Genomic DNA, 72,089 nt, shown 5'->3' on the forward strand with positions numbered 1-72,089 from the left:
AAGGAAAACAATCCTCTGAGGGTCGTATGGGAGCTCTACGGGTCCCAGACTTTGAGGACATTAGAGAGTTCTGTCTCTGATGGACCAACGTTTTACTCGGAAATTAAAACTTCTGCAGTTTGTTTTAGACTTTTAAGGTCAGCCGAGCACTGCAGAGTGTTTAAGTGCTTCTGGTCTGACATCTAAAAGGAAAATAAATGAATCATAAATCAGCCTTTAAATTCACAAATGTTCTTTTAATCACCACTTTCTAATATAGCACATTAGTTTATGCTTTGTAACTTGGCTTACTTGGTTAATAAATCATTTATTGATCAGTTATAAGCCACCAATAACAACACATATGGAACTTTAACTGTGGTTAAAAAATGCCATTGTAAATAATAATAATAATAATAATAATTAAGCCTTTATTAGTCCCACAATGGGGAAATTATTTCTCTGCATTTAACCATCCCGGAGGAGCAGTAAATGTTCATAATCTGTCAATAAATACTTAATAAGTTGTTAATTAATACATTTTGGTCCAGATCCTCAACTTTGTTCCTATTTAGTAGAAAGACATGTAACTGATCTGAATTAAATAATTTAATATATACATTTATATCAATAGTCTCTTATTAGTAGGAGGTAAAAAGACTTGAATAAATATTAATATCAACATATTTATGATAGGAATAATATTTATTTCTTATTAAATGTTTTTAAATCATAACCTATTAATACCAAAGCGTGTTCACAGAATAATTGATGTTTTTATTTTTTATAACTCTTGTAATGATTTCGTTAAAGTCTTGTTTCCAGAGCTAATGGAGGGTGATTACACTTTAAATCAGAGTATTAGAGAGTAAATGGTGTGAAGGAGCAATAATGGACCGAGAGTCGTGACCTCTGCATGGAAGCAATTTGGGGGAAAAAAGAGTTGAAAGAACCGTAAAAGACAAATTAATCCTCCACGGAAACGAGATACATCCTTTAAAAACAACCATTTGCAGCCATTTCCAAGCAGAGATGTATTAGAGCTGCAGAATAAAACATAATCACACATTTACTGCTGAGAAAAAACTCCATAAATATGTGTATTATCGGATAGAAATAAAATGCAGACATAAGTGGGTCCATTGTGTCTGAACGTTACATCTGAAACATCAGACAGAAATATGAAATGTGTTCTGCAAAACATTTTTATTTATTTTTGCTGAGGTTTTTTGTTTAATAGTCTGTTTTTCTGTCACACGTCTGTTGTTCGTTATGAGTTCGTTACTTTCGTTTTCAATTAGAGGTGATTTTAACCAGCAGGAGGGTTTGAAAACATAGAAATTACAATTAAAAGAAAAAAAGAAGAAAAAAGGCCAAATTAAAATCATAACATGTACTAAGCTATACTTATTATTATTAATAATATTATTATTGATATTAATAATAATAATAATATATTATTGGTTGGGTAAAATAAACAATCTTCTTTATCTACTGTTTCATTTATTATTATTTCCATTATTATTATTATTATTATTAGCAGTGGTATTGTGGTGGTAAAATGAGCAAATCTGTCTTTTTAATCTTCTATTTAATTTCGTATTATTATTATAAATAGTATTATTTGTTGAAGTAGGCCTGGTAATTATCCTACTAATTCGGTCGGATTTAAATGACTTAATTTTATCAAACGCTTCATTCATCATTTAATATTTATTTTCATTATTTATTTACACCTGAATTTCTGTCCTCAGGTCAGTTTATGTGGTTCTGCAAGTTTTTGGGCCAAGTCTGACTCATATTTTGGCCTTGAAGGACCTCATATTTTGGCCTTTTTATATAAATATATATACACACATTGTCTCACTCATCATCATCATCATCATCATCATCATCATCATCATCATCATCATCATCACTACAACAGAGAGCTCGTATTGTCATGAATAAATGAAGCTCTGAGGAGTGAAGGCGACATGAAAACACCGAAAAGAACTCAATCAAACAGTAGAAGTCAGTTAATTTATCCTGTTAAGAAACGACCAAAGCTCCGACAGGCTGTGTTAATCACCAGTGCATCCTTACAATTAACAAAGTCATCAAAAATACATTATGATTTCCCTTTTAATGTGTTTTATAAGACGGTTTCCAGCAGGTTTACCAGTGACCTGAAAAAAAGAGTAAAAGATTTGCATCAAAAATAATTTGCATCCAGTTATTGTTCATGAATATAAAAAAAAACCAACAGAGAAGCTCAAATTATTCCCCACTTTGCCAAATCAAGGCAATCAAAAAAAAAAAATATAGAAATGTAATTAAATCTGACATTTTCTTTTATAATTAGTTTTTATTTTGGATCCCTTATTGTTTCTGTGTTTTCCTCTTCACCACACAGCCGCGCTGTTTGCACAACGAAGCCTCTGAATCTCTCAGACAAACACTCAACAAGGTGACAACAGACTGAACAAATCATACAAATCATACAAATCATACAAATCATACAAATCATACAAAACCGCTTCCCTCGCTGCAGACATGTGACATAAAGCTGAGTAAAAGATGTGCTGGTGACAGTGAGTAGAAACACACACAGTTCATTCTTTATTGTCATGAATTTTAAATAAAAAGTACATAAATGTAGTTTATTTACATCATGCATCTCCTTCTCTCTATACTTCAAAAAGATGTAAATTCAGGCTAAAAAAACAACAAACTGTGGTTATTTATTAATGTTTCTTTCTTTTCTTTCTTTTTTCTTGATCCAAGCCAGATGCATTCTTCTCTAAATGATTCTGCTGACTTCTTGAATTTTAAATGAGTTCTGCTTCAAATCACAGGGTCACTTTCTATAAATCGGTCTGCTCCCTGGATGTGAAATAAATAAAAGCCTGTTATTCTTTGCTTTTTTGGAGGAGGAGGAGGGGTGGTAAAGCGGTGATCGGTCACAGCACTGAGCCTACACACACACACACACACACACACACACACACACACACACACACACACACACACACACACACACACACACACACACACACAAAGCTGTTGTGGGAGACAAATACAATAAAATCAGTCTTTCTGAATTTGTTTTTCCATTTCTGGGATCAAATATTTCATTCTCTTTTAACAGATAAAAGACTGTGTGTGTGTGTGTGTGTGTGTGTGTGTGTGTGTGTGTGTGTGTGTGTGTGTGTGTGTGTGTGTGTGTGTGTTGAATAATTCACTCCTCTGCAGCAGAACGAAGATGAAACAAAATGCACATGATGCACTTATTTAAGGACCTTTCTCTGAATACATACAGGTGTTCACTTTATCTGCAGCATAAAAAAGAGAGAATTTAATTTGACTAAATGAGACTCCATTTAAAATGTCCTCCTAATTTCAGAGAAATGGTTTAAATATTTAAACACAAAGGGAAAATGACGAGTCTCTCCTTCACTTTGTGGTATTTTAGTTGCTCAATTTTAAAGCAGATGTAAAGTGATTAAATATTCAAAACCAAAATACATTTTCGTTCAATTCACTGGATTTAGACAGAAAAAATGAAATGAAGAATTAACTACATGCAGTGATATTCCACATTTAAAACAACAAAACGAAATGTTTGAGTGAATCCACCTTATTACCCAACAACCCAACTGATTTAAAGACCTGAATAAATAATAATAATTGCCTGAATAAACTACAGATGGGGTTTAACAGGCTGCATGGTGAGAAATAAAGCTTTAAATGATCTTTAACACTCTCATTCTAAACCTCTAATGACGAAATTAAAATAACTGCAAGAGAGATAAAACCACAAGTTTTATTCTTTTTACAAGTAGTTTAATAATCTATTTCTCTGTTATTTATCATCACCATCAGGCCTGCTTTTACCCCATAACCAGACACCACCCTACAGCAGTGTCACCCCACACAGTCCTCCTCATTATCATATTTAATAACTTTGACGAATGAGCATCGAGCAGCCGGCTGCCTCCACTCATCCCCGGCAGAGCTGGAGGTCTGACAGCCGTGCTGCGGTACAGAGGTGAGTTTAATATAGTTTGTTTTTATATAGTTTATTATTAATAATGTGTTTTAATGCAAACTGGTGAAGAGTCACTCAGAGTGTTTTCTCTCTAAAGACTAAACAGCTTTTCTGTCGGGGTGAGGTTTTGGTTTATACTCACTCCTCAGTCATTTTGCTTTAATTATCATAATATGGACAAAAAATCAGGTCTTTGGATTGCATGGAGTCACTTTCTCTCTCTATATCTCCGTGTGTTGGACACCCAAATGCCCCGGACCAGTCAACACCTCCTCCCACCTCCTCCTCCCAGTCTCTCTCTCTTCTATCTCACTGGTTCCCAGTCGTGAGCTCCTCTCCCACCAACTCAACGCTCCGTGAAATGTGTGTGTGTGTGTGTGTGTGTGTGTGTGTGTGTGTGTGTGTGTGTGTGTGTGTGTGTGTGTGTGTGTGTGTGTGTGTGTGTGTGTGTGTGTGTGTGTGTGTGTGAGGCCTCAGAGACCCAAATATTTACTGCTGCGTTATTATTACGCACGACGCAAACCTCACGTTGACCTGTTTCTGTTCACATAATCTCACATTTCAGGCTTTTTTTATTACAAATAATGATGCATGAAATCACCACTTGTTACAAAACATGTTTTTTTTCCAACATAAACCTGTTTTTTCTTTCATAAACCTTTTTTCTTTCATAAAACTGTTTTTTCTTTCATAAAACTGTTTATTTCCATTATGAATATCATTTTGCATTCAGAAATCACTCCATATGCCATTTGACCCTTGCAGACTTCCTTATGTATTAGACACTGCACATAAGGGACAACCTTGTGTGTGTGTGTGTGTGTGTGTGTGTGTGTGTGTGTGTGTGTGTGTGTGTGTGTGTGTGTGTGTGTGTGTGTGTCATATGCTAATTGCAGATCTGTACAATGAGGATGTGTCCATTTGTGTAGCCAAATTACGCACACAATCTGTATATATGAGCACACTAAGTATTTCTCTGTATTTTAACCAGCAGCTTTAAAACACACAACACACACACACACACACACACACACACACACACACACACACACACACACACACACACACACACACACACACACACACACACACACACACACACACTTTTAAGGAAGGAGGCGTTCACTGACCATCCTGTGTGTCTGGGAGTCGCTTTAACTTTTGGTTGTCATGTATTTCGGTGTCTGTCAGGTGTATCATTAACAGGAACAATGCTGTTGCGTTCAGGGTATCTAATAAAGAGAAGGGACTTATTATTAGGCTACTTATTAACATGTATAACATGGACTTCACCTCGCATTATCTGTTGGATGATACTGGCATGTGTGAAAGTTTTTTGGTGTGTGGGGGAGGAGCTGATAAGTTCTTTGCTTTTATTTCATATTATTAGTTTAATAACATTCATTCAAACCATCTAATGTAATATGACAGTAATACTGGTTACTATTTCCAAAGTGAGACAGTTATATTCATGTTATAATCTTGATAAAGTTGCACATTGAGTCATGTTTATATTGAATTTGCACATGAAGGAGGAGCTGATAAGTTCCTGCTGCGTGAAGCAGAAATAGTCTTTCAAAAAAAAAATAAAGTAACTATCTTTACCAAGGAGAGGAAGAGATATGATTTAGAGAAGGATTACACAACTGTTCTGTGCTGAGACAAAACATATTATTATTATTATTATTATGAAATAGCATCTAAAAGCATCCAGACTCACTTTAAACACATGGAATAAAGTTTTTATATCTCATTATCCGACCCACAGAATGCGTTCATGGGTCAGATCAGTGTTTCTGACGCCTCCTCCTCCTCCTCCTCCTCCTCCTCCTCCTCCTCCTCCTCTCTCTCTCTTTGTCTCTCCTCCCTCTCTCCTCCCTCTATCAGTCACTGCTCTCGTTGGCACAGGAACGATTGAAAGTGACTGAAGCTGATTAGAAAGCCGCGTTCCTTTTCTGCTGTTACTGTAAACTAGTAACAGTGCTCCAAGTTCTTATATATATATATCTTTTTTTATTTTTATTTATTCATGTGAGCTCTTTATGTTTTTTCCTCCTTTGGATGAAGCCATGAGTTCAGAGGAAGGAGGACGCGTTTAAGGGAAGGAATCAAGTGTGTGTGTGTGTGTGTGTGTGTTTCTCTGTGTGTGTGTGTGTGTGTGTGTGTGTGTGTTTCTGTGTGTGTGTGTGTGTGTGTGTGTGTGTGTGTGTGTGTGTCCACGACTCACCGGTGCTTCACAGAGTCTCCTCTCCGCCAGCAGACGAGCATCCTCCGGACACCTCTCCGCAGCTTTACGCACAACCCTTTTCCTTTTTCCTCTTTTCCTTCCTTCACTAACTCCTGGGTCTCTCCTGGGTTCTCTGGTTCTCTGGTTCTCCTGGTTCTCCATCCGAGTCCAGATTCATCCAGGAGCAGCAGCCCAGCTCAGCCCTGGATTCAATCCTCCTGATCAATGGACAGAGCCTCCTCAGCGGCCCGCAGCGCTACCGACACGCCGTAAACAGTGAGTACCTCTAAGAAACACACTGTTCATCATGATGCATTCATATAACATATAGAATATAAGCCCAGAAACACACTGTGATCATGATGCATTCATATAACATATAGAATATAAGCCCAGAGACACACTGTTAATCATGATGCACTCATATAACATATAGAATATAAGCCCAGAGACACACTGTGATCATGATGCATTCATATAACATATAGAATATAAGCCCAGAAACACACTGTGATCATGATGCATTCATATAACATATAGAATATAAGCCCAGAGACACACTGTGATATGATGCACTCATATAACATATAGAATATAAGCCCAGAGACACACTGTGATCATGATGCATTCATATAACATATAGAATATAAGCCCAGAGACACACTGTGATCATGATGCATTCATATAACATATAGAATATAAGCCCAGAGACACACTGTGATCATGATGCATTCATATAACATATAGAATATAACACATGTCCTGTAAACAAGCTGTGTAAAAGTGTTTGATTTCAATTCAAACCAGATTTCTTTTTAGTTTTAGGGGGTATGATTTAAATTTTGTTTCATATTTATTCTCATTATTATCTACCCAAGATCTTTAGTTTAATGAAATCTTTTAATGAAATCTTAAGTAAAGAGGTAAAAACTGAAACACCAAAGTATGGTTTACATTTTGTTTCTTAATTATTCTCATTATTATCTACCTTTTTGGACTGAAAGAGTCAAAAGCATTTACATTCAGTGTTGTTTTTCCCATCCATCCAAAGATGCACTTTATGGTTCCCTCTATAGATAAATGTCTTGTAAACCAGCTGTGTAAAAGTGTTTGATTTCAATTCAAACCAGATTTAGTTTTAGTTTTAGGGGGTATGATTTACATTTTGTTTCATATTTATTCTCATTATTATCTACCCAAGATCTTCCTTGTTGCCAGTGTTTTGGTACTTTTTGTAAAAAGGAAAAAAACAAACAAGTTTAATGAAATCTTAAGTAAAGAGGTAAAAAATGAAACACCAAAGTATGGTTTACATTTTGTACTACCTTGTCATTTGCAAGTGCCTTCATCATTTCGAGTGTTGGTTGTAGAAAGAAATGTTAGTATCAGTGACATTGATCCATAATAGCAGAGTTTTACTTTGGATCACAGTCACTGTCCCTGTTAGTAAATACCCTTTTATTAATAAACAACGATTATAATACTAATTATTTAATATTATTAGGTGCTTTTATTGGATATTATTACATTACATTACAGTCATTTAGCAGACGCTTTTATCCAAAGAGACTTACAATAAGTGTATTCAACATAGAGAACTACTAGTCACCAGAAGTCATAAGTGCATCTCCTTTCTTAAACAAGCATCTAAGAGCATAAACCAGAGCAAAAGTACAGAAACAAACTAATATGAATACAATAAGTGCAGAAACAGACTAATACGAATATAATAAGTGCAACAGACTAATATGAATATAATAAGTGCTAGTTTAATAATAACATAACATTCATTCAAACCATCTAATTTAATTTGACAGTAATACTGGTTAATATTTTCAAAGTGAGACAGTTATATTCATGTTATAATTTTGATAAAGTTGTTGCACATTGAGTCATGTTTATAATTGAATTTGCACATGCATCATGCAGTCACACGTATTTCCTTTTACTAATAGTATTATATTTATGATATATGAGTTGTGTTTAGCATTTTAAAATATGCACAACTTGTATATACTTCAATAAAATCCCATATAAGTTATTAAAGAACTCTGAATATTTGGAGTTAAATATTAAAGGGGATGTTTTGCTCTTTTTTTTTTTTTAAAGCTATTTTGGAAGCTTCCTAGTGAGCGTTTTGATTTAAAACTTTAATGAACACACATATATATATAACGTGACAGTGTGTGTTTGTTTGATAAGCTGAACAGACTTTTCGTCCCAACATCACTTTGTGACTTTTTAACTTTTGAGGAAAAATAATTAATGAGCTATTCTACTGTGAGAGGTGTTACTGGTGTTACTGGTTAACACGTGTTTAGAGTTTAAATACCAGCACCAGTGTGTGTTTTTGTTGTTTTTTATGGTTTAAGCTGCCGGTTAACGGGACATGATGAATAAAACATAGAGAGGGAGACGGAGAGGTGTCCAACACACACAGATACACACCACCACTGGAGCAGAGACACATTTTATAAATATGAACATCACAAACATCACATTCATACTTTATCCTGCTCTGAACATGGAGGAATCAAACACACGAGCAGGCCTGCGTTTAACAATTCACTGCAAGGCTGCACAGATGTTTATTTTATTTTATTTTTTAAATCTAATTCCTTTATTTCCACTAGAGTCTCTTCACTCTGACAGCAGCTCAAACTCTCTGACCTGTTAGAGGAAACACAGCAGGCTGACTCAAACTAAATATGCAAACAACAGTTTTGGTCATAAAGTGTTCAGGGTCTTAATAAAGCTGTTATATAAAGAGTGAATTCACACACATACAAAACACCAGGAATCCAAACAGCTTAAATATATATTTTTTCTCATTGAAATTGAATGTAAAAACGTCACCCTCCGTTCACACAAACGGCACTATTTTCACCTGAGCAGGTAAAGTGCGGACGGATACTTTCTTTAATCTGGATTATTTGTTTATTATAGAGCAGAAAAGATGCATTTTTTTTCAGTCATTTTAAATATGCACCACACTGGCAACAGTTTATGAAAACACAGTTTCTTTTGGAGCTGAACGCGAGGAGAAGCTGCTCTGATGGGACACTTTCTGGCCTGTCTGCTGAAAGTTTGCTCACATGTTTCCAAAAAAAAAGAAAAAAAGTGCGCAGACTGCATCGTGATGAGGAAGAGGAGGAGGAGGAAGAGGAGGAAGAGGAGGGTTAAAGAATTTGCGTTTAAAAAAGTGGTAAACTCATATTTTCTCTGGCTCTCTCTGAGGCTTCATATGTGTCCGAAACTTCCTTTTTCTTCATTTTCATTCTGCCGCAAAGATGCGCAAATTATTCATGGTTTGCAAGTCCATGCTCATAAGGAAGACTTTTTTTTTTTTTTTTTTTTTTTAGCTTCATTCTGCATTTATTTTTGTTTGTTGAATAGCTGGAATATTGTTTAATTGTTTTTTAAATCAATGCCACTTTAAGATCTGATAATTAAAAAAAAAAACACAGATTTACAAGTTATAATGACATTTACACCATTAAATTATGATTCTAACTTTAAATCCTGAGCTGGAATATTGTTTAATTGTTTTTTAAATCAATGCCACTTTAACATCTGATAATCATTAAAAAAAACACAGATTTACAAGTTATAATGACATTTACACCATTAAATTATGATTCTAACTTTAAATCCTGAGCTGGAATATTGTTTAATTGTTTTTTTTAAATCAATGCCACTTTAACATCTGATAATTAAAAAAAAACACAGATTTACAAGTTATAATGACATTTACACCATTAAATTATGATTCTAACTTTAAATCCTGGGTTTTTGAGTCTTTCCGTCTCCCTCCCTGTCCCTTCTTCCTGTGTGAACTCGGCTATCTGTTCCTGTTCACACGTAATATGGGTGTGTCCGTGCTATTAAACTGCAGATTAGATAGTGGAGGAGCTCAGTGGGCTCTAATGATGCTCCTCTGTGCGTCTGTGGGCGTCACTCACTGATCTCTAAATAACGTCTCCCACTCAGCCTCCCACGTATTTCCTGATTATTGATGATAAAGTAAAGTTTTTTCCTTTATTATTCTGAAAGTGTGACTGAGAAAAAAGTCTGGCAAGTGGACGAGGAGACCTGAGCTCTCTGTTATTTCCCACTCTGGTGAGACTGGTGGGAACTGTGGTGGATGGGTTTGGCATTCGTTGTGTGTGTGTGTGTGTATGTGTGTGTGTGTGTGTGTGTGTGTGTGTGTGTGTGTGTGTGTGTGTGTGTGTGTTACAGTAAAGTGAGTGTTTTCTTTTGGAGCATCATCGTCGCTTTAAATATCTGACAAAACAACAGAAACATTTATCATGAAATGCAACTTCAAAATGTCAAAAAAGTTGCACTTGACTGCTTCATGTTATGATGCTATTTTTTGGTCACACACACACACACACACACACACACACACACACACACACACACACACACACACACACACACACACACACACACACCCCTGCTGCGTTTGCTCCACACACACTCTTATTCGTCCCTGCTGTGTTGTGTGTGTGTGTGTGTGTGTGTGTGTGTCTGTATTCTGAGTCAGTGTGTGGTCCCTGGAAGTGTTAAAGCAGAGAGTCTGTGTAGCAAGCTGGCTGTGGTTTGTGTGGCTTAGTGTGTGTGTGTGTGTGTGTGTGTGTGTGTGTGTGTGTGTGTGTGTGTGTGTGTGTGTGTGTGTGTGTGTGTGTGGATGAGTTGTGTTTTAAGCATGCATCCTCTAGCTGGAAGGGCGAGGCTGTAAACGCTTGCTGTTAACTCTTCATCCCGTATTATCAAATGAGATGTTTACGAGGGAGCTAAACATGTTCGCCAGAAGGCCTTCGTCTCGCCCCCCTGCTCTCACTACTTATTTTCCTCTGCGTGTGTGTGTGTGTGTGTGTGTGTGTGAGCCCGAGGACCCTCTCCACAGCTACAAAGTAGTTGTGACTGACTGTGTGTGTGTGTGTGTGTGTGTGTGTGTGTGTGTCATAAAGGTCTGTCTTCTTCCTCACACCAGCTCTCCCCACATCACAGCGACACATCTGACGGCCATAAACGGCAAATTCCACAATAATGTAACCTTCCCAAACAGCAATCATTTCTCATAAACAGCCACATAAAAACTCTTGAGTTGTTCCCCATTTTCTATTCAGACAGTAAAAAACTGATTCTGATATATTTATATATATATTCATTTTTTGGTGTGCGCATGCTTTTTTCCAGCAAGTCGGTCTCCTACAAATGATGTTCCCATGCAACAAAACTACGCTGTGAATTACGTTTCAAGGGAAACATTTTTTGTTGTACATTACGATGAGGCGGTGCACGGGTCAAAAAACACGGGAACCAAGTACTTTTGTTACCTTAACAAAGTACTTTTCTTTTATTGCGTTTTTGTTTTGTTTCAATTTTGCAGTCAAGCCGAACCGAGATGTTTTCTTGCCTAAACCAATTACTTTGGTTGCGTTTTTCTTTTAATGCATTTTAAGCCAAACCATGATGGTTTTCTTTCAACCTGACCAAGTAGGTTTCCTGCCTAAACTAAGCACTGTTGTTGCGTTTTTGTTTTATTTCATTTTTGCAGTCATTTTAAGCAAAACCATGATTCTTTTCAACTAGACTTTACCAAGAAGTTTTGTTGCCGAAACCAAGTACTTTTGGCGTGTTTCTGTTTTGTTTTTATTCATTTTAAGCCGAACCATGATGTTTTTTATTCAACCTTAGTTTAACCAAGTAGTTTTCTTGCTTAAACTAAATATTGTTGTTGCATTTTTGTTTTGTTTCAATGTTGCATTCATTTGAAGCACAACCATGATACTATTCAACTAAACCAAACCAAGTAGTTTTATGTGGTTTGTTTTAATTGAGTTTTTAATTTGTTGCCGAAACCAAGTACTTTTATTGCTTTTTTTGTTTTTATTAATTTTAAGCCAGACCTTAAGTTTACTAAACCTAACCAAGAAAGGTTCGTGCCTTAACAAAGTATTGTTGTTGAGTTTTATTTTTGTTCCAATTTTGCAGTAATTTAAAGCCGAACCATGTACATTTATTGTGTTTTTGTTTAGTTTTAATTCAGTTTTTAAGCCAAACCACAATTTTCTTTTTCTAAACTTTACCATGAAATTTTGCTGCTGAGACCAAGTACTTTTGGTGCGTTTTTTTTTTAGGTTTTATTAATTTTAAGCTAAACTTTAAGTTGTTTTTTTTTACTAAACCTAACCAAGTACTTTTGTTGCCTAAAACAAGTAGTTTTGTTGAGTTTTTTTAAATTAATTTTAAGCCAAACTTTACTAAACCCAACAAATAAGTTTTCTTGCCTAAACCAAATACTTTTGTTGCATTTTTTTTGTTTCAATAAATTTTTAGCCGAACCATGATGTCTTTACCAAACCTAACAAAGTACTTTTGTTGCATTTTTGTTTTGTTTTGATTCATTTTAAGCCCAAAATGTGTTTTTTAACCAAACCTAACCAACTAGATTTTGTTCCCTGAACCTACCAACGTTGTTTCGTAGCATCTTTTGATTTGTTTTGTCACAACTTGAGAAAATACATTTCTCTCAAACCATAATGTAGAGTTCAGTTTAGTGGTACAGGAACGTCATTTTGCAAGTTTGCGTCCTGAGTCGTCTTTCTGTCCCCTCCCTGTGCATACATGTATGTGTACACTCAGTTTGACAGCAGGTCTCTTAATATCCCTCTCCCCTCCTCCCCCTCCTCCTCCCCTTCCTCCCCCCACCTTCTTTTATCTGTGCTGCAGAGCCAAGCATTAACCAATAGCTTGATAACCGCGCTATAAAAGTGGATCATCGTACGGGAAGAACATCCGTATCTGGATATGTATTCCTACAGAGGTGACGCCTCTCACCCGTCCTCCCCCCCCACTATCAGAGCTAATAATGCCCTCGTAGGTCTCTCTCTCTCTCTCTCTCCGTCTCTCTCCGTCTGCTTTGCATGTCGAGGGTTTAAACTTTCATTAGCAGACGCAGTATGGTAACGGTAGAGTAGATACCAGGCCGTGCAGCTCTGCAGAGTGAGAGGTTAGTTGTATTTCTCACTGACACTTTGAGTGACATTAGTTTCATACGTGAACACATTGAACATCTTATCCTGCTGTTTGGCTGATTGCGTTCGCTTTTCACCCACAATTATCCCTCTTTATTCTTCTGTCTCGCTTTAAATCTCAGTGTAAGTGTGTGAGTTGCTGCTCTCTGTTTCCTGCACACTTATCACAATGGGATTACAGTGAAGTAAGTGTGTGTGTGTGTGTGTGTGTGTGTGTGTGTGTGTGTGTGTGTGTGTGTGTGTGTGTGTGTGTGTGTGTGTGTGTGTGTGTGTGGAGCAGAAGGCAACATTAAAACAGGTTTCTTCTTTGTTGCATCGACTGAGGAGTGTTTTTCTCTTCTTTCTTCTCATATTTCTGTTGTTTCCACTAAAATGTTACATTCTGTAAACGTCTTGCTTCATTAGAGGTCGGACGTTTAAAAAGCTGCAAGTGGTTTTCCAGACTTTAATCTAGGTGATGCAAAAGGAAAAGCACAGGAGAGAATGATGGTGATAAAAATAAATTTAAGAAAAGTGAGATTAGAGGAGACACTACAGGCAAAAACATAGTTTTTCATGCACTGATCATATTGAGATTTTGCGCTATTTTGCTTCCATAACATGTCTTCTTCCAAACTAGTGGGAAGAAAAACATCTAGAAATACATTTTGTGTTTATTTTACTACTTTGTCTATTTGTTTCTGCAGATTTCTCCTAAATTCACCAAAAGTTGCCTTGAAATAATGCCTCATTTGCATATTTAAACATTACATTTCAGATAACTTGTAGTACAAAAAAGAATTGTCTTAGTGTGAGTAATCAAATGGGGAAGTTTCATTGTGATATCTATAAGTTAATATTTTTACTCTATTCACCTGTAGTGTCTTCAAAATGTTTGTTCTTTTACTAAACATATCTTTAAAGGTTTTCACAAAATGTGTTTTTTCTCAGACTCTGATCCAGAAATCTCCACTTGAGTAGCTCTCACATTCACCAAACTTTCCAGTTTCATTCCTCTCTACATTCTGAAGGTTCTAACAGAGGGGTTTATTCATAAATCATTCATAGCCTCATTTAAACCATATTTTATTACTATAAACATAGATTTATTTTGTTACAAAGAGATATCCAAAGTTCCCTCTGTAAAAACCCTTTTACTCTAATAAGTCAACAAAAGGAAACAAGAGTTTTGAGGGTGGCTTTATCAAATGTTCCGATTTCTGCTTTGGAAATGTGTTGAAATTTGCACATATTACATAAGATGAATCCTCATTTGCACATTTAAACACAACATTTCAGAAAACTAGTAATACAAAAAAGAATTGCCTTAATGTACTGAATCAACTAGGGAAGTTTCATGGTGATATCTATAAGTAACATTTGTTTCCACCAGTAGTATCTCCCTTTAAACGACACAAAAAGGGTTTAAGAAAAGCAGCATTCATGTAGCGACCGTCTTTCAAACGAACGTGACTACCAATCAGTGTTTGTCAGCCGTCTGTTTTGTAGAGTTTAGACTGGCTTTGAATTACACGTTAGCCTCTGTTTGTGTGTGTTTACGTCTTTGAGCTGGACGCGTTGTTTATAGGTGTGTTTGTGTGTCGTGTCCTACTCCCCCATTTCTCTGGGTGTGTCTGCATTTTTTTTTTTTTGCTCTGCAATCTTGTTTTTGGCCCCTCGATGTGTATTTGTTATGTCTAGAACGTGTAATAATGTGGAATTTGATAGTGGATTATCATCAAAAAACAAGAGGTTGTCCCAGTATCGGGCTCAATGCGGGACAAACAGAGCAGAGTTTGGGTTTTATTTCTTTATTATTTACCGTCTCAGCCGATACAGCAGCTTATTTTCATTTAACATGTTTTAAAAGAGAGCTATGACAGTTGACCAGACAAGCAATAAATTGGGAAACATGTCGTGAACCCTCCTTATCAATGAGACATTAAATGTGTATCTCCATAGCAGATATGCAACAGCTCCTCTTATCGCCTCTTTATTAACTGCTCCGACTATCACACGCCTCATCAAACAATGCACCTCGGATGGATTTAGGATGAACACGATAACGATCTCTGTGTTATGAAGGCTGACAGGATTCAACGTAACGCTATTGCTCAACACGGCCATAATAATTGCATAAAATAGATTAGCATTTATCAGTCTGTGAATGTGGATGTTTCTGTGGGAACGCCCCTCGTTAATATTTACATGTCTGCTATGAAAGAAACAATGAAACAAAGTCATTACAGGGATGTAAGGAAGTTTGACTTTTCTTTTGCTAAGAGGCTATTTTTCATCTGTAGTCCCTGAACAGATGTTTCAAAGTCACCCCTAAAAACATTATATAAGATTAAAATGACAAAGTTATGCATTATTGACACTTTAAACAGTTCCTGGAATAAATATAAAATAATGCATTTTGCACATGACGTTGGTGGATCTGACGTTATATATATATATATGATGTAAACAGCGATGCTCATATTCATAAAGGTAGCGTTTATACTGTAACGGCACAGTATAAACAAATCTGCATACTTACACTCAGTGTATTCAAAACTATACATTACAGACCGCTTACTCCTGAAATGGCTAAAAATCTTGACATTGTTTGCAGGTTGTTTTTAAATGAATTGATCCTGAAACCAATCGAAGCTGATTATACAGTTTAAAGCATTATCTACAGTAAGGGACTGTATAAAAAAAAGTGATTAAAGCGTTAAATGTTATGTTTGACTTCATAAAAACTGCAGCACCGTCCCAGCATTGGAAGAGATCCTCGACTTTAATTAAAAGTACCATCATCACAGTGTTAAAACTTTCCATTATTAATAAAAGTCACAGTTTTAGGTAAATAAGTACACAAAATAACATTAGTAGAGAAAACTCGTGAAAAACATCTGTAACGTAACTTCTAAATGACTCAACAACACGAACAACTGTCTCCTGGTTGAAAGTCCTGTGTTTGTTTGACCCATCCACCATAAAAAGTCTCTCACTTTTTTCTACTATGCATCACTAGTTTTGAGCATAGGATGCAGCTATTGCAGACTATGTATTCTGTGTAGCTTTTATTATTGTTGCTAGTCAACCACCGGTTAGCTTATAACAAACCGTGACCTGTACGCCACCTTATGGTTAATATACAGTTCAAATAAAGGAAAACAACTCATCCATTACTGCTACAGCGTGGTAATACTTGCTGTTGTTAAGGCAACATGTGAGCAAATAGAAACTTGATTATCATTCTTCATCTCTTGGGTCAAATACCAAATGAAAGGAAAATGAAGCAGGATGTGTCCAGAGATTAGATGATGCTGGGACACTGAGTATCTGTTATAAAGTGTGTGCGTGAGTTTGTGTTGTGTGTGTGTGTGTGTGTGTGTGTATCAGGTTAGATGGTGAGATGTCGGCAAAGGTCTTGATAGGGATCGTCGGTAGCGGAGAAGCTCCACAGGTTAGGACCTGCCTCTGATAAAGACAGACGCTCTGGAGGATTATTTATAAATAAGAAATGAATTATCACTTCCTCTGGAAGTTTTTACGAGGCAGGTAGAGTTCCACTTCTCATCAAACTGAATTCCCTTCAATGCTGTGCATCATATTGAGTTGTTTTTTATTGTCGCTACATTATTAGCGGTTAGATTTATTTGCAAAGCCTCCCTGTGAGTTATAGCTCCCACTGTACTCAAACTTGTTTTCTTCTCTTTAATTATTATTAAACTCTGCCACTTACATTTTTTTGGCCTCTTTGCCACCCGCACACTTTTCAATCACGCCAAAGCTAATGTTTTTTAATTTATTATACATTTTGAAATTTTGCCCAAGCTCTTAATACGTCTAAGATTGAGAAGTTTTTTTTTTTTTTTTTTCTTACTGTTCGTGGTGTTTTTCAGCTGTGTTGTTGTTGTGAAAGAGTCGGAATAGAAGGTAGAAACAGCAGCCACACAAATACATCGTCTTTTGTTTCGGAGTTACGACAGCTGGAGCAGTAAAAGCTGCAGAAATATTAAAGGAGGGAGGAAAGGAGGGAGGGAGTTGCAGTTTGTAATCAGGCGCTGTGGAAAATGCCACACTCAAACAATAACCATGGATTCTCCCTCATTTGTTCTGCTGGATTGCTGGCCAATGTCACTCAGTACAGAGACCCTCTTGTGTTTTTCCACTCTGAAATCTGCTCACTAACTTGATTTCCATACTTTCTCTCTTCACCAATCTCTCTCTCTCTCTCTCTCTTTCTCCACTGAGGGTCACACATGCTGGCAGAGATATTGTCCAGGGGCTCGTATGTAAATAAAAAGCCGTCCATTTGGCGTCTCTTTCACACATGCTGGCGTGCGTCCCCCGTCTGGCCTGGCAGCGTTTCTAATGGCATTACCCTATATTAGACTTTTGGCTGACGCTGCGTTATCAGGGGACATCAGAGTTCATGTGTGGATGTATATGTGTACTCATACATATTAAACACAAACACACACGGTCACTGTGTAGTTACCCTCCCAACAGTTCCCTTTGTCTCTCTATTGTCTTCTTCTGTCTCTATTTGTCTCTTTCTTTAATTAAATCTTACACATTGACCTTGAATAAATTCCATAAAAAGACCAAAATCATTAATGTCCAACTCTGAATATTTTCTTACTTTCATGTCTGTGGCACTTTGCTCCAAGCCCTTTTGTTACTTATGACATAAATGTCTAAATGCGTTACTAATATAAAGTTTAATAAAAAAAGGTTATGTCGTAAAACAGCTGTATTTTTAGCAAATGTTATTCAAACAGAAGGAAGTGCATTTGTTGGGGACTATTTTCAGCTGCGTATTAATACATTTTGACTATTTATCATTTTTCTTTATGCCTTCATCGGATTTGTTGACAATAAAAAAAAATGCAAATAATATAATCAACATTAATAGTTGAATTATTTTCACTTTTAACCAATTTCTACACTTCAAAAAAATCAATTTCCCTTAACTGTTTTGCAGACTCGTTCTCCCTGTCTGGAGCTCCTCTGGGGGTCTGGAGGAGGATGGAGCGAGGAGGTGAGAGTCCCATCACCCAGGACAGTCCTGAGCGGAGGGGCAGTCCGGACCTCGGCGGCCTTCAACCTCCGCCGGGGAAGAAAGGCCGGCTGGAGCTCAACGGGAGCCCCACGGGGCCGCGCATACGCCACAACGGAGCCCCGCTGAGGCCCCTGGGAGGTAAAGCAACATGTTTATATGGAGAGGCAGACGTGTGAGCTTCGTTGTTGTTTGTTTATTGTATGAAGAGATTCATTCAGAAGCCTTTAACTTAATATAAGATTTTAATCCACCTGTAAGGAGACAGAAAGGTCAGATTTCCGTCCTGTTTCCTTCACGGTTTTCCAAAATGTAAGGTTTGAATATCACCTTGCTGCACCCTCTTCTTCTGCAAAGGTCTAAGGCCTCCCAACTAGGGATGCACAGATCCAACTTTTTCAGTCCCGAAAGAGATACCTGGGCTTTTGGTATCAGCCGATATCGAGTAACAATCAGATACCAGTGTTTAATCAATAAGCTGTAGGATTCACTGTGTAGAAGACACTGGGATCTAATTTTTTATGTGCGAGGCAGCTTTCTTAACTTGTAAAACAAAATGTAACAAATAAATACAAGATATAAATGAACTAAATTGTTATTTATATAAAAAATGGTATCTGATACCAGCAAGGCCTATTTCCAACAAAATCTGATATCAGTGCATTTTTACTCCAAACTGGAGAATTATCGCTACCAAAGATTCCTAATATTTACATAACAGTAGGTAGAAAGAGTCATTATGAGTATTTTCTTTTGCAGATACTCTGGAAATTTGGTCAAAATGTAAGTTAAATATCGAGGAAAACAAATTTTATGAAAGGTTAATCAATACCTACTGTTAAAATGTGGCTTAAAACTAAAAAAAATGAAATGTCTTATACCCTTAACAACAAGATCATTTAATTAAAAAAGTATTTTCCAGTTGCACACATCTTCTTTGAACGTTGCATTTCGCTGAAGAAGTGAATGACGACATCTCAGAGCAGCTGTTGCCGTTTCTCACTCAGGTGTCAGAGTTTTTTTTTTGTTTTCTGAGCACCGAAACCCAAAGACAGCTTCTGGCTCAGCGTCGAGCCACATCCTGGCCACGAGCGTAGTTTGGCTCGGAGCTCTGTGTCGTAGTGTGGCAGCGCTGCAGGGAGAACCAGAGCTGTTCCTGCTCTGTTAATCTATAAGCCTGGGGGGAACTGTATAACACAGGCTCAACGAATAAAGCAGATTGCTCCGTATAAACAAGATTTATTCAACTCACTCTGGTTTATCGATTCCTGCATTCACTGTGGAAGTTGTTTCTCGTTCATGTGTGTGGGTGAGCTTATCCTTCTATATGGGTGTTTGTTTTGCTGGATGTTTGCAGAAATGTCAACATTTTCCTTTTAATTTCCCTTAAATTTAGATAGAAATCAATTCCACGCCGTTTTACAGAATCACAATCATTCTTGTTCCATAACGCTATTTACGTAAATTATTTCTTTCAATCAAAGATGCAATGATCTTAAAGGCTGCACCATCAGATCAAACGGAAATATTCTAAATATTATGTGCATCATTTTATACGAATTTGCCCTAAAAGTCATCCCTTAATATTTCTGCAAAAATCTGGGATCTTTTCTAGAATATGGAAGATACCTTTCTGTGGGTTCGACTCACGTAAAAGAGGTTAACAAATCAACGTGGAGCTCAGATTTGACCACACTAAGAGGAGACGAAGAAGAAGCGACGTGTTGAAGTGAGAGAACGAATGTTTAAATGTAAAGAAATAAACATTTATGTGTGAGAGTGAGGGAGAGGAAGGAGGAAAGAGGAAAGAGGAGAAGAAGGGGTTTCCTGCGCTGCCTGTAATAATGACGGGTTGTCTTTGAAGACAGGAAACTCGACGTGTCTCCTCCAAACCACACTGCTGCCACGAGGAGGGGGCCACACACAGACACAGACACACACACACACACACACAGACACACACACACACACACACACATTTACATGCTCTCACTCACACACCATATGTCCACACTCACAAACGTCTACGCTGTGACACTCACACACACAACAAAAGCTGCCAAAACACACACTAACACTCCACACACACACACACACACACACACACACACACACACACACACACACACACACATCTTATTTTAATATCGCCGCTCACTCATCCACATACATATTAGAGGGATTAGAGGTTTTGAGGCAGCGTCGCATCATCCAAACCAGATCACACAGTCAGCGGAGAAAAATCACAGGACACTGGGTATAAGAGAAGACAGACTGAGGTGGGAGAGATGGGGGGGGGGGGGGGGGGAGGTCGAGCGAGATAGAGAGAGAGAGAGAGAGCTGCTCCGTGTTGACAGTTATATTTCCCTGTTGGGGGAAATTCACTTACTTGAATTGGCACCGTGCTCCAGTGTGTAATTCACTCCATGAGAGCCTGGAGGACTGGGAGCCGAGTGATTAATGAGGAGGAAATAGAAATATAGGAATTGACTGATTAAAACAACGGGGTGGGATGGATCGGGGTAAGACGGAGGGGAGGGGAGGGGTGTGTGATGGCGATGCTGCATGCACCTCCTGTGAAGTAGCCATGTGTGTGTGTGTGTGTGTGTGTGTGGTGTCCATGCGGTAAAACACATTGCCGTGTGGCCCCTGTATTATTAGTGCTGGGACGCTGCCTAATGCTCTCTCTCCGTCATCTCTTCAGAGAGCTTTTAATTAATTAGTTGACAGGTGGCACCGAAACCAAAAAGCCTTTTAGGAAAAAGGTTCATATTGGAGGGGAAGGATTGATATTAGTGCACGGAGCCAAAAAGGACACGGATGCTGGGAAATCAGCTATTTAATGCACTGAAAATACTGAGCAGGAAGAGAGAGAGCTGGACTGGATTTAAAAGGTTCAGCTTCTCTAGTATTAGTAAAGTAGAGCTAATGGGGATTCTAATAGAGAAATAGGTAATAATGGAAGTCTTGTCTTGATATGTCATCATACTGACTGGTCTCATCCAGCATGCGTAGCTAAACAAACCAGAAGTAATGCACCATCATTTGTAGATATCATGTAAAATGATTTTGTGTGTTATAAATGTAATCTTAAACATCAAAGTATAAGTTGATTTATTTGTTAGGTTACTTTTGTACTTTAGTATTTGCACTCTGTGATTATTTTGACCCAAACAACATTCTCTTTCTGAACCTAACTAAGAAGTGTTGTTGCCTAAACCTAACTGAGTTTAGTAGTTTGTAGTTTGAGTTAACTGATTACACAGTGAGCATTTTTAAATGTGGCATATTTCCATAGGTGGTCACTTTCTATGACAGAAAGCAGCATCGAATAAATGTTTGAAAAAAAAATCCGGCATCGGCTGCAGTTCACCATATATAACCTTAAAATAAAGATTATTTATTCACGTTAAGTTACAGATTTTTAGCTATGAAACCTTGCCATTAATTTACATCATGATCTGAAATGTTGGTGCCACTCTATCAGGAATAAATAACATGGTGGTTAAATCTACTGGTGACCATCCTCACTAGGAAAAAGGAGAGTTCTTAACATTCATTATACCACTTAAACTCACTTATGATTTTATTTTCTTGACGAGGAATCGTTGTCCGTTAGAAGAAGCGTGACGTCATCAACGTCTACTTAAACCTGGAAGGGAGAGAGAAGGTTGTTGAGTGTGACGCATCCTTCTTCACATCCAGTCTTTGCATCAGTTCAGTTTGCCTAAACCAAACCAAACTTTGACCAGAGTGGCGGCAGATCAGAAAGAGTCATTTCTTAAACGCAGCTCATCACTTATCTGAGGTGTTTCTGAACGACAACGACCTGTTTTGTCGTTATTTAGAGGACATTCAGAGTCGCATTTTCCTCTAATAATTAATACAATCATTCAAAAGTTTTCACCTTCACATCTGTTGCTGTGAAGTGGTTTAAAGGATCATGCAAATGCTGTGTGAGTGTGTCCAGGTGTGTACATTGTGGGAGAGCTCTTCATGCAAACTGTCTTCTGGAGAATCTGGTTTGGTTTTCACCGGGGCCTGAATTTGCATCCTTAAGGAAGCCTCACAGTATCATGTCAACACATATAGCTTTACATTAACTTGTATTAACTGCAATAACATTCATAATTGGCACCGCTTGTGCTTTAAATTGTTATTAAATTGTTATTTTAACCTGTTATTAAGACTTTAATGAAACTAGCAGTTGGTGTCAGTGCAGGTCTTTTGTATAATTCTTTGCATATCTGTTAGTGGAGCCATTATTATGACCGCCTATCTAATAGTCCGTTAGATTAAACGCCTTAAAATGTCCAGTGATAGTGAAAAAAACTGTTACAGTAGATGTATTGGGAACTCCAGGTATTGCCTTCATTCAACAGTGTAAAAAAACAGAAAGGAGGAAGTGATTACAAGCTGGACCTGCTATAAATGCGTTCCACATGTCTGCTGTCTAAGCGGGATAAACTGTGTTGTGATCACAGACAATAAAAACCAGACATTAAGAAGAATCTTTCCTCCTCTGCAGGTCTGATGATTCCAGTCTTCTGTGTGGTGGAGCAGTCGGACGGAGGGATTATCACGGACGGATGTGAGGGAAGAGAGGAGCATGCAGAGTTCGTGCTGGTCAGGAAGGACATTCTCTTCTCTCAGCTGGTGGAGACGGCTCTGCTGGCCCTCGGCTACTCCCACAGCTCGGCGGCACAAGCCCACGGTCAGTCAGAGCGACCCTGCAAAACACCACAACACCAGCTCTGTCACATCTGTGCTTTCTTTCCAAACAAACACCATATTCAGGTTTTCAAAATAAGGTGTAATAACTGAGCCCTGAGCCATTTTGAAAACCCAAGACTTCTTGTGCCTTTAAAATATAATTCAAATTCAAACAATCCTGTAAAACAACACCGTTCTAACGCTAATGCAACGACACTGAAACCACCAACTGATAAAAGACTGCAGATAAAGCACATGTTTATCTGTGTAATAAAGTTTCAGAGTGTCTGGAGAGGACATAGATAAAATGCAAAGTTTTGAGAGTACACGTGGACAGAATTCTGTGAGTTTAATTAGAAGTTTTGAGACTGGAGCTGTGTCTCTAAACTCTTGCGAGCTAAAGGTCGTGTTTGGTTCATGATCTGTAGAGTAGCATTGACCTTAAGGTTGTGCATCTAATCCTTTCTTTATGGGTAAACAATATACAACAGCTAGACTGGTTCTGTAACAAAATCTGCCTACTAGTTCATCTAACACTCATCAATTAATGAAATATATCTCCTTTGTTTCAGGAAGTAACTGCTCGATATAAAAAGAGATATAAGGTGACAATTTGTGAACTTTAGATGAGCTGATAGGCAGATGTTGTTAGCTTCAGAGAGAGTAAGGCTAGCTGTTTCCCCCTGCTTCCAATCATTACATATGCTAAGCTAAGCTAGCCAGCTGCTGGCTCCAGCTACATATTTAATGTAAAAACACCAGTGTGGTGTTGATATTCTCATTTAACTCTCACTATTTCCCAAAAATATCAAACTTTTCCTCTGAATCAGGGTTTGCACACTCTTAACTTGCAGGGACAATTTCTTCTTGAATTAGTTTTTTGTGCTTGATCGTTAGTTTTGTCATTAATGAAACACTGTAACATTAACTATAAAAGCAGACAAAGGACTTTGTCTGGTCGGTCTTTCCTTGAGGGGAAAATAAATCCCCAAATTGGCTGAAGTTGTGTGTTTTGTTTTGTCTATTTGAGAGTAAAAAAGAAACTTACATTGTTACAATAACAACGCACATATCATGCAGAGTAAACAGAACATCAAGAAGTCACAGGATTTATATCCTCTTAGGTACTTAAGAAACATAAATATACAGAAAATATTCACATTGAGCATTAACAGGCATTATTCTGACAACAGGCTAAGACAAAACACTTCATATTGTGCTAAAACTGGTCCATTAAATGAGCTACTAAAGCCAATGTTTCACTTTTTCCTTTCATGTGACTGTGTTTGTAGTCTGTTTAATGCTATTAGGAAGCTAATTCCAAACACAAGGAACCACGTATATCTTCTTACCTGCTTCAGATTTGCTACACTGGACCTGACGTTTTGCGTGCGAGCCTCTCTGACCTGCAGGAAAAAGTTTAATGAGTAATTCGGTCCCATATGTTAAAATTAAAAAAGAGAGAAAACAGAGTAAGAACCAGATAGCTAGCAGGAGTTAAAACATAGTTGTACAGATGACTAACTTAAAGCTTTTTTCAGCTTGGCAGATAAACACAGAATAACAGAGGGTTTTCAAAACCTGTTATTCTGTATTTCTATAATTTAAACAGCTAAATATCTGAGGTCGAGCTGCCTCTCTCTGTTAGTATAAAGAGCATCAAGCCCATTATTAATAGTCACGATTTTCCAACCTCCAAGTGTCTCTCTCTGTGTAAACTACGGTGCCACTGACTCAGAATTAAATACCATGCAGCTTAAAGGGGTCAAGACGAGAACGATCCCCGAGAGGAGACTCTGCCTCTAATCATCGGCCCGAAAAGCAAACTGGATGTGAGGTCGTCTATTTAGAGCAGACGCTGCAATGTTACACTCGGCAATAAGCACAAGAATGTTTTCAAAAAACTAAGACACAGACAGAGCCTGTAAAACGCATTAAAGACACAACAAAGAGCAGGACAGGAATGTCTCCTCAAGACTAAAATACATTCTGTGTGTGTTAGTACAGTATGTGTGAGAATGTTTATGAAGCGGAGTAAAAGAAAAACTCCGTAATTTATAGTTGCGCACACATGGTAGTCATCTGCGACAGGACAGTGTCATTTACTGCTGTCTTTTCTCAAGTATGCAGAAAATGCCATCTGGGGAAGTTGCCTCACATCGTTGTGTATTAAAACGGTAACAACAGAGCGACAGAGAGCAACAAGGCTTTTGCAATAGACTGAGAACGGTGGGAGATCCCCATCTGTTTGACATCTCGCTGCAGTGTGTGTGTGTGTGTGTGTGTGTGTGTGTGTGTGTGTGTGTGTGTGTGTGTGTGTGTGTGTGTGTGTGTGTGTGTGTGTGTGTGTGTGTGTGTGTGTGTGTGTCATCTTCACTGGGTCTTGTTCGGATTAAGTCTGCAGAGCCATGAGAGTGCAGACATGTTTCTAATGTGGAGGAGATTGTGTGTGTGTGTGTGTGTGTGTGTGTGTGTGTGTGTGTGTGTGTGTGTGTGTGTGTGTGTGTGTGTGTGTGTGTGTGTGTGTGTGTGTGTCATAAACGCACCGCTGCAGGTAATCCCTTTACTGCCTCGAGGCAAACAGCTCTTATCAGGCCTGCAGCCCATCTGAAACAGGCCGTGTACTCTCGACCTCAGTTAGAGACTAGAGAACTGGCTCCAGATATCCTGAACTTAAACCTGAAGTCTGACTTCAGATACTCAGATTAATTGAATGTATTAAAGCTCGATTGAATTAATAGATCCCTATTTGTTAGTGCACATGAAACAAGAGGACCTATTTTTGAGTGTACATGCAGAATAACGATCCGTCTGGCTAGCAAGTTGTGTTTGCTTGTTTTTTTATAACAATGGCTGAAGAGAGTACAAGTTTCTCTTCAAGTATTATTTGAGGAAGTGAACATTAACCAACTGGGACAATATTAGCTGACCCCTACACGCTGAATCAATGGCCAGACTTTTATACACCTGATAGAGAAAACCAAGCGTGCATAGTAAAAAAATAAATAAAACTGAGGGTCTATAAATCTTTGTATGTCCACAAATACTGAAAAAAAAGGAAGATGGGCTCATTAAAAAGAGAATCCGACAATATTGGCAAAGCCTTTTAGAGAAAATGTTGCTAAAAACTTAGCCTTCTGCTAGTCACAGCTAAAAGCTCTCCGCTGTGGCTACGGTTAGCAGTGGCTAAACTATTACCATAATGTATCCCTTCTTTGGAGTAGTTTATTAGCCAAACCGTTTCCTCATATCTCTACTAGTTTAGCTTATGAGCAACATTATCCCCACATCTCTCTATTAGTTTAACCTATTAGCAACATTTTCTCTCCATCTCTCGAATAGTTTAGCTTATTAGTAACATTTTCTCATCATCTTTCCAGTATTAAAGAGGAACTGAAAGCATGGCCGAAAAGCAACGTTTCGCTGCCTTCTATGGCTGAAAGTTTAAAGCCTGTTGCACCGCTAACCACGCCCAACTGTGATGTCACAGTGTACTGACACACACTGGAGTACACCTCCACATCACTGGATGTCAGTTGATATCTTTAAGGGATGTTAAGTAAGTCACCTTTGCTTCATCACTGAATGCAAATTATGCAAATGACCTCAATTTAAATATTACTGGTCCTTCCAGTGTAACCGTAAACTCTATTCTTGTCTGCTGGTAATGTTGCAGATTTATTCTTTTATGTCATTCAGACCTGCAATTGACAGCCTGTTAAAGCGAGACAAATAAACAACACACAGATGCACATTATCCCGGAGTGATGGCCGTACATTACCCACTAAATTGTGCAGCGAGTGTTTGTCACGGTTTGCAGATGAATGCCATTAGTAGCACTTTTTAGCCTCAGTGTTTTTCTGCCAACCATCAGGGGAGGTCTCTCTCTCTCTCTCTGTCTGTCTCATCAGTGTGTATGGAAAACAGCGAGGCCACATTGGTCCCCATGTCCACATCAATGCACCACACCAGGGGCTTCAAAGGCAAGACAAAACGGGACATCACAGCTCCACACAAACAAAACTCCAGCATTGTTCAAAGTGTGTGCGTGCACAAAACACGCCCATGCAAGGATACAAAAAAAATCACGTACGCTCTTGTGTGGATTAACGTGTATTCATGCAGTATCACAAAACACACACACGTCCTCCCCCAACGTCTCTCAAATGAATAGTTTTTTGTTTTTTAAAACAAGCGTTTATGTTAAATGAATAATTTCTGGCTTAAATTATACATTTTTTCCCTCTGCGGTCCACGACCAAAATTACACAGAGTTCCAGTTATTTTCTCCCTGTTTGAATTGTGTCCTGCATTCTTGTGTCCCAGCGGTGTATTTAAAGGACCACGGCCTTTCTTTAATTAGCTTAGCCCAGTAATTAACTGGGAGATATTGTTTATTTCGATTATAAGGGTCTGAAGGCTTTTATAGAATGGATGGGAGCAGACCTGTACTTTACGGCTTTAGCCAATGAACAGTTAACGGCGGTCAGTTAGGGAGACGGAGCATTGTTGCAGTGCCACGTCTGAAAGGCCACAAAGGGTCACGGCTGCAGATCAAGTCAGCGAATCACTGGACATTTGAGTTCAGACCTTTCTATATTCTAGTTATGATTCTAGCAGCGTGCTGTTACATTTGACTTATTAAGTCAAGGCATACTTTACTTTTGTGTTTATTAATCGTTAACACATTTATAAATCAGAAGTTGTCCATTATTAAGAACATCTTTCGGGTTTACAGGTGTGGCTGGTGTAAATCCGTTTTTTTTTAACTTTTAGGTCCCTTTTTAGTTTCTCTTTAAGGATAATTATCAAAACATTTGTCTTGTTTACGTAGTTATTGCCATTAAATACTCACCAGGTTCATTTTCTGAGAGTTGAGAGTGTGACACAAGCTGTCTGAAGACCATAAAGGCTTCTAAAGAGGTAGTCCGGGATTGTAGAAATGGTTAAAATCAATGCTGCAGTATAGGTCAAGATCCAAAATCGGCCCCGGCATTTGTTGACACCACAATAGGTCAGACACCACCAACAAGTACACCATCCTTGCAGTCACCTTTTAAATGTGCCCGAACCAACTTCCCACAAACCAAAGTTGAGTAGTAAGGGCCCTTTAACTGCGTAGTGAGTAACTGTAGATGTTGAAGCTACTTCAGCCCTGCAGCTTCTCTGCACCCCCCTTTTGCATTTAGTTTTATCAAATTTGAAGCCTTTATCCATCCACAGATTATTACTTTTCTTCCACCAATATTAGCATATATGCAGGTTTTTAAAAAAACGAGAAAACCTGCTAAACAATGCTCGATAAACTCCTTTCCCATTGCCAGTAGACAAGTATGCTTTTGTTTTGTTCTTCTAGTGTCCCATTGGACGTCACAGGACAGTAAACAGTTGAAATGTTACGATGGTTACCTCTTTTTATAGGTGTAACTAAATCAGCCTTTAAAACTCTCAAACCAGAGTTGGTGATTGATGGAACAAAGACAGTTTTTTACGACGATCAGCGAGATAAAGTAACTGTTATCTGACTGGACTCTGTTGGCTTTGAGGAGAGCAAATACATTTTTTTAGTTTTTACACGTTGGAATATTCAAATCTCTGTGTATTTTATTTCTTATACATTCACTTGAAGGCACGTCAGAAAAAGGGACGAAAAGTGTAGCAGATAAATTTGTCCCGGGAATAAATGCAGAGGCTTAAAGACTATAGCCAGATGTTTGTGGGTGTTAGTTGTTTTTTTAAGAGAGGTGGTCCAGCCCAGTGTCAGTATAGAAAAGTAACCAATGAGCTGCTGAGTCTTTTTTCTCTTTTACAAAAATGATAAATGTAATCATATTTGCCCCAAATCGTGTCCAACTTCTGCCACTAGTTTGTTATTCAGTTTTCTGTGATCACTGGAGTGTCTCCATATTATCATATCACACAGACTATCGCCTCGGATCGACATTGATATACTGTCCTGGTAGTTGTTGTAGTAGGTATGTAGTAGGATTGTCAACCAAAGGGGTGTGTTCCCTCTCATTAAGTGTTTTAAGATCATCTGTTGGCTCTTTTCGTTTTTACAACCTGTCTGATTATATTTGGTTTTGTTGCGTCAGACTTTGTTGTAGTGATGTGTCTGTGTTCCCAGCTCTCAGCAACGGGCCACGAGTTCCCTATTTTAAAAACAAACATACGTAGTACCGTTATAAACGTTCCAAAGTCATTAATCAAAGGTTATCCTACTAACGTAATTCATCAAGTCTGAACTTGTAAATGTTAAGACAATGAATAGATTACGGTCCAGATGCTCTGCAGAAAGAGAGAGTGAGCTCAAAAGCCAAACACAAGGATAAAAATGAGCCAAATAGATTTTTCAAAACATGGCAACTCAAAATGTGTTCTTATTTATGACTTATTTTACTTACTTACCTCACTAAAAATGACTAATTAACCATTAATAAAGACAACCCCTTCATAAAGTTTGCTTTATAAGAAATTTGCAGACATGTTTTTAAGTGTTTTCGATCAAGTTGCACCATAATAAGCATAAAACTTTCCACCTTCTGCACATTAAAATAAAACATGACATATTTCATAAAGAGGAGTTCCTCAGGGTTGAGTCAGGTGTACAGGGTTTCCCTCAGCGTGTGCCAGGGGGTGGAAGCTGGAACCAGTTTGGAAGAAGCCCTGCATGCGTCTGCAGCGACCATTTAAGACTTACTCCAGCATGGGACAATGGGATTACTGTGTGTGTGTGTGTGTGTGTGTGTGTGTGTGTGTGTGTGTGTGTGTGTGTGTGTTTACGCCTGTATGTATGTGTGTGAGTGGCAACCAATGCATGCAGGCCAGCGACAAGAGAGAGACATCAGTGTGTGTGTGTGTGTGTGTGTGTGTGTGTGTGTGTGTGTGTGTGTGTGTGTGTGTGTGTGTGTGTGTGTGTGTGTGTGTGTGTGTGTGTGTGTGTGTGTGTGTGTGTGCGGATGGGCACACTCAGACATGAGCCAAGCCACCAGCCAGCCACATTAAAGCCTGTCTCTGGGAGGTGGAATTTTAATGTGGAAATGGGAACAATGATTTCTACTTTTAAATGTGGACAAGAGGCAGAGCCCATTGAACATCAGACCAAAAGAAGAAAAAAAAAAAAAAAATGATGGATCAATTATTAATGCATTTACCATCACACTGTGTGAGCGAGTGTGTGTGTGTGTGTGTGTGTGTGTGTGTGTGTGTGTGTGTGTGTTTGTGTGTGTGTGTGTGTGTGTGTGTGTGTGTGTGTGTGTGTGTGTGTGTGTGTGTGTGCTTGCATGCGAGCAGATAAATGTACATGTCCACTTCTCTGTGCTCTCATGTGTCCTCTGTGAGTTTGTGTTTGTCTGCTTATTCACGCGTTTGCTTCCACCCAACTTGGCATTAGCGGAATTGTAATGTTAACAGTCTCTTTCTCTGTGTGTGTGTGTGTGTGTGTGTGTGTGTGTGTGTGTGTGTGTGTGTGTGTGTGTGTGTGTGTGTGTGTGTGTGTGTGTGTGTGTGTGTGTGTGCGAAAGAGACAGAGACAGAAAAACAAAGAAAGGAGGACGAGCTCAGTGTTTTCCTCTCTGTCATAAAATGATCTGAGTATTTTCTTCCATCTCTTTAAAATGCATTTCATTACGTCGTCCCTTAAGAGACACAAAAAACTAATTATTTCAAGTGTGAAACTCATGTTGTCACATGTGCAGTATTTTGTTATTCTGATGATGTCAAACACATGTTTATTTATCGTGTGTAAAATATTGTTTTAAATGTGATATTTCAAGTGAAATCAATTCTTTTACATCAAATTTACATACAATTTAGTACGTAAAATATCTGGAAAACACATTTTCCTGTACCATGTGAGCTTATGAAACGTATAATGTCTCAAAACCACATGTGTATATACATTGTTCACATGTGAAATGATGCTCCATGTGTGATTAATATATACAAGATACTTTAATCACAAAAATATGACGTTTGTTTGCTTTAGAATGTGTGTTTTCTCTACTGATGTTACAGTAAAGCACTTTGTAAACGGCATTAAACAAAGGTGTTTTTTTAATCGAATTTTACTTCCTTACATTGCTCACTGTATATAGACTAAAAAAAGAAGATATTCAAGCAGCCCCACATGAACTAAAACTAATCTTAATAATATATCTATCTGGTTTGGTTTGGGTCTCTCGTCATGGTGGTCTCAGGTTCCTCCCTCGCCCCCCCCCTAAGGGTCCAGGTCCATTGAGCTCGTAGCGGATTAAATGATGCTCCCTCTCGTACGACCAGATAATTAAGAACACAGCTCGGCCCGACAAGAATCAAAGATATAACCGAGGTATAAACACAGTCGAGGAGAACAAAAAAAGAGAGCGAGGGAGATCAGAGGGGTCTGAGGAGAAGAGACGTCTGACGAGGGGAGGAAGAGGGGAGAGGAAGATATGAAGGGGGGAGGAAGAGAGGGAGGAACGAGAGAGAGAGAGAGAGAGAGAGGGAGACTCCTCAGGACCCGTCTGGATCTCATTTGGAGGATCGTAATGTGATTAGCTTTGTTTAGTTTTCACAGCTCCAGCCAGTCCACATGAAAACCCTCTGTGAATGTGTGTGTACTTCGTCCTGTGTTTGCATGTATATATCTCCTTATATTCTTCTTAAAGAAACTCAACCACAGATATTTACTGCATAATTCAAACACCTACTAATTCTTGAAAAAAAACATGATTACACATGAAAAGTTTTTTTTTTCTGGAATGATTTCTTGGTGGCTGACATCGACCTAAAAATACACCAAAAAATCATCTAAAATTCAAGGATACGTTCATGATATTGTGTCAAATATGAGCCCTCAGTCGTGTAATAGTCTCAATGAATGACGATATAGAGGGGAGTTATTCAGGTCATTGTTTCAGTAACAAAAAAGGAAAGATTTATTCTAGAATTTCAAAACTTTGAAAAGCAAATTGTGGTCGATTTTTTTTTTTGTGTGGAAGCAAAAGTCCAACAGGAGGATTATACGTATCAGAAAACGTTAGTGCATTAAACCGAAACAATGTACAAGGTTAGATGCAATAACATTATTTTATTTTGAAACTAGGTAAAACTCAAACTCACTTTTTCTGAATAGGATGCAGTGAAGTTAATAAAACACCACCGGGGTGGTTTATCGGAAATATTTCATACCAAAGAAGGAAGACTTTTTTAAATTATCCTAGTATATTTGATTCTGCATCACTATTTTCAAAACAAAACAAATACCCTAAAATTGGAGATTATTAAAGCAAAAGGCATCATAATAGTGAGATTAGGGAAGATTTATGGCAGGACGTATTCTCAAATGTAGGATATTATTTTACACCCCTTAAACTGCTTAAAATGAGCTTTAACTAAACAATATACATGTTGAAAATGTAACAAAGATGTTGGCTCATTTCTACACGTTCTGTTCTGGATCGTAGCTTTTTCTAAAGAGGTACCAAAAATCACAAACTCTCCACAAGAATCCCCATAAATGTGTCTGTTAGGGGAGAAACCTCCCACACTACTGAAGCAGAGTTTGGGTTTACAGTAACAGGTTTTAATGAAGCAGATGGTCTGATTTTATGTAGACTGGAAGAGCTCACATAGACCAACTCATGACGAAGAATAATGTCCAAAAGTAAAACCAGACAAATCTGGTATAATTTGACAATCTTACATACATTAAAGGTGCAACATCTTATGAGGTTATGAGGCCATAGTTAACAGGATATTATATATATTCTTTTTTGGTTTATGTAGCTTTCTATTGTGTTTTTCCATGTCATAATCAGTTCTTTTATTTTGTTATGTCACAATTGGGCTATTTGTACTGTAGTTCTGACGTGTGGTCGAAAAATCACGTCAAGTTTGAATCTATGATGAATTTATGATCCTAAACACAAACTAGGCCTGCAAACGACAAGGAAATGAAGTTTCACCAAACTTCACATATTAAATGATAAATTAAAGAGGGCTGTAGTTTGCTTACGACACAATGCCTTTCTTTGGAAACAAACGCCTCACTTTTATTGGCGCATGTTGCCGTGATGATAATTTACTTGTTTCCAAAGAGAATGGGCGAATCTTTCTGGAATTACGGGAAGAGGAAGGGAAGTGGCGGTTTTGAACCCAAGTTAAAGTGAAATTCTTCATTTTTAAACTTAAATTCTAGTCAATAGATCAAATTGATTCATCGCCCATCTCTGCTGTGTTGTATAATATCAAACTTATAAAACAAATAAGGTCTTGAGATAATGAATTTCTCTCTCTCGTTTCTGTCCAGGTATCATCAAGGTGGGAAGGTGGAACCCTCTCCCCGTCCACTTCCTGACGGACGCACCAGAAGCCACGGTTGCCGACATGCTGATGGAGGTCTACCACATGGTCACGCTACGCATCCAGCTGCACAGGTCAGACCGAGTCTTGGTCTTTTTCCAGACATGTTACGATCTAGAATAATTCATCAATATTTCAGAGTGAGAGAGAAGAAAATATCTCTGTGAAAGAAACTGTACGTCCACGTTTTCATGCACACAGGAAGGATTTTAAACCGAGTGCGGTTACACTCAATCTGACACTTGGTCCACTGATGTCATGGCAGCTGAATGCAGTTCATGAATTCTACCATATCTATCAAATTTAAAAGCAGCAACATTGAAACACTAAACAACCCGGTGGGGATTTATCTATTATCTGTCTCCATCCGCGTGCCAGGAAAACTCCCACTTCCCTCGAATAGAAGTGAAGCAGGATCTTGATGGACAGATAAAAACAGATAAACTCCAGATGAGACTCTTATTATTGTTGTTGTTGTTGTCTTGGAACATACCAACCAGGTCTGTTTACGTGTTTACGTGCGTATCCATGGCGATGGCAGAGCTCTGGCACACTTTGTGCTCGCAGTCAAAAAATGATTCATGTGAGGTTGAAATGAAATAAAAAGAAGGAAGTGGTGGGTTTGGGGTTGAGGTTAATACAGGATGTTTGATGGGCTTAATTTGGGGTTCATTTAGGATTAAAGGAAACCTTGGATGAGAAAATGTTTATCTCTTTCTCGAGTCTGTGTGGTAAACAAGAAACTTCAGCTGGTTATCTTAGCTTAGCATAAAGACAGTAAACGGGGGGAAACAATACATTTAAAAATGTAAGAGTGAAAACAAAAAGTTGTGATTTTGCAAAGTGGTCATATGTTGGACTATTTCCTGGCCTGGAGAGGTTGCCAGTCACAACTCCAGGCTAAAGACGTGTCCAAAAAATGGAAATTCTAAATAGGGATAAAGAATTGAGCTATTTAAAATCACACAATACAAATTGTATACTTGAAGATATTCCCTACAATAAATCCACCCTTTTATAAACGTCTTAATGTATTTTTTGTGTGTACAGATGTAGTTATTGTAAATTAGTTTGATTTCTTGGGATGTAACATTTCTTTAATACACTTCTGGGGTTGTAGATATATTTTGTTACCTTTGAACAAAATGACAAGGCTAGATGTTTCCCTCTGTTTACAGTCTTTATGCTAAGCTAACAGGTGGCATACTGTCCCTTCATATTTGACACTAGAGTGGTATCAATCTTCTCCTTTAACTCCATCAAAAGGTCAAATTCTTCCTGTTTTTTTATTTTATTTTTAATGTTAAGTCCTTGTTTTGTTTCTCGACTTATAACCCAGAGGTGTAACTGTGTGTTTTTTTTGTCTTTGTTGTAGTTTTTCAAAGCTGGAGGATCTGCCCTGTGAACAGTGGAACCACGCGACCGTCAGGAACGCTCTCAAAGAGCTGCTGAAGGAAATGAACCAGAGCACTCTGGCCAAAGAGTGTCCTCTGTCACAGGTAACAACAACAACAACAACAACAACAACAGGACATGAATACTCCTTTATATCTACTCTTTAAGAGTGTCCGTCTCTTTCACAGATCAGAACATGACGTTATATTTTAGTGATTATAACAACATTTTAATCAAAATCCAACCAAAGAAATAAGCACGATCTCCTCAATCATGTCATCTGCATGATTACTATTGTGTGTGTGTGTGTGTGTGTGTGTGTGTGTGTGTGTGTGTGTGTGTGTGTGTGTGTGTGTGTGTGTGTGTGTGTGTGTGTGTGTGTGTGTGTGTGTTTTATAATCCAGCTCTGGTGGGGGTGTTGATCGTTGCATCAATTGCAAGCATATGTGTGTGTGGCTTGAGATTCCCTCTCTGCTCTGTACTGGCTGGAGTTTCCATGGGTGGCTTCCAATCATGATTAATGTTTGTCTATTTCTATTGTGTGTGTTTATGTGAGCATGCCACGAGGTTTGTTGCGTGAGTGCAAGCATTTCATATCATGTTGGTTATTAATTATCTTTCCCCCCTCTTTTTCTTTCTCCCTCTCTCTTTTTCTCTCTCTCAGAGTATGATTTCCTCCATCGTGAACAGTTCCTACTATGCCAACGTCTCCACTGCTAAATGCCAGGAGTTTGGTCGTTGGTACAAGAAGTATAAGAAAATCAAAGGTGAGCTTTCTCTTACAGTTTACCAGATGTTGCCAAACCTAACCCTAACAAATTAAGATATGATGGAACTTCATATTGAGGGAATTGTTGTGCAGCAGTTGCAGTATAAAGTTAGGAAAAAGTGCAAATTATATAAAAAGAAAATATTGAAAAGGCGCAAATCCAAAATATATTCTATTCCAGGATCAGTTTTGGTTGGTTAATGGAATGAAAAGTTTGGCACGGACTTCACATCAAAGCGATATTTAGCCGCTTTCCCAGGAAACCAGCATGAAATGTTTGGTATCAACGGGTTCATTGCAATTTTTAGATTCATATAAATACACTTGAAATGTAAAAAACATATCGGCCTTCAAAATACAGTTGAATCCATCAGATGATCCACCATCTTTTTTCCAAGGAAAGCAACAACCAAGGGAGGAAATAATTCCAAATGTCATGATCACGGTGATAAATGAGGCATCAAGAGTCTCATTAGAATAAAACCTTTGGTTCTATTTTACACTTTTTCACTATTTTTCACTAAAAGATTTAAAAGAGAAACTTCTCTTTAATTATTTGGAAATATTGTACAATTTTTATCTCCAAAAATAATTCAAATAAAAAGTCTTGAGTAGAGAAAAATAACCTTACTACAACTGGTAACCACGCAGCAACACCATCACCTTGAGTTGCTAGTGTCCTACAAGCTTCTGATGCCGATGGAGATTGTTGATACATTAGGGAGTTGAAGATCTCTCTCTCTCTCTCTCTCTCTCTCTCTCTCTCTCTCTCTCTCTCTCTCTCTCTCTCTCAGTGAATGAATGAACATAAACACAGAGATTGCATTTCTGCAGCCTCCCGTTCAGTAAGAGAGAGGAGGCGGTGCCTACGCAGTGGCTCTATATCATAACGTAAATAAAAGAATGTAAACACATTTAGCTGTGGGGGAATATAATTCATGCGCGGTGGCTCGATCACAAACGCTGCTGGGGTTCTTTTCAACGGGTGAAATCCAACACTGGATCGTAAATCAAAAACCAATGCTGCTGGTTTCTATGACTCCTTGCATGAAGTATAAATCCAGCTTCAGACATGCAAACTGTGGTGAGGGGTAGAAGTAAATAGGGCTTTGTGTAGAAGGTTAAGAACCACTGATCAATGTCCATCTAGAGCTGAGATATTCAGCAACATGATTGTTATAGGAAGAGAGAGATGAAGTTAGACCTTATTTAGGAAAAAAACATGTAGAGAAGTGAACAGTGAGAAACAAATAACTTTTTGATCTGGTTTGAATTGTGCCATGAATTACACATGTGATGTTTGTCAATTTAAAAGAGAATTTTCCATATAAAGAAAGTTACAACTCTGAAAATATTTAATTAAAAAGACTACACACCCAGAAGTTGCGTATGTGATGTCTTTTACCGGGATGTACTCACGCAAATGGGTCTTGCTCGTTCTTTCACTTCAAAGAGTCTCTGGATAAAACACATTGGTGAACACATAACGTTACATTTGGAACATAGCTAAGTTAGTGAGCTAACAAATCTGTGACAAACTGCAACTTTATTGACTTGCAAATATTCTCTTTTAAATTGACAAACATCACATTTATAGCTAAATTCAAAGGGGATTAAAGAAACAATCGTCTTCGCCAACTGACTACTTCACATATCTTTACTGGAAGGGGCGTGGCTTCACCTCTTGATAAAGCTCAGTAGTCTCTGATTGGCTGCTACACCTGTCCATCAGAGCTAGAGGCGAAAGGGGCAAAGGTGTAATAGGTGCAAACTCCCTCAACTGGTCAAGCTGAGGTTTTTCCTGTTAAAGAATTTTTGTAATTCCATTGTGGAGTTTTATTTGAATCTGTTTATGAGTGTCAAAGTTTATTCTTTGGAAACCGCAGTTGACAAATCATACAAAAATATCGAGGACTTTTGTTTACGTCGGCTTAAAAGTTAAGCTTCAAATTTCATTATATGACCTTGAGGTGGGATTGTTGGTTTTGTATGTAGATCATCAACAACATCCTTCACTTTCTGACTGATTTTCTCTGTGTGTTTTGTTGAGCAGTAGATTATCTGGAGAAGATGTGGTCCGGACGAGATCCTGCTGACATCAAAAGTAAGTTATCAATCCTCCTGACTCTGTGCTCATGTCACGGTTTGTTTGACCGACCAGCTCACCTTCTCCTCTCCTCTCCAGTAGAGAGAGACAACATGGCCGACTTCTGCGTTCTGGGCCAGAGACCTCCTCATCACCTGGCCGGTCTGTCCCAGCTCGCTCACCTGGGAGGCGGCAGCCCCCTCCTCAAGTCGGGGTCCGGAGATCTGCAGGCGTCCTCCCAGCAGCCTCAGCAGCCTCCTCCACCCTCGCCCCATGGCCCCCACCACCACCACAGCCCTCCTCTCCGCACGGGCCAGGTGCCTCCTCCACCTCCGCCGCCTCCCCCGCCGCCCGGCTCCCTGCAGCCCCTGCTGGGTCCAGGTGGGCTGCTCTCCCCTCAGCTCTCCCCACAGCTGGTTCGCCAGCAGCTCGCCATGGCCCACCTCATCAACCAGCAGCTCGCCGTTAGCCGCCTGCTGGCCCATCAGCACCCGCAGGCCATCAACCAGCAGTTCCTCAACCACCCGCCCATCCCCCGGGGTTCGTCCAAAGCCGGCTGCGGTGGCGGCGACCATCCCGGGAGCAACCCCTCAGCCGCCGAGGTCTCCTGTGAAATCTACCAGCAGGTCAGAGACGAGCTGAAGAGAGCTAGTGTCTCCCAGGCCGTGTTCGCCCGTGTGGCTTTCAACCGCACACAGGTAGGAAAACAGGACAGACTGTGGTCAAGAAAAGGTTAGGAGACAAAGTCAATTTAAATAATGATCAGAGGAAGAGGAGAGGCGTCAAGGATAGAAGAGAGGGTAGCTTCAGATGGCACAAACAAGGATGGAGATAATCTGAATATTAATATATATCATCAGATTAAATTACATTTTCAGATCACAGCTCTCGTTCGACAAAACAACCCAGGTGATAGGAGATAAGTGCCGGATTTGATAGAAATAAATAGAAGAGGACGTCACTGATAGGCATCATTTTTCACACGGCGTTTGGCTAATTTTCACCCACCTCACTGTAATTTCGGCGGGATTAGCGGAAGCGTAGCAGGGTAGCTCTCCGGGTCATTGAGTCTCTTCCCCCCCGCCCTCGCAGCAGCACAAACACCTGATGCGTTCAGGCTGTGCTAAACAGGTTACCACACGGCCCATTAGATCAGTGTAATGGAGGCGGATCATAGACCTGTGTAGAGGCCAGGTGTGTTTTTTGCATGTGTGTGTTTGTATAAGTGTATGTGTTTGTGTGAGCATCCAACTCATGTGCTAATACTGTTTATCGAAGGGTGATCGTTTTCAGTTTTTACCAGCTACTAGAAAATAGAAATGACATTTACCTTTACTTACCGAACATATTTTATTTTCATCTGTACTTCTGTTCCACCACAATTCAGAGGGAAATATTGAACTTTTTACTTTTATTTGACAGTTTAAGTTACTTTACAAGTCAAAAGCTTATAAAATATGTTTTATTATAACTAACATGACCCAACAGTTTATACAAGAAGAACTGAAACGATTAGTTGATTAATCGATAACTCATACTAGTAATTGAATATTTTGATGATCTTTCATGCAAAAAAATGTCATTGTTCCACCTTCTTACATGTCACAATTTCCTCCTTTTCTTTTATATTATTGTAATTTTCTATGTTTTATGTCATCATTTTTAAGTATGGACTGTTGGTTGAAGGTGTCACTTTGGGTAATTGTGACGGCATATATCACAATTTTCTGAATTTTTACAAACAGATCAATCGATTTATGGAGAAAATAATCAGCAGATGAATCTGTAATGAAAATAAGCATTACTTAATCGTTCAAAATGAGCAGCACTTCACCCAACTACAACAGTCACAGAGGACATTTCTTCTGAAACGAGTGCTTTTACTTTAATTGTTTTTTTACTTAAATACTTCACATTCTTGATTATAATTTAGCACTTTTACTTAAGTTTAGTTTTCTCTGAAGGACTTTTATTGTAATGAGTCGATAGCATCTAAAGGAGGTTTATGTGATTAGTAAGACATAAGTTCAGAGTGTAAACGTGTCTCCATGTGTGTCTTCACCGTCCAGGGTTTGCTGTCAGAGATCTTGCGGAAAGAGGAGGACCCTCGCACGGCCTCCCAGTCTCTGCTGGTCAATCTGAAAGCCATGCAGAACTTCCTGAATCTGGCTGAGAGCGAGAGAGACCGGATCTACCAGGAGGAGAGGGAGCGCACCATGAACCCGACAGTCGGCCTCCCAGCCTCCAACTCCTCCAACCCCGGAACTCCACGCCTCCCACAGGTTGGTGTACCATGAAAGTCGGGGTTTATTACAGATTAATTTCTTGAAAACTATGCAGGAACAGCCACCTGAACTCAAGGATGAACTGATTGGATTTTAGAGGTCAGAGGTCAAGGTCACTGTGACCTCACGTCCGTCCAATTCTCATTATATCTCAAGAACACCTTGAGCGGATTTCCTTAAAATTGGCACGTCAACTTGCAGTCAAAGTTAAATTGATGAGAATTTTGTGGTCAAAGGTAAAAAAAAGTTCAAATGTCACTGTGACCTCACAAAACAGGTTTTTGTCCGTAACTCCAGAATTCATATGCTTATTATGTGTATTGCATACAAAAATCTTATAGAATAAAGTTATGACATTTTGGAATGTCATGGAGTTAAACTGTAACGTGACTGTTTGGCTGAGGCATAAACCTGCAAGGCAGTAATGAAAAATATTGCAGCTTAAACCAAAAAATTGCAGTCAAATATTATTTTTTCTCTTTAAACATCTGAAAACATTTTCAATGCAATAAAATGCATTTGGCATATAAAGCATTTAAATTACAAAAAACAGTACTGGAAAAAGCTACAGGCGACTTTGTTTATTCTACAACATGCTGTTTCTTCTCTCTCTAAGTGTTTTTTTGCTGCTTCTTTTTAATGAAAGGCCACATGGAGGATTTTTCTTTAGAGCGCAAAAAATGTTCATCTTCCATTTTCAATATCAATAAAAAGGAGAACAAATTCCATTATACATAAATTATCTTTAAAAAAAAAAACCATTAAATAAATTCACTTTTAACAAAACTGGCAACCTGAGAGGAGTAACTTTGATATATTGAAGAACATATAACAGTGAAGTTTTTCAAATGTAATCTGAGTTGTTTAAAGTAATACATTTTTGTAATCTGGTTATTCCTGACTACATGTTATCCGTCACGACCCAACCCTGCATGTTGTCAGTTGTGCCGTGAGCGTGTTGTTGAGATGTGTTATCATTGTGATCTGATTGTAACGCACCGCGTGTCTTGCGTGTGTGTGTTCGCATAGAAAGTGTGGGAGAGGGGCATGGAGGACCAGATAACCCCTGATACCTGGGCCTCCATCTGGAAGAACAAGACCAAGATCTCCAACTCGGTGAGTAATCTACCATCTTTAACAAAGCACTGACTGCAGCGCGTCCTAAAAAACTAAAACAACTTCCATTTATAATGAAAAAAGCCACTTCAAAGCATCGTAGGAGCATATTGTAAACATAAAGGACATTATGGAGCAGTTGGACATTTCTTTCCATGTGCACAAAACAAGTCAGTGATAAGACGTTCCCTCTGATGTCAGAGGCAGATGCCCATTCATGGCTTTGGGTGAATTTGTTCGCCGCTCTTATTATGTCTATGTAAAATAATCTCAGCATCGTTTACACTGAGGGAATGTAAGCTGGCTGGTCCGTACATGTCTGGACTTCAAACGCTGTGTACACAAGCTCTCTGAGAGCCCAGTGCATGTTCGCTCAAACAGAAACAACAAAGAAAAGACAAAAGAGGAGGACTTAATGACTTTGATCCGTAAACACAATTCATGTGGAGACGTGCGCCGCAGATGTGCAGCCGATGCTCGTACGGGGAAGAACGGGGCCGATCATCAGCTGATAACATTTCCTCATATGTTTACACATGATTTGCTTTAGTGGGCCAAGTGCTTAGTAGTTTTACAATATATATATATACATATAAAAGTCTTTATGATGTTTCCTGTCATCCAAATGTATCTGATCTCCTTGTTAACGTCATTCAAAAGTCCCATAGTGTGTATCTTCATCATCTCGTGGATTCTCTCTTTGCAGCCGAAGCCTTCAGGCCCGGGCCCCGACCTCCCGCTGAAGCTGGAGTCGCTGGTGAGCATCACATCGGGCATCTACGACGAAATTCAGCAGGAGATGAAGAGAGCCAAAGTGTCCCAGGCTCTGTTCGCCAAGGTGGCCGCCAACAAGAGCCAGGTGAGTGGGAGCACTGCAGGGGGGAAAAAAGAAGCATTTTTTACACCACAGTGAGATATTCACTGCACGGTTGAATATCGATATCAAAACAGCTCTGAAAACCACAAAAGTTGGTGCGTTCAGAACCAAAACACACTTCTGCAGAGACCAGAGCTGGAGCGCCGCCACGTTGTGCACAGTCAGTCATCAGCTGTTTCAGCCGTCACCAGGCTCATGATGAACAGCTCTGGACCGGTTTGTTTATTCAGAGCTCTGATAACATGATTTACTGCAGTGCTGGAGATATTTTGATTAACACATTTTTCTTCATTTTTGATTAATTTCTCTAGATACTATACTTCATGTCCTTGTTGTTAATGTTTATGAGTGGACTTTTTAAAGCAAGAATTTTTTTTTTTTAATGTTTTAGCTCCATAATATCCATTAAGAGTCCCCAAACCGAGAGGATTGATTAATTGATTGGGAAATTTATGAATTTATGATGAATTTATGACTTTTTAAATATTAATTTACCAGAAATATTATAGTTAATTTAAATGAGGATATAAAAATATGAGAACCTACATGATCCTAAGATGTAAAAAAAACAAAACAATCCAAGATACATTTCTTGTTTTGACTTTTCTCACAGCAGGGATGCACAGGTGTAATTCATAAAATGTACATTGGCTCTGTTTAAGAACCAGTTAGCTAACAGCTGCTTTCTTTCTTATATATAACTTTATTTTCCAAGTTGTGAGGCACCATTGTGACATTTTACCAAAGTAAATAGGAAAGAGAGAAATAAATTTTTAAAAAAAGGAAAAAAAGGGCACACAACAACTTTAAAAACCACACTGGGAAGGTTAAAAATATTATTACTATTAGCAAAAGTTAAAAAAAAAACATCGAAATAAACAAGCAAATGCATGCTAATAATTTGCTTCCCCATTTCCTTTTCCAACTCCTCCAGATATCTATAAATCCAGTAGCAATATATTAGCAATATAAAGTAGTTATTTTTAAGATTAAGATCTTCATATTTTGTGTTGTGACTTTTCACCCCCACTTTCTACGTTATTCTTCTATTTGGAGTCTCATTGTAAGATTACCTCTGGTTTTATATGTTAAATTCTCCTTGACATCAGAATTCAACAAATTTATAAATAACTCCTTATCCAGCTGTGGGCCCCGAGAAACATCACACCATGCAGCTTCCCTCCTCTGCTGTTTTAAATATGTAAACACGGATTCAAACACCTAATATTTCCTGGAGCACATGCCAATCCCACACGCTCTCTAAACTTGAGGAGACACATGTTTGTCTTAAGGAGAGGTTGTCTGTGACAGGAAACAATAACTCAATGATAGAAAAATATGTGGAAAAATCTAAAACATCTTATATAAATTTATACATAAAGAGAGCAAAACACACAGGAGCGAAATCCCTTCATTTATGGATACAGCCCATTCTAACACGGTGTCTTTGTGTCACCAGGTGTGATCGTGAGAAGGTAAATGTGTAGAGACGTATGCATCGTGTATACAGTACATGCATGATTGTGTGCGGTTTGCGGTTGGCGAGGTCCCTCCAGGTTTGGTGGGTCTGGGGGTGGCTGAGGGGTCACGGCTCAGCGCACCCATCTGCTGCAGCTGGCCACAAGGACGGAGAGGGAGGAGGAGAGAGAGACGATCAGGCTATTAGCGGTGCATGCTGCCCGAGGTGGCTGGTTGAACACAACAGCTGGTGTCACAAACCGAACCAGTCTAGCAGATATAATTGAATCTTCTCCATCTCTCCTCCCCCCCCCCACATCTACACTCACCTCACACACTCTGCACATTTCCAACTTCTTTCAACTCTTTTGCTAATTTTTATCTCCCTACATGCTCACATTTTCCATTGTCTGTGTCTGTTGTTTCTCTTCCTGTATGTCTTTATTCTTCAACTTGTGGTCTTCATCATCCTCATTCTTCACCTGGTGTCATTGCTAGAAGGCGATTGATGTTGATTCTTGGGCTCCACAGCTGGAGAAAGCGAATAAAACGGCTCATAAAACAAGAAATACAAGGATGGTCCACTGTGATATTTTTCTGGAGCAACAAAATCAGTTTATAAGACAGAATAGTCAGACAAGTACACTTAAAGTTAGACGTTTCATAAAAGGTTAGACCCACAGTAAATCAATGGGTCTGAAAAGAGAAGCAAATGCGGAAGTGTCTTAAATTTGCATTCTCTCTAGTGTCCATCAGGGGGCGACTCCTCTGATTGTATAGAAGTCTATGAGAAAATGACTCCTCTCTCCTCCTACTTTCAGCAAGAGAATAAAAAAAGCATTCCTTCAAATCCTCTTCGTTCTTTAACCCCCACCTTCTTTCTCCAGGGCTGGCTGTGTGAGCTGCTCCGGTGGAAGGAGAACCCCAGCCCGGAGAACCGCACCCTGTGGGAGAACCTGTGCACCATCCGGAGGTTCCTGGGGCTGCCGCAGACCGACAGAGACCTCGCCTATGAGGAGGAATCCAGACACCATCACTCTGAGAGGATGCACACCGTCCTCCACCTGCCTCAGGACACACAGGTAAGAACCACACATGTTTACAGCTGGTGTGGACACGCACCCTCATATCTCTGTTTCCAGATGTTTGGAACAACTGGCATCAAAATGCACCTCCGGTTCACGCATTGAAAACAGATTTCCTGCACATCACCTCATCTTACAATATTTACATCCGTTGAAATTGACTGTAAACAACTTTTCGTACTTCACCACCATGTACAAGTATCCTGAAAACTTATTTTTACCAGATTTTCTTGGCCCCTATTCGGAAAAAATCGCCTATTTTCCCGGCTCGGAGCAGTCATTTTCCTTGAGTCTCTACTTGAGTATCCTAGCAACTGGTCCCAGTCAAGAAACAGTCCAACACCTATCTCCAAGTAAAACCGCAACTTATACTTTTTAGTTCTGTCCATCTGTTTCCAGTCTGTGTGGTAAGATAAGCTAACCATCTGTTGTCTGTAGCCTTTTATTTTTCAAAATATGTTCAACAAGTCCTTCATAATAGCACTATTCTTCACCATCCACAAACATAAGCATAAACAGTACATGTACTGACTAAAAACTAGTACTTATCTAAAAGTATTAGCAACAAAATATACCCAAATTACAAAAACTAAAAGTACTCTTTATACATTAATATCCATTACTTCAATGATGCAGCTGGTAAACGTGGGGCTTATTTTAGTAAGTAGCTAGTAATTAAAGGTATCGGTTATGTATAGCAGTAAACATTACAATATTTCCCTCTGAATTGTAGACGAGTAGAAGTATAAAGTAGCAGAAAATGGAAAAAGTATAGTAAATTACCTCAAAAATGTACTTAAGTTGGGTACTTGATTAAATGTACTGAGTTACTTTCCAGAACTGCCCATGATAGCGACGGATAATATTGAACAAACACTTTACAAGTCAGAAAAAATCCAGTAAAAAACAAAACAAAATCCTCTTTATATTCATTGCGTTATGTACCGTTTGATCTTGTTGTGTGTGCACATGTGTTTGTGTGTGTGTGTGTGTGTGTGTGCCCCAGTGGAACAAAGTGTAAACAGAGTTGCTGGGTGGTGTGGCACTGGAGGAAATGCCCCATTAGTTGGCGAGAAGGGAGGCAGAGATCGATGCAGGAAACACAGTGATGTGTTACTGTGACCCTCCCACTCTGACACACACACACACACACACACACACACACACACACACACACACACACACACACACACACTCGACGAGCACACATACACTGAACCCTGTCTGTCTATCTGTCTGTCTGTCTTTATTACTCTCAGGCTGTATAGATAATACCTTATCTGTTATTGATTTTAAGTAGCAGACATCACAGAAATATGACAAAAGAAACACATCTTTTCTCACTATCTGTACACACATTTAGTGTTTTGTTGACAGTATATTGGATGTTTGGAGGTCTTATACACAGTGCCCCAATTATAGGGATCAAACAGTGTTGGTTAAATCAAAATAAACTTTATCTTTTTCCAGTTAATAGCTGATAATAACACTTATTTAGGCCTTGAAAGTAGCAACCTTGACTTTTACTAGAATTTTTTATGACATACTGTACTATGACATTTTATTAACTTTTTTTATAGCATACTATACTGTGACATTTTCTATGACAACTGGCAAACTCTATCTTCTGATGAACATATATGATGATACACATTACATGATAGAAAGCTTCAGAATAGCAACAGAATTGACTTTGAGCAGAGATTGTTTTGTCCAACCTTGTATCTGCTGTGTCATTTTTGAGACTCCCGCCCACTGAATAGTCCAGCAAATACTATATACTATTTTTGTTACAATACATCGTGTCATTCTGGATTAAACAATTGCGAAATAACATATTTATTAGTGACCTTTGGCAGGTGAATGTTCAGTCTTTATCTAAAGCTCAGCTGCAGATTTGAGAGTTATATTTATCTTCTCACCTTTTGCAAGAAAGCAAAAAGGCATATTTCCCCCCCCAAAAAAATCTATTCCTTTAAATCCAATGTGCTGGAGTCCGGAGTGACAAACAACAGAAAATGACTGCATTGTAAAGAGGTCAAAGGTCAGGGTCGGCCCACACAGACTGAATACACCGGTTGAGCCCATGTCTTATGTTTAAAAGTCTGTGTAACCACCATCACAGCTATTATATCCCACACATACCATATGCCATTAAATCAAAACCAGGCCAATGCTTCCCATTTAGCATCTCAACACGAATGCTACGGTGCCGTGTTTCGCGGGCCTCCACCCACCTCCAACTCCACCACCAAACAATTCATATTCTCTCCCTCTTTTTCCATTCAGAGCTCTGTATTAAAGGCTGATGGGAAGACTGGGAGGAAGTGGTGGTGGTGGTGGTGGTGGCACCATTAACACATTCCTCTGCTCCTCTCACACTCTCAGCAACGACGACTAAAAATATAGTATACAATCATAACGGCCCATGTTGTAACCCACCTCGAGAGAGAGAGACTCTGGGAGATGAACTGTGGTGAAACACTGGTGATATATTAATGGGAAATGAGGTGTGTGTGTGTGTGTGTCCGCGTAAATATGTGAGTTGCCGTCTCAGATGAAACCCCCCCACCACCACCACCACCACCAAACCTCAGGCTCCATCCAGCCTGCCACCACAGACCACACATGTGTCCCATCTGCCACACATTGCACCAACACAGCATCTCACACTGATAGTTGGTAACGTGAGCTTCCATCCTTTTGTGTCGTGGACAATAAGAGGGTCTCTAAAAAAAAAACTGAAGCGACCGACCACAGAGATCACATGAAAAATGAATGCGGCGCTGAGATGTAACTGTGCGATTATGTGCGTTCGGGACTGGACTGGATGTACAGTAGCGTGAGCCACTTTTCTGCATCTTGGGAGATCTATTAAGTCTGCAGGTGCTACATGTATGTGTATGTGTGTTTATGTGTGTGTGTGCGTGTCAGTAGCCTCTGCAGCATCACATTTCTCTCATGACTGACGTGGTCCTGGTGCTCGCTCCACGGCTTATTCATACGACTTCAGCAGTTAAGTGCGTCCCACAGCTAATTTGGCAGAGTCTGCCCTTATAAATAATTTCTTTATTGTTTTTTGCTAAATTGATTTCTGCTGCAAGTCAAGGGGTTGTTTATGTATGTGTGTGTGTGTGTGCGTGTGTGTGTGTATATGACCGCTCACCGAGGCTGAGAGCCCAGGAGTGGTGGACTAGAACAAGACGTAACAACCACTGAGCCCCTCCTCCTCCTCCTCCTCCTCTCTTTGTGTGTCACTTCAATCCAAAGGCGCTTTACGGACATACCAAACAAAAGGTGCTTATTGCCAAAGCGGCAACAAATTTCCCCTGTCGACTTCGAGAGAAACCCACCTTTCTTTTTTATCTGATCATCAAGTGTGAGTCATTTAATGTCACACCTCCATAAAGAGACAAGAGGCCCATATTTCTGACCGGTAGAGTCTAGAGATGCACCGACTGATATTTTGCAGATCATACTCACGTGCCTTTTTTAATGTGACAGGTCAAAATGTCTGCTGTTAGCTTCAACATGTGTTGATAGACATTTTCTGTGCAGTTTGTCCATTTATTATGATTTTGGTGGTTTGATCCCTGAGTCACTGAACCAAAAACTGCTCCCAGTGTTCATATAGTATGTGTACTATATGGTGAAAACACATATGTCACTTTGGACAACAATTTGTGACATTTGCTGAAACCTTTGCAACCTGTATGCCTTCAGGAATCAGGGATTTTGAAGCTGAGTTCCAGAGTCAGAGTCAGAGTAGCACACTGTTGGTATTGGATTTGTTAATAATCAGAAACATTAAGAATATTGCAAGACGTTTGAAGGCTACGTCATTTAAAAATGTGATCCAAAACAGAGCAAATCCTTGCTGATTACTACAGAGAAAGTGAAAAAGCACCACAGAACCTCATGTTCTTCTGACAAAACAACATTATAAACTAGATCGGACAACAGGTTCTACACTGGAATCAAAGATACAATTAATTAGAATCAGTAATTATCAATATGAAAAATGGATTGTAGGTCATAAAACATGAAGTTCATCCTCTCTGTCATTTTCATCATTTGCTGCTGTTTCCAAATTATGATTTCATTTATTATACATTTGGGGAAAGTTTGTCACTGCTACAACTATTCAATTGTAGCCTTCATTCATTCACTGCAAGAGGAAGTAGCCGCCTGTCTCTCTCTTCTTCTGTCTCTCCCCCTTTCTCTCCCCCTCCAGTCTTCAGTGCATCCCGGTGGCCTCTCATTCACAGTTGCAGGGTGGAGTTTGGGCTTTTTTGGCAAACCACAATTAAGTTAATTGTTTAATTGCAGATAAATGGAATGAATACCACCCACAGTTTGAATGAAAAAAGAAAAAGCATGCATATACACACAAACAAATATGACCACACACAGAAAACACACAAACACACACACACTTAGCTGCACTCCCAGCTAGCCTCAATAACATGACATGGATACAGTTTCTCATCAAAGAAACATTATTTTACATTAAAAAAAGGAAATGTGCAGTGACTCATCTACTCCCCCAGCCTGGATCCAGTCCTCATGAATCGCAAACACAAACACACTTACTCAAATATACAAGAGTGAGAGAAAGAGACACTTATTATAATACAAGAGTGAGAGAAAGAGACACTTATTATAATACAAGAGTGAGAGAAAGAGACACTTATTATAATACAAGAGTGAGAGAAAGAGACACACTTATTATGATACAAGAGTGAGAGAAAGAGACACACTTATTATAATACAAGAGTGAGAGAAAGAGACACACTTATTATAATACAAGAGTGAGAGAAACAGACTCTTATGATACAAGAGTGAGAGAAAGAGACACTTATTATAATACAAGAGTGAGAGAAAGGGACGGACAGAGAGAGAGACACTTGTTCAAAAGCAAGAGTGAGAGAAAGAGACACACTTATTATAATACAAGAGTGAGAGAAAGAGACAGACTTATTATGATAGAAAGAGTGAGAGAGAGAGACACTTATGAAACAAAATAGAAAGAGTCAAAACAAGAGAAAGAGAGACACTTATTATGATACAAGCGTGAGAGAAAGAGACACACTTGTTCAAAAACAAGAGTGAGAGAAAGAGACACTTATTATGATACAAGAGTGAGAGAAACAGACTCTTATGATACAAGAGTGAGAGAAAGAGACACTTATTATGATACAAGAGTGAGAGAAACAGACTCTTATGATACAAGAGTTATTATGATATAAGAGTGAGAGAGACACTTATTATGATACAAGAGTGAGAGAAAGAGACACACTTGAGAGAAACAGACAGACAGACAGACAGACAGACAGACAGACAGACAGACAGACAGACAGACAGACAGACAGACAGACAGACAGACAGACAGACAGACAGACTTATTCAAACACAAGAGTGAGAGAAAGAGACTGAGGGAGAAAGAGAAAATGGGAAAAACACAGATTAACAGGAAAGGTGAAGTCATGCACAAAACTAACAGAAAAGTGATTTTTCCTTCATTACATATTTATCTCTGTGTTAATGGTGTCTCTGGTGGTCATACACTGCCCACCCCCCCTCCCTCCCACACCACAACACAGAGAGAGAGTTAGGGGCCCTGGAGGACCAGAGCTCATTAAGGAGAAGATGAATATTTCATGTTCTATAATTCTTTCATAGTTCTGAGCCGTAATTCGCCTTGATTTACGTTTAAAAAGAAAAGTTTTTCATTTTACTGCAGTGCACTCACAGCGCTGCCAGGAGAGAGAGAAAGAGAGAGAAAGATGGGGGAGAGAGAAAGAGAGGGGGAGGGAAAGAGTGAGACGGGGAGAAGGAAAATAAGTTTTTCAGGGATATTGGATCATTCCATGAGAAGAGCCGTTCTGTGGTTTTGGGAGAGCGGAGCTGTATTGTGTTGCTCTGAAGTGAAATGTCCTCTCTCCAAAAGTGTAACGGTCAGAGATGGGAGGAGTAAAAAGGGAGGAAAGGAGGGAAGGAGGGAGGTACAAAAATACTGCAAGCTTCTGTTGACGTTTGTACTGATTATTTCTGCAAAAAAAGTAATTTTGTGCAACTTGAAGGAGGATAATTTCTGTCTCTTTAGTCACTTTAAACACCAGTGTTGTTAGCAGCATTTCAAAAAAATGATCAATTACTTTACTTATAGTTAAAAGTACTACCACTACTTAAAGTATTACGTTAAGAATTGTACTTGTGTAAAAGTGTGTCATCAGCTTCATATACTTAAAGGTATTAAAAGTAGTCATTATGCATAAAAAAGGCCCTTTTGGGTGTTAATATATTATATTATTATTATTATCATTATTATTATTATTATTATTATTATTATTATTATTATTATTATTATTATCATTGTTATTATTATTAGTGATGTATTCATCCTAGTTAGTTTAAGTGGAGCTAATTATTACCATTTAATATATTTGATAATTTAGTGTTAAACATTTAATTATCATATTTCATAAGCTCATATGTTTTTTAACAGCAAAGTAATTATAACTGTCAAATAAATGCAGTGGAGTAAAAAGTATAAACTTGCATAAAATGTAAATATTCAGTACAATACTCTGACATTTGATACGTAACATCAGTGTTGAAAAGTAACTAAGTATTTTTACTCAATCAGACAAAAAAAGATGGAGACTGTCCTCATCGGGAAAATGGCAGCATTGATTTTTCCTGCAGTATGTTTACGTTTACTCTTGTGACCATGTGACTTATGAAATTTGTCAAAGCAAAGGAGGAAGGAGCTTAAAGTTATTGTAGCGCCTTAAAAAAGTGTTTGTTCTGGGTTTGTTCTTAGGTCATCTAAGTGTGTGACTTATGGTTACCTCTGTTCTTATGTTATGAATATTCAGTGTTGTCCTTGAACTATGCCCTTGACCTTTACCGGGTGGTTGTTAAACCCAAAGCAAGAACCTCCAACCAAGTAGTTTCAAATCCCCAAACTAAACCAATGAGGTGGCACCTCAGAAAGCAGAGCTTGTCGTGCTTATGGTGGATCAGATGATGGTCATATCGGTCATTTTGGATGGCAGTGATTAACAAACTTTTTTATTATTATTTCGTCTGGAGGAGGCGGTTGTGTTGGTTACATTTCTCTGTAATTATCCCCGGGGTTGTAAATCTACTCTCCATGACATAATGACTAATACTCACTGTTTTTCAAAAATCATATTTACAGAAATGATCAGTTTAATGACTTTCACCTGGAATTTGTGCTCCACAAAGCTAAACCGTAAGGAGACACTGATTAGCCTCGAGTCATCCTGCAACACTGAGTGCTCAAAAAATGCTTCCAGTAAGAAAAAAAGAAAAGCTATTTATTCCATTATTTTTTCACTAGTTTATGACACAATAAAGCGCCAAAATCCACTGAAATATTTATTTATTTATATCAAATTTTCACCCATTCTAAAAAGTTCAGAGACACTTTGTTATATAAACCAAAAATAATAAGTCTCACCTTAACTAATGCCTGTTTTGAAGACATCTGTAAATCAGTACACCACAGATATTGTTTGTTAGAGACGGTAGAGGTCAAAGAGCACAGGGCAAATAAACACAAGAGGTGGAGGGAGGCTAAGCAGTGAGAGGGAGTCGAGGGGAGGGGAGGTGGAGGTGGAGGTGGAGGTAGGAGCTCCTGGCATCCACCAGTTCAGGGCTGATTTTGGATGTGGAGTCATGTTGGCTTGGCAGAGGCCCACTTCATTAGTGTCCTGATGCATTAGACCTGAGGGGGGAGGGGGAGGAGGAGGGGAGAAAGCACAGAGGAAGAGAAGGAAAAGACACTAAAAAGGGAGGAAGAAACGGAAAAAAAAGGTATAAGAAGAGCGTGAGCACGGATGAAAGAGGACGACTTATTTGTAGGAAGACAGATACGAGGCAAAACTCAGCCATGTGTGTTTGGCTCTGCTCACTGACATCATCATTAGTGCATGAGGGAGACCAGACTCCCCATTGTTGAATGCATATGTGTGTGTGTGTGTGTGTGTGTGTGTGTGTGTGTGTGTGTGTGTGTGTGTGTGTGTGTGTGTGTGTGTGTGTGTGTGTGTGTGTGTGTGTGTGTGTGTGTGTGTGTGTGTGGCAATTGATCCAAGAGTCCTTGCTGTCAACCCAAATAAGCACAGAAACGCTGAGGGTCTGTGGGTGGAGGTGGATAGAACGAAGGTTTATTAAGTGTTGCAGTAACTTTGTATGGGAGGATGCTTGTGGCTGTGTGGTCCTCATTAGGGCATATATATATATTTATTTATTTTCTGTCTCTCACTGTCTTTGTTCTTGCTCTCCTCTTACAGTGTTTTCTTAATATCTGAAAACGTCACTTCGCGTGAAAGAAACAGAATATTTTTGAGGGAGGGAGAGTGAAAAAAAATGACCAAAAAAAGGAAAAACATACTGAATTCCTGTAAATTGGTCATTCCGCCCCCCCCACCCTCTCCCTCTCTTCTCCTGAAAATAAAGCCCCTGCGAATAAAAAAAAAAAAATCGCAGGGATTTCATGGTCTGGCCTGCCCTGCAGTATTATTTAAGTAATACCCTGTTATTATTGAAGAGGAGGGAGAGAGAAAAGGCGAATGACTATTATCTTTATGTGGGTCCTTTAATTTTAATGCGCCACAGATTTATAGCTGGGCATTCCAGTGGGGAGGCCCCTCCCTGCTCTTAAAGCGAGCGGGCGGGACACGACCACAGCGCTCTCACAAACAGCCACTACCTCCTGACAAACAACCAAAAGTCCCCACTTTCCCTCCCAACACTTCATTGCTGTCAAACGGCCTTCACTCTGGTCCTGACAGACGGAGGACCCCCCATCTCTGACAGCGAGAGCTCCACCCGTCAGAGTAACAAACACATATCTTCCCCTACCCTCATGCATCCATTTATACTCTTTTAACGCCTCTATAGTCCTTCTCACATGTGCTTTTCTAAAAAAAAAAAATCCTGTTTATAAATCTTGCTGAAAACTATCATTAGCTAGATTACTGAAAAAAGTAGTGTAAACATTTATCATCTGCTTCAGCAGCGGCAGTAAAAATAAACATTTTTTCATCCAGAGGCTTCTCAGTCTGTATAAAATATACACCCTAAAATAATATGAACATTGAAAATGGGTACTTTAATTCAGTAAAGGACAAAGACTATTTGAATGTTTTATGAACATTGTTTCTCTAAGACTGCATCTATACAACAAAATTTGATGTGCAGTAATGTTATAAATGAATAAAAGCTATTTTTGACAAACGCTGATCGAAACCAGCAGAATGAGCAATTTACAATTAAGGTCCAAATATATAGAATGTATAGAATATATTGGTTGACCTAAGATGATTATTATATTATATGATTATTCAGTTTCTATTGTTACAAGAAAGTCTTATAACTATGTGTCTAAACAAACAAAAATGCTGAGTGGAGTTCCTCAGGGATCGATTCTGGAGCCTTTTCAGTTCAAACCTAGTTGCACAAATTAGTTTATTATAACTATGCAGATGATACTCAATTATACATCCCTGTAGTCATCCCTGTAGTCACTTCATGACTGTAGTCATGAAGTCTCAAAGCTAAAGAAACAGACCCGAGCAAATCAACTCATTCAATGTGCCTACGTTTTGTGCAGTTAAAAAAAGATCAACCTGCAATAAACCTACAGATGATTTATGTAATTTATTATTTTTACAATTTTCATGACTTTGTGTAACATTTTAAATTTACTTTTTTGCGTGCATTCTGTCTTCTGAAACTTTACCCACACTCTTGCAACAGTGTTCATTTAATACATAAACAGTTTCATTGATTTGGGCAACTTTTCCTCCATATATTTAACAATTTTCTTCTCTTCTAGAGGCACAGCAGCTTTTACAGACATAATCTCAGCACTAATCCAAAACAATTACTTGTCTTCGTCCTCTGTCTTCCCCTCTACTCTCTGTCCCTCTGAGGTGTTGAGTCGGCTGGTTAAATAGTGATGATTGGGTGTCAAAAGTTTGTAAATGAGAGACTTTCTGAAGGCTGGTTGCCGTTTTACTGGCACTACTCCTACACACATTAGGTCAAAGGTATAACTGGACACTCGGCAGTTTTGAATGCCAGCGTTGGAGCCGGTTAATAGACCGTGATGCTCCGTGAGCTGTGAAACACTTGTTCCCACCCTGTGCAGCCCTGGCTACTGTGTGCTGGAGGCGGGGGAAGGGTTACTCCCGGGACGTGTTGCATCATACACGGTTACTGTCAGAAACAGATTATACTCCAGACGTATGTTAACAAAACGTTGTCACACAAATGCATCAACTTTGAAATGAATTCCTGCTGCAGTCTTGATCAGGGGTCACTGTGCCCCGTTAATCAATCAGCTCTTCTGTCTTTCTCGTCAGGTGCACCACAGGCCACCCCCGACCCCGATGAAGGAGCACCGGCTGTCTCCGATGCGTGAGGAGCAGTTGTCATCTGGCCCCGTGAATGAGGAGGGGTCGCAGAATATGGGAACAGGTGGCGGCATCCCACCTGGCTCCATCGGCGGCGCTGGAAGCAACAAGAAGCCACGATCACGCACTAAGGTACGATAAGTTGTACTACTCGCTCTCATCATCAGGACCCATGAAAGCATTATTTTAGCATTTCGGCTTTTAATTCACGTTCTCTTTCTGTCTATTCTAGATTTCCTTGGAGGCGTTGGGCATCCTTCAGAGCTTCATCCAGGACGTGGGTCTGTACCCAGACCAGGAGGCCATCCACACCCTGTCGGCGCAGCTCGACCTGCCCAAGCACACCATCATCAAATTCTTCCAGAACCAGCGTTACCACGTCAAGCACCACGGCCGCCTCAAGGAGCTGTGCGAGGGAGCCGCCGCCAGCGGGGGCGTGGACGTCAGCGAGTACAGAGAAGAGGAGCTGCTCTCGGGGTCCGAGGACCCGGAGTCCAGCGAGGACGGCGCCGAGGAGATCTACCAGTCTGCAGAGGGGAATGGGGTGAGCACGCCGGGGCAGAACCAGCCGCCGGCGTCCTCCAACTCAAACCAGTCGTCCTCAGGGAGCAACATGGCTCCGGATGACAAGGACAAAGGGCACGGCCGGCCTGGTGGACCTCTGGGCTCCGGGAGCTCCTCATCCAGTCCCAGAGAGCAGGCCGAGTACCAGAGGTAGAGACTGATTCACAGGGAGGGGAGGAACGAGAGAGAGAGAGAGAGAGGGAGAGAAAACAAGATAAAGAGAAGCGAGGAACTGGTCATGAATTGACGGGAGGTGAACGTCAGGAAACCATCAGGAAGTGAAATACTTTTCATCGCCCAGACGACCAGACAGACTCTTATAGTGACAGACATCTGTCAACACCTGATGTGTGCAGTGAAATTACCTCAGCGCAAAAAAGACGGTTGTTTAACTGTGAAAGAAAGTTCCCCCCCCCCAAAATAAACATTTAAATAAATCACTCTGAAACTCTCATTAACAGATAAACTATTGCTGCTCATGTCTCCAATTTAAAAACACAAAGTGTCGACAACCGAATTTTCTTTTGATCAGCCAATCGGCAAAAAAAAAAAAGACACTCCAAGGAGGCGGGATTTCATCAAAATGGTTCCTGTTCCTCCTCTCTGAAGTCCGAGCACAGTCACGTTAGACGTTCTCCCTTCATTCTGGGTTGAATTCACCCCTCTGAGAGACATTTAGAGACTGGATCTCAGAGGTGGGGGGGCCTTTTTGAGACCTCTACAATCCTGTAAATCCTCAGGACGCACACTGATGTTGCTAACGCTGTCGCCTGCCTGAGAACGTGGGACGTACGTCACTCGCTTTTCATCAACTGGCTTCGTTTCTTCGACCACAACCTGCCGTCACCTCACCGTCACTCTCCAGAATCACTACCAGTCCAATCTAGCACTTACTGTTTTACAAAGACACTGATATATTTGTGGATGTGATGAACTCTCGCCTCCCTCCGTCTCTCCTCTCAAGTCTGACTAAAACAGCGTGAGGTTTTTAAAAAAACTCGACAGTGGACAGTTTGGCCGGAGGACAGCGAGCCGACGTCAAGAGGAAGTGGCGCGGAGGGACACTCGAGGTGCGTTTTGTGGCGAGAAAAACGTCAAGAAAGGGAAGGACAGAGCGGAGATTCAGCCACCAAACAATCAGTCACTTTATGTGCGGTAGTCCACCCCTCTTCCACTCTTCCTCTCCTCTCTCCATCTCACTCTCTCCCCACTCTTTTCCCTCTCTCTAATTGGTGCCCACGGTCTTGTGTTTCACCACACCTACCCGCACTTAAACTTCACCAAACCCTATTTATTGCTATCTTTATCCATGATTATTATTATCATTATTGTTATTATTGTTGTTATTATGGTTAGAATTGCTGTCATCGCGTGCTATTTTTAGTTTTCTTTTATTTCCATTGGGGTTTTAAATATCGTTTTTTCAAGAACTGGGCGGTGGTTTGGGAAACAAGAGACATTAAGAGGCGCTCTGCCCTAAAAAAAGAAGAGGAAGAAAGGAGCAGAGAGTGAAAGAAAAAGAAAAAAGAAGCAGTTACTGAGTGTTATTTGTAAAAAAAAAAAAAAAAGTCTTGTCATGTCGTATTATGCCATTTTTATAGCTCTGTTTCCCAAAAATAGTAAATGAGAGAAATAGTTAAATAAGAAAGCAAAACTCTGCTATTTTGCCACAGTTGATGACAATCTACTTTTTTGAGCCATTAAAGAAAATGTGGCAGGTTTGACTCTGTTCTTCACTTTTGATGTCTGTAAATACCCGACACGGGATAAATTGTTATTGATATACTTTTATTTTTTTGCGGAGTGACTTTAAGTGTTTGAGCCAGTTTGGAGTATCAGAAAAGTTTTTTTTTTGTGGTTTTCTTAACTCATTTCATTGTACCAGGAAAATTCAATCACAGGAGTATTTAAAAGAATTCAAAGTTTTTTTGTTTTTTTTTGCTTGGTGTCAGTTGTGTATACAAGTATACAGTATGTTGATATAAAAAAAATATTTCTGAGAACGGATAGTGTCCTCGTTGTTTGACTATCCTGATCGGCTGCTACGCTCAAACACAGATGACCTGCCTTTTAATGATGATGTCGACTCCGATCGCTCCGTATGATGATATTGTGCTTTTCTGTATGACAGGAATCAGGGTTAGACACAAATGCAGTTCCAATGAAATATTAGTTCATCCAGCGTTGAAGTGAATTAAAATTTGTGAATTCAAAAAAAATCGTCTTGTTTTTATTTCGAGAATATCATTTTTGTATGGATCCTCACACTTATGCACAAAGACACACACATTGTAACCAAGCCTATCAATTAGTAGTCAAAGTGACAGTAATTCAAACAGAAAGTCTCTGCTGGCCCACATGATTAGAGCAACTGGAAGCAGAAGACTCCCAGTTCACCCAGTTCATCTAAAACAATGACCTTGTCTTGAAAAGAACCCAACAACCAAATTATGAAAATGCAAAGTAGAATGTGGCCCCAAGGAGCAGTGTATATATGTGTATATACAAGTTTTGGATGGATGTCAAAGTTAATTGCACATAGCGGTCTAGAGGCCTTTAAGCAGTGAGACGAATAAAAGTCACAAAAATACAAAATACTTCAAAAGTATGCATACTGGCAATGATGTAAATAGTTTTGCAGTAGTCTGTTCTCTTAGTGAATTAGTCTGAGTGAATTTGAGTTCTCTATGGTAAACAGTTTCGCGTGCTATTTTGTCTAGGGCTTTTATTGTGAAAGGTAAAAATAAAACGGTTCTGTAAAAATATATTGACGTGCAAATGAATCAAAACCAAATACGCCCCTGGTGTGTACAGGCCTTAATTCTGGTGTACAAAACTGACTTAAATAAATTTGGAGCGTCTTGCTAGCCGAATGGTTTTAGTTCAGTATTTGACCTTTGAACCTGCTTGTCAGAGTATCTCTCTCTTCTGCATCTTCTATAACAACTATCCAATAAAAGGTGCCCAAAAAATATATCAACAAAGAACATAAGGCTGGAGATATTCTATATTTTTGTTATTATTAACAAATCCCATGAAAAAGGCGTCTGTCAATCAATGCTTTCCAACTTCACTTCCTAACCTCAGGGCAAATTCCTACAGAAGACGTTTATAAATATGTCTTAAATATATATATATTTATACAACACATGAGCACTGTAGTATTTAGCAAAGGTTACTCAAACAGGAGGAAATCTGCATTTTGGTTGGGACTATTTTCAGCTGAAGATTTGATGCGTCACAGAGTATTTACAGCATCGAGACAGTGTGGGATTCATTTTAAAATAAACTGTGTGTGTGTGTGTGTGTGTGTGTGTGTGTGTGTGTGTGTGTGTGTGTGTGTGTGTGTGTGTGTGTGTGTGTGTGTGTGTTTGTATGTGTGTTCATCGTGGTAATGAATGAACATGTCACGCAACATCTTGGATTATTTATCTGATTTTTACTGTTATTGGACAACAATGGAGCTCTATAGCACAGAGGGATGACTTCAGGCTCATCAGAATATACAAACAATACTAGTTAGTGGGAATGTTTTGTTAGTTTTGGTCCTTTCAGTGGATTTAGTGACGCATTCCAAACATGGTCACTTCGGCATGCGTTCGCAAAAAAACAACGACGCAGCAGAATCGCCAAACTCAAGCTTCAAAACCGCAGTCCACAAACCAATAGGTGACTAGGTCCACTTCTTATATACAGTCTATTTCTGTTAACTCGGCCCTAACACCACTCATGGTGCAGTATCTTTGTCTGCAGATACAACTCAACCATGACAGACAGCAGCCCGTCAATCAGGGACCACGTGACATCCCTAAAATCAACCGGAGTAAACAAGTAAAGTAAAATAGCTCATCTCACAGACAGGACAGGACAATCAGCTTCACAAGCAATTTACCTCTCTAAATAGTTTCAACTCTGATGAGGTGAGACAGGGCAGAACAATCTTAGTGTTTAACCTGCCACTAGGGGTTAGGTCAAGCATTGTGTGTGTGTGTGTGTGTGTGTGTGTGTGTGTGTGTGTGTGTGTGTGTGTGTGTGTGTGTGTGTGTGTGTGTGTGTGTGTGTGTGTGTCGGACTCCTTCAGTAAACAATAGAGCCTAAGTGTTGGTGATGAGCTGGAGGGTGGAGGTCTTTTCCACTCAGCTCGTCTCCTCTGACTGAAGACAATCAATTCACGCTGTGACTCCACCACGGTGGGATAATTATACCTGCTGAGATACACTGATGTCTCATCCCCCCCCCACACACCCCCCCCCAACACGCACACACACACACACACACACACACACACCTAAAATAGCCCGTCTGCCAGTCTGAAGCTGAGCTGAAGAAGCTACAAGAAAAGTTATGAAGAGAAATGGAAAGAATTTCGCTGGCGCTTCCTGAAATGGAGCAGCTGTTCATCTCATCGCTGCAGATGATATTTTCATTACCCAGCAAATAGAAACCTTGCCGTCTATTTCTTCTATTTCATCATGAGTCATTCTTCTCTGAGAGTTTATGTTTAGACGTCCAAACCTCGGAATGGCTCGATTTACGATGTTCAAAAGGCTCCCAGAATATTTCAGAGCGCCTCGTCGTTTTTTTGAACAATGTCGTGCATTGTGTGTAAACTAGAATAGGGTTTGGCTTCGAGGGAGGGAGGGGAGGAAAGGGGGGGAGACAGGCTGGGGGCGAGACAACTGTGTGGCCACAGGAACCAAATATTGCTTAATTTGTACATGTATGTAATCAAAGCAAAACCAGGGATGGAAAAAAAATGCCTGAGAGGCTTTTTTGGGTGGAATTTACTGGAAATTGTGGATGACAATGCAGCCTCCTGTGTTTATAAAGTGAAATAATACATTTTAAAAGCACTATTATACAAAGACGGGTGCTATTGATGTTACAGGAAATGAAAAAATGAAATAAACTTTGACAAGGCATTGCCTGAGCCAACTTGTGACTGTCTGAGTTCTCAAAGTAATCATCCTCAAACTGAGTAAAAGGAATATTATGCAAGATAAAGCTGATAAGTGGCCAACAACTCACTCTGAATGGTAATTCTATTCAAATGCTGATTCCTGGGGTGAAAATTGTGTTACAAAGACGGCCTCTATGGATGCTCCAGGAAATTAAGAAGAAAAAAAAGTCAAACTGATAAACGCTGAGACGCACATTCTCCTTCTAATGGTCCAAACTCATCAGTTTAAAAACCCAACAAACACATTTTATGCAAAATAAGGCTTTTTTTAAACGGACAACAATTTAATCTGAATGGAAATGTTTCTCTCAGAAGCATAAATCTTTTGCCAGCAAACAGAACTGAATGTTGTGATCAGGAAGTTATTTCCTCACGGTGATGACATTTGTTCCACTGATAATATTTGTGGGTCTGATCTCGGTCTCATGACGGTTATTTAAATGAATATCACATCTATAAATGTGGTAGTGAGAGTGATAACGGCGATATCAACAAATCTCAATGCTCAAATTTTTAAAGTGAACCAATACTGAGTAAAAGTATCAGTACCGTAGTGTAGAAAACACTCTGTTTATAAATAGAAATCCTGTATTCAAATTTACGTAAAGGTAAAAAAAGTATAAGTAAATACTAGTAATTAATTATGCATTAAAGTGTTCATCACTATCATATTGCAGCCAGTAATCGTAAAGCTGATTTTACATCCATTGATCCATCTGGGGATCAATAAAGTCCTGACGTAACACTATCATCATTTATTTGTCGATATTAATATCACTGTTAATCTGAATCTGAAAAGTAACTTAAATTATAGTACATATATATCGTGAGTAAAACGTGCAATATTGAATAATACCTCAAATTTGTACTTGTAGTTTTGTATTAAAAATGAAGGTGACAGGTGGAACCAGGAACACACTGTCTGAACTGAAGACAGTCGTGATGCGTTCACTTACTGCTGCACGTACCGAAGTTCCTCTGAGCCGTGGTGCGTTCACTTGTCATGGATGTGCTCAGCTCAAGGAAATATAAAGTGATTTGTTGGATTTATTTTGTGTTGCATCACTTTGTGCAAGGCATAATTAAACTGAAAAGTAGCCACGTTGTTTCAGCATGAAGTAAAAAAAATAATATATATTTATCCTAAATTATCGAGATATTAGATTGTGGCATCAAATCAGCAAAGTGATTTCTGCCATGGCACTCCTCCTTTCTCACCCCCGCCCAGCTGTACCTCCCCCTCCTCCCCCATTACACCCCGACACACAGCCGCTCTGCAGCTTTTGTGGTAACCACCTCTGGTTTTCATTCAGCACCACCCGTACCCCTTCTCCTTCCACCTCATCCCTAAATCTCCTAATTCAACTCATTATTCGCTCAATTGCTGGGCTTTAACTCCTCCCGCCTCGGGTCCTATAGAGCTGGTAGTCATTAGCAGACGGGATTTGTGACGGAGCGGAGCGAGGGTTTATAGCAGGCCCAAAAAACTCTCTCTCTTTCTCAAACACACACATACACACACACATACGCAGTGCCATAAAGCACCCGGAGAGCCTGCGGGGTGTCGCTGCAGTTAAACACATATCAGCCTCCCAGTGTTAAACAGTGGGTCCCCGTCAGAAGTTGGATGGGAGTCAGGTCTGGCTCGGTTAGACGCGGCGAGACCACCCAGAGGTCTGCGGTTCTCAGAGAGATGTTCTCTCTGTGTGAGAGCGAACTCGGCTGATGCGAGCTGAGCATCCGTCTGGGTGATGGCTTCTGGGAAGTCTCTGGGGAACGCTAATTTGACCGTCCTTTTCAAATGATTTATTATTTCGAAGGCAAATGAACAAAAAGCCTGTAGCGACGATGGACGCTCTACAATTTCATCGAGATCACAATGAAGCAGACAGTAAACTCATCCGGACTGAGTCTACACGTTTCTGTATGTACTATTGTTTTGCAACAACATCAAACGACAAAGTCCAGAATGACACGTGTGAGCATTTTTTCTGATGTGACGCCCCTTTAGGCTGGAAAACATTTAATAACAAGTCGTTGTTGCATTTATAAAACCGGTTAAAGCTTCTATTATCAATGTCTTTATATGAAAATTGAAAAAATGTGGTAGTGGTTATGTGACAGTGACATTTTTATGAAATACTATACGATGACATTTGATAGGACTGATTATGACATTATTATGGCGTACAATACAATGGTATTATTATGGATAACTATACTAGGACATGTTTATGACATACCATACCATCAGATATTTTAGGACCTTTTTATGGCATACAATACTAATACTATTTACTATGAAATGTTTACGACACACGATACTGACTTTTTATACTATACTATGATGTTTTTATGACATACAATAATAGGACATTTTTTATAGCATACTATACTAAGACATTTTTATGGCATACTATACTATGACATTTTTTATGACATTTTGGATGGCATGCTATACTAATACATGTTTTAGGATATTTTCATAACATACTATGACTTTTTTAGGATTTTTTCATAACATACTATACTATGACATTTTCATTTCATACGATACTATGACAAGAGTCAGAATTCCTGCAGCCACTAGAGGTCTTTCTCACTTGAACGTAAACATTGGGAGGACCATCTCAACTGATATCAACTTGATATGAAGCATGTGAAAGATGGGCTGTTGGAACGTCGCGTTTTCTCTCTGAGAATGTAATCAAACTGTAATTTTTTGGTTTAGTGTTTTGGCCTGAGCTTCTGTTTGTGTGTTTGAGATTGACAGGTGTCTCGATACCCATGGCCCCTCAGACAGCTGTGAGGGCACCACTGCAGGGTATTAGGCCTGATAGATGGATGATTAGAGAACATTAGAGGTGAAGTGGGGGGAGAGGGGCACAGCTGTTGCTGCTAACTATTATTACCCACAATGCAGCATCCGAGGGGAGGTTCGCTGCAGAGAGGGATCACACACCTGTGGCCTCCCGCAGTGTGAACACAGTCTCAGAAAATGTGTGTATGGGTCAAGAACGAAGAAATTACCAGATATTCAAGCATGAACAAGGCAAGTATTCACGTTCTGTGACCACAAACCACAGGTTTTTGTTCTGGTGTTAATACTCTGCTTTCCGCACATTTACCCCGTGAAACGTTTTGTCAGAGTTCACCGCACATGACCCCAATAATGACCCGTTAGCTGGAATAAGTAATGGGGGCAAGAGGTGCAGATGTGAGTAGAATAAAGAGGTGAGACGTGAGTTTTTAAGTAGCGGTGTCCCATGGGGGTTTTGCCATGGAGCCGCGGAGTGGCGGGGGAGCAGCTCGGGCTCGTGGCATGGCGGCGATGTACGTCAATGCTAATGCACCGAAGAAACAGAAGGCAGCGGAGGTAGTCACTCGAGGGGCAACATGGAAACAAACAGTAAACAACAGCAGACATTCAATTAGCCAAATGTTACGGCGAGATTAACAACCGCTTGTCAGGACAAAGCCTTTCATCGGCTCTACTCTGCGAACATGGCTTGTGACATTTCAAGTCGATCAGAACACTTTCAGATGTCGCTCTGGGAGACGGAGCGACAGGAAACCGCAGTTGCCTTTGTTTGATTAGACATGTGTGTTTGAGAGAGCGGATTAATTCGGTATGAAGCACAGACGGCAGAAGAAAAAAAAACCGAAACATGGTCTTTTCATCTGCAAAGTCGCATGCTGTGTGAATTAAAAATGGCATGGGTTGCACAGGGTCAGATTTGTCTCTTCCAATCTGGGTCTTTGTCGGGCGAGATCTTCAATACGAGAAGGCAAACAGCTGCTGTGATTAAAAATAAATCGCACTCAGCATTTCTCTAAACCCTGGAATAACTAATCTGGACTGGGCCATGAAATATACATGAGGGCAAATGTAATGATTTCATCCATCAAAGGATTTACTCAAACACTTTAAACCAAAGTCTTGGATACACAAACACACAAAGAGAGAGAGAGAGGATTGTTCCACCAGAGCAGCATCCCAGCAATGATGAAGGTAATATTAGTTTAAGGAGTCACCTAGGGAAGAAGTCACTGAGTTTGTTTGTGGCTGTCTGGTCTTTAAAACGTAAATAAACGTAATCCAAGTAAATCATATCTTACATTTGGCTGTATAATGGAGGTAGCTAAACTACGTGCATGCATTTATTAAATCAAAGCGGTTCGTTGTGGTTTCTAAACATTTTCATATGAAAGACCATGAAACAGACGCAACAGCTGATGATGAGGCTTCAACAAACGGATCATTGAGGTCCAAAGCTGCATGTTCTGCGTTAATGAAGATGGTTCACTTCAACTAAAAGAAAATGTACCACTGGTTCACTTTTGATGACACAATGCATCTGGATACGCAGCAGTGAACAGATCTGATTGTTCAGTTCAGGCAGAAGGAACATCAGGGGCCATTAGATCAGCCCTCGTTCCCCCGGGCAAAAGCTCGGCCCCCCTCAGGCTGTGATGGTGGGTGCGGTGGAGGTCCGAGAGAAGAGGCAGGTGTGTGTTGGACAGCCCAGCCTGAGGCCGTCCCTGGATGCCAGCGAGCACCTTGCCCTGCACTGATGCTTCCTGACAAGAGAAGCTGGAGGAACAACTGCTGGAATGAGGCAGCGGTGAGAATAGAGAAGCAGAGCCGGCGAGCAGAGACTGTTGTTAATCAACAAACCTCAGACAAAGTCAAATCAGAAAGCTCTACAAAGGACGCTCCACAGTACCTGGTCAGCACCAAGCAGCAGACACACAGGTAGCGACTAGCTGGTGAGCGTAGTGGAGCATTTAGCAGGTAAAGAGACTACAGATGAATTCTAATGTTGCTCTGTATCTGCTGGATGTGTTAATAAGCAATTATTTCATTATATCAACTCAAAAAGTCTGCGAAAATATCAGCATTGTGTTTACAGCTTGTTCCTGCTACCAATAGGTGGCCCAAAAATAATTAATCAATACCTATTTTTAAATCAGTAAATGGAGTTTTATGACTTGTGTTTGGACAGCCCCTTTGCTTCATTCTATCCCAACGTTATCTGCACCACAAACTAATTAATACCATTAACAAGAAGAAGATGATCAGAGTAAAGCTACATAAAATAAGAAAAATAAATAAGTTACATAAAAATAATTTAATTAAAATTAAATAACACTCCATAAAGTAAGTTTCCATTTGTCACTGTACTGCATTAGACTTCCTGTTGACTTCCTTTCATGTTTGTCAGCATGTTAAATGGCTGTAATTTGGCAAAATATAATTTTTTTATGGGCTTCTTTTCCCCAGCGGACGTTTTTTGGACCGTCATAGTGTGGAAAACGCAGGTGTAATAACATTAACAAAGTCTTCGTTCTAAGCCGTGTCAGTGTGACAGTGAACCAGCACCTGAACCCTGAAACTGACGCAGCTAAATGGAATTCAGCCATCAATAACTTGGATATTCACACCAGAGCTTTTCCTACTGTGATACCTGACACCTGAGTCACTCATCAGAGTTTACTTTTAGGAATATTTGATGTTCCATTTAGTTAAACTTAATCTCATACCTGTCCTTATAATTTCCTGTCTTAGTATTAAGTGCCCAGAACTTGACAGTAAGCAATGTCAGTCAGTAACTTCTCGTTTCATCATTTGCGACCGTAGGTGGTGAATTCTCAATTAGGCATTAACTGCATCAGTAGCCTATTGAGCATCACGTCCTGCTTGAATGGACATCTGTCACTTATTCTCCCTCTGTCTGTTTATCTTAATACATCCAAACGATCATTCTGTAGATCGGCTGAACGTCAGTGACCCTCCACCTCTGGTGTACCCGCTATTCATTCAGAACAAAGACAAACAAGAGCCATTCAAATATTTACTACTGTGAAAATAAGTAAGTAAGGAGAGCAGTGTGTGCGCTAATGTTGCGTGTGTGTGTTTGTGTGAAAGTACGCATGTAAAACGGGTCTGCATGTGTGTGTTAATAAACTAAAATGAAGATGAGAATGCAGCTCCTACAGTACATCGCATGCATTCTCCTCCTCAAGAAATAACCAGCAGATCTTATCACGTTTTGAAGAAGGAACACATACACACAAACACACACAAACACACACACACACACTTGCAGACATTAACATTTGCACACAGTGTATTCAATATTCATCACCACAAGCTGTCACATAATGGGCTCCTTCCGTTGAAATAGTTAAACAGCTGACAGAGCACACACACACACACAACACGCACACAAACACAACACACTTGAAGAAGTTAAAAATAATACATCGGAGAGACAAAGCGTGTCCTGATTTAACAAGACTAAGGGTGCGCTCCAATACTACCCTACTATTCAGTGTGCCAGAAAAAGATTAAGTATACATGTCACAAGCAGGACTCCAAAAATACCAGGATGTCCCGCTGCGTGCAAGTCAGCATACTTTTCTGGCTTTTCTGACCCAAAATCCTCAGCGCAGCGTAAGATTCGCCACCCGAGCCGTCGAGAAAGCACAGACAGATACTAGCTCATTGACAGACATCACAAATATTGGATGTATCAGCAAAAGGGTCAAAGATAAAGCCGCAATGTTATGATGGAGTAGTATCTCCCAGTTGTATGCAAAAGTACATACATTATATAATGGTAAAAAGAAAAAGTATACGATTTGAAACACAGCATAAGAGTCTGCAGCCATGCTAGCTGTTGTTAGCATGCTAGTATTTGCTAATTATAATTAAGTATAGCTGAGGCTGATGAGAAGATTTTGTAGTTTTGCAGGTATTTGGTCATGTGATTTAACTCGCTAGATGAGGATCAGCAAAAAAGTGATTCAAATTCAACTTGAGGCGAACATGAACCAAACTTCAAAGCAACCCGTCAGATAGTTGTTGAGATACTTCAATTAAATACCAAAAAAGAAACAAACAAAGTCATCAGGATGAATCATCAGGGAACCATGAATACATCTATCAGATAAATGAGATATTTCACTGAAGAAAATAAAACTTTGACCTGCTGTTGGCGCTAGAGGAAAAGTCAGAGAATGACCAAAATATATAGAATATATCCTCTTGGGAACATGAATGTCTGCACAAAATTCATGGCAATCCATCCAACAGTTGTTGAGATATTTCAGACAGGACCAAAGTGGTCCAACCAACAGACAGACCAACACCAAAATCCATTCAATAAATCTGTTTTTCTATCTTTTTTTATGACTTCAGTCACATTAAAGTACCATAATGCCATTCCCCCCCCTCAGTGTCAACAGAAGAAGCTGCAGAGGTTTGGTTTGGTGTACGTGTTCTCCCTCAGGTCTCACCTCTGTGTTAGAAAGGTGTATTAGCTCACCTGCTCAGTAACAATACCAGCCATCTCCACTGTCACGCTAAATTAGCCTTCATTGGGCGCATACACACACACACACACACACACACACACACACACACACACACACACACACACACACACACACACACACACTCACAGACACACACAGACGATACCAGTGATTGGGTGATGACGGCGGCGATATGACTGCACCCTCGTCTGCTAGGTAACGATGCCTGTCTGTTGATGCCAGTGTGGATAACATTCACAATTCCACTCAGGAGTCTTTCATCCACTCTCATCTGGAGCAGGACAAAAAAAAAAAAACACACACATACATACATACAAACAATAGACAGATGTTTGTGTGTTTTACAATGTTAACCTTTATCTACTTTTACCGGGATCACTGGGATGATTACAGACCAAGAACCATGCCAGTGAGAACAGAGAAGCTTCCAAAGCTCCACACACACACACACACACACACACACACACACACACACACACACACACACACACACACACACACACACACACACACACACACACACACACACACACCTTCTATTTGACTTTCTAGCAGCACACTGTGTGTATGTGAGTGAGTCATTGTGTCACAAAGCAGGCTTGTTTGAGTGGGCTGCCCCACAGGAGATCTGGAAAAGGACTCTGGAAGGCCGGGTGACATCATCATGGGCTGGAGTGACGTGTTGTGATCGGCGACTGCTGGAACTCAGCCGCATGTGACACTGGATATGACCCGTAGGTGAGGGGGTGAAATAAACGAGGGCTGACAAAGAGAAAATAACGGACTGATGTGTTTTTTATTATTCCCCAAATTTATCCTGGCCTCGTTTCCATGCCGACATACTCCTGCCGTCACCTCGTCAGCAGCGGTGGGAAGTGTCCAAGTACATTGACTCATATGTTGAACTTAAGGAGTATTTTGTGGTATTTCACTCTTTCTACTACTTTATTCTTCTGCTGTATTATTTCAGCAATATTGCACTTTTACCTACTGCTAGCAAAATTTCAGTTAAAGGAATTTTAAACCATTTGATTTGTTTATAAGATGCAATGCATTGTAATTTTTTAGAAGTCTGTGAGTTGTAGTATGTTCCAGCAAAGACTCCTCAAATGGTTTATTTTATTCTGATTATGATTCTTATTATTCTGATTCTTAGGATTATTGTTATTGAGAATAATAATAACTACGTTAGAAGTAGTACAAATTAATATAATTAATTCAATTTAATTATATATATATATATATATATATATATAAATAATCATATATATATATAATCTATATATGCGACATCCTCTATATATAATAAAGAAAAACTCCCCTAAAAAAAAAGAAAAAAAAGAAAAGAAAAAAATAGATAAATAGAATTAAATACATTTTTTAATCACAATTTTAAATCTACAGCAGAACCAAAACATTTCAGGATTGGATTTAAATAACTATTCAAAGGCTCAAAGAGGAAAGAACCATTTATTTCCCAAAAAAGCTTAGACAAATGGCTAGAAAATGAATACAAATTTGTTGATTTATCCCCAGATTCATCATGTGACTGTTTAGATGGGGCCTGACCCTCTAGGCTGGAAATAGCCAGACTACACCACATTAGTGAACCTACAGTAGTTATAACTAGTTTACAACTCAACAAGCTACAACATTAAAACCTAATAATATATATTTTAATAATATAACGCTCACAGGAACCACTTTTCTCTGGAATAAGAACTTTTCCTTTTCATACGAGTACATTTCTCTGATAATAGTACTTTTGCTCAAGTAAAATTTTGAATGCAGGTATTAGTAATGGAATACGTTTAAAGTGTTGAACTGGTACGTTTACTTAGGTAAATGGTCTGAGTACTTCTCCCACCACTGCTCACCAGGTCACTGAAGGTCAACCATTTGGGTCTCTAATGAGTGAGTTTGAAGGCGGGTGAGTAAACCAACCGAGGAAGTCCTAACTCTGATTTCTTACCATTTTTTTTACCAGATCTCCTCACTCCTTCTATTCCTTTCCTCTCTCCCCTCTTCTTTCCTTTCTACTTCCCTTACTCCTCCCTCCCTCCCTCCTTTAACTAGGCCGTGCCCGTCAGTGGGATCAGGCCCGGGCCTCCTAGCCTCGCCTCCCAGACAACTGCAAACAATTAGGGAAATTAGTGGCTCCAGCATCACCATCAGGAGGCCTGCTTGTTTATAATTTAATCGGGGCGCATGTCAAAACAGTCAGGGCTTGAGAGAAACAAGATGCGTCGGCGAGATGAAATTCAAACTGCCAGCCAGCTCAAAATATTAGGACTGTTTGTTTAATAGCGTGCGACCAACTGGGTAAGAGCAAACTGTAAAGAGGGCAGAGGGAGGGAGGGAGGGGAGAGAGAAAGAGAGAGAGAGGCAGAGAAGGAAAATACTAATGAATACACGAGGAAATAAAACAGCATGGGGAAAAAATGAAGATGCATTAATATGTTTTTTAATCCAGTCCACATTTTCTGAGTTAATGCATTTTGTTTTTTCAACTTCTCTTTTCTCTCTCTTTCTCCCCCAGCCCCCTCCTCCCCCTTCATCTCCGTCTTTCACTTAGCAGTGCTCTGGGAATTTCAAACGCTTGGATCTGTGCCGCCTTTCAAATTCATTATAAAAGCTTTTTGCTAACTAAATAGAGAGAGAGAGAGAGAGAGAGAGAGAGAGAGAGAGAGAGAGGGGAAGAAGAAAAAACTGCCACATTCATCTCTTAGCCCCCGTGCTCCCTCCCCGCTGCCCCCAGACAATATATAAATAAACTAGAGTGACCTGATTGAGATGTAAAAGGCAGGGAGTTAGCACTGGGACCCATACATTACTTCCCAACATTAACAGTAGTCTACTCAGCCGACACATGGTGGTGGGAGTATGGCCCCTGGGCAAACGGTGAGGTTAGAACTAATGCCCCCCCTCCTCCTTTAACCACTCGCCTGTGCCCACACCCTTGGAAAGTATGGGCCTACGGTTGGCAGCGCGATGATGCTGCCACGAAACTGACATATTTCACATGGACGATCCTGGGATTGCGGTATCCGTTAATGTAAGTTATCATATTCAGACCACCGCTCGAAAAAGAAAAACACAGAAGTGATGATTTGTAAAAACGCTCTTGACGCCGATCCAAAAGGTAGAAATACAAAAAGGTCTGTCAAAGTAATAAGGGCTTATTTTATCTTCTGTGTCGACAGTGCGTTAGGTGGAGTAAACCATGCCCCACGATGGAAACTTGAAGCTCCATATTTTTTGACAGAAATTTAAAAAACCAAACACTGACGGCCCCAAAAGTACAGACAAACTTAAGTGTACAAAAGACGTCATTAAACACACGTCATTTGAGAAAATCCTAAAGTGACGAGCGGCCACCGAGTCGAGTATAGATGGAGGCTGGGGGGTGATGCTTGGGGGTGAGGCTGACGACGGCGGTCTCAGCGGAGCGTCATTAAGCTGATGAGAATCACAACGAGGCAGTAATTGGCGATAAGCTGATGTATGGTGAAAGTGATCCAGAGCCAGGGATCATGATAGCAGAAATACAGACCAACACACACACTGGGACAGAGGCTGGCAGACAACGCAGGGTCCTGGTTCAAAGAGCATTATTTAGAGTACATGACTGCATGCAACGCGGCTCCAAGCGGCTTTCATTACAGCCGGTCTGCTAGCCCCCCGCTAATGCCTGTTTTCCCCCCAGTCAGACAGACAGACAGGCCCTGACCATCAGCCGCCAGTCCACGCAATCAGCCGCCTGCTATCAGCTCTCTAATTGGATCAGTGGCACGAATGTGATTACAGCAGGCGTATTTATTTACATAATAATTATTACCACCCTCCCCAGAGGAGCCAGGGGAGAACGCCAGGGCCTGGGGAGAGATGAAGGGTGGGATAAATAGGGGGGAGGAGGAGGAGAGGGAGGGAGGTGGACAGTGAAAACAGCAGGAAGGATGAAGAAGCTTACTGGAGGAGCAGATACAGAGACACAAACGAGACGCAAAAATGTGTAAAAACACCACTGAAGGTGAGGTGATCTGTGTCCTTTTTTAACAAAGCCACATTGTGAAGACATGAATTTGTATTTTTAGCTTCAAACTATAAGAAAAAGACTCCAAAAACCAAATGTATTATACCAGAGAACTTACACATCAGTTAGAACCCATCCTGAAAACATTTTCTCTCGCAACGTGAACCCTAACATACTGTTCCATTATTTTAGTTTGACATGTTTTTGGCATTTGGTAGCAGCAAAACACCCTATATGCAATTATTTTAGCCTATTAATGTTGAATTATTGTTTTAATTAGATTAAGTTATGAGGCTT

The 72,089-nt window shown here is 39.6% G+C and overlaps 1 protein-coding gene across 1 annotated transcript; it reads left to right on the top strand.

Annotated features, from left to right (window-relative positions):
* Nucleotides 1-6,440: 6,440 nt before the first annotated feature.
* satb2 (SATB homeobox 2) lies at nucleotides 6,441-57,633 on the top strand. The gene is made up of 14 exons (XM_054615289.1): nucleotides 6,441-6,512; nucleotides 18,243-18,458; nucleotides 22,846-23,031; nucleotides 33,323-33,449; nucleotides 34,751-34,874; nucleotides 35,435-35,537; nucleotides 37,593-37,643; nucleotides 37,725-38,323; nucleotides 39,695-39,907; nucleotides 40,940-41,026; nucleotides 41,733-41,885; nucleotides 44,249-44,443; nucleotides 54,823-55,026; nucleotides 55,127-57,633. Exons 2-14 carry the CDS (start codon nucleotides 18,287-18,289, stop codon nucleotides 55,610-55,612), a joined length of 2,700 nt encoding a protein of 899 aa, XP_054471264.1. The 5' UTR covers nucleotides 6,441-6,512; nucleotides 18,243-18,286; the 3' UTR covers nucleotides 55,613-57,633.
* The last annotated feature ends 14,456 nt before the right edge of the window (nucleotides 57,634-72,089 follow it).

Source organism: Anoplopoma fimbria, chromosome 16, assembly GCF_027596085.1.
Source record: "Anoplopoma fimbria isolate UVic2021 breed Golden Eagle Sablefish chromosome 16, Afim_UVic_2022, whole genome shotgun sequence".
Taxonomy (NCBI): domain Eukaryota; kingdom Metazoa; phylum Chordata; class Actinopteri; order Perciformes; family Anoplopomatidae; genus Anoplopoma; species Anoplopoma fimbria.

Coding starts and splice junctions, on each gene's coding strand:
- satb2 (XM_054615289.1), top strand. CDS start 18,287: ATGGAGCGAGGAGGTGAGAGTCCCATCACCCAGGACAGTCCTGAGCGG. Junction 33,450..34,750: donor CTACGCATCCAGCTGCACAG/GTCAGACCGAGT, acceptor TCTTTGTTGTAG/TTTTTCAAAGCTGGAGGATC. Junction 35,538..37,592: donor GAAGTATAAGAAAATCAAAG/GTGAGCTTTCTC, acceptor TTTGTTGAGCAG/TAGATTATCTGGAGAAGATG.